The sequence below is a fragment of the Pyrgilauda ruficollis genome, unplaced genomic scaffold (genome assembly GCF_017590135.1).
Source record: "Pyrgilauda ruficollis isolate IOZ18807 unplaced genomic scaffold, ASM1759013v1 scaffold54, whole genome shotgun sequence".
In the NCBI taxonomy this organism is placed as follows: Eukaryota; Metazoa; Chordata; class Aves; order Passeriformes; family Passeridae; genus Pyrgilauda; species Pyrgilauda ruficollis.
Genome location: NW_024527044.1, coordinates 733,444 through 805,532, shown reverse-complemented (window position 1 = coordinate 805,532; position 72,089 = coordinate 733,444).

Sequence of the window (72,089 nt, the reverse complement as noted above, 5' to 3'; positions counted from 1 at the left end):
GCTCAGGAGGCCTTGTTTGCAATTCTTAGGTGTATCTTCTCACCAGTTTGCAAGCCCAGGAAGGGCCAGCAGGCTCACAGACTCTGAGAGCACAGCAGGATGCAGACTTGGCCAGGTTTTGAAGCTGCTCCCTGGTCAGAATCTGAGGGGCTGGCAGTGAGGTGCAGGAAGGATTCTTATGAAAGATGCTTGTGAAGAGCAGAAAGCTGCTACAAGGGGCTTCTCTGTATTGGTATGGAAGTGAAACCCCGATTGCTTGGGAAACCCTGCCTAAAAACCCATAATGTGCCTAAATGTTTTTTTCAAACAAAAGTCCTATGAAAGAGTTAATGTGTTGTAATTTCACTGACAAAACAAAGGCACAGACAATGTTTCTTCTTAGTATCACAGAGGCAGCCAAAAGACTCCTCTCTGGTTATGTATTGCTTATTCTTTTCTTGAGGAGTTATTAAAATATTTATATCTCATAATAAAGAGATATCTATGCAATATCCAGATATGCTAGGGAAGAAAATGGGAGCAAAATGTATGGGTTGGAAACTGCCATTTCAGTAAAAGCATCTTATTTTTTTTGCTTTGAATGTAAAAACAGTGAAAAAAACCTAATGAAAAAGGGAAGGCACATAAAAAAGAATATATTTTTTATTAGTTATGAGAGCGGACTTTTTTGTAAATGCATGAACAAATGGATAGATGGAGGAAACAGTGGATTTTGGGTGGCAAGGGGCTCTCCTTTTGTCCAGTGATATACCTGAATCCAGCAGAGTTGCCTGGGATGCCCAAAATGCCATTAACTCTGCAAGTCTAATCTACTTTTTGAGGAAATTTTAAGCAGATAAGAGCTGTTTAAGCCTTTTCAATTTGAAGGGCTTCAATACAGCACAGAATGAAAATGGTACATTTTCCAAAGGGTGAGATACAATTACAAAGTTGCACAGCAGCTCTGGAGAATAAATACAAGCGTTTCAGGCTGATAAGCATCGGGGCACAAACTGAGTATGAAGATAATTTATATTTGTTTTTCTTTGGCTATTATGAACTTTGATGATTTTCATCCCAATTTAATAGCATGATAAATCATTTTCATGAACGTCATGCACTTTAATTGCTTCCTTGTTAAAATGTTAGCTAATTGTCCTTGGTCTTCAGGGAAAATAAAATACTGTTCTGAGCAACCCGAGTCTCTTAAGTTCAACGAAGTTGCCTGAAAGTGCAAATGTCAGAACAGCCTGCCGTCGTGTTCCTCGCGGGAAGAGATAAAATCGGAGCGCACTGCTGTGTGCTCGTCCTTGCTGCTGGGTGAAGGTCTGTGGCTGAGGGAATTCCAGAGCTAAGGCTTGCCTCTGATCCCCTTGGTCTTTTCAGACTGTACCACTGGCTAACACCAAAATCCCACTGGCCTGGGCAAGCCTGGACACCTGCACTGGACATGGCAGTGCTGCCCTTGCACGGACTTTCTGTAGGGAAAGAGCTTTGCTGCTCAAAAACCCCTATGCCTGCTCCTTGGGAATGGCACCAAAGAATACCTTATAAATGAAGTATGCTTCCCATTAGGGATTACAGCATCATTTGATCAAAGTCCACTGGAAATAGCTCTTGGCAGCACAGACGTTCTCTGTAACTCTTCACTGGCTTGAGTCTGATTGGCAAAGTTGGGAAAAGCAATGCTGACTGGAAGGCTAGAGGAGACAAGGACATGACAGGGGTTCTGTTGTTGTTTTTGTTGTCTTTCTCCTTGGTTAAGGAATGCCTGTGTGAAATTTGTTTTATGGATGCAAAGAAAATATTGGCAATGGCTTTATCTTCTGTGGAGCTGATCGTGCCCTACACACTGGCTTAACTTGTAAAAGTAATGCAATACAGGCATCGCTTGAAATCAAACAATTTTTTGGCAACTCTGGTGAAATATATTGTCATCGGCTGCAGAGCACCGACACACTTGATAGAGTTAAAGAATGTTTGGAAGACTTCAAGCTCTCTCTGGTTTGAGTTTAACGAAATCTGGGCAATCAAAATGTCTACCTGGCAGCTCACAAGAGACACTTCGTGTTCATTATTTTGTAGTTAAGCTATCTATCTGCCCTGATCTTCAAGGATACAATTTGTATACATTTTAAAATAATCTATTTCCATTGTAAATTACCCATAAATTAGATACAGACATTTAGGCACCTCTGAGGGGTTTTTCAATCTCTATTTTGGTATTAGGGATACATGTTGCTGAGTTTTGTACATTGGTTCCTCTCTGGAGAAGATCCGTGTTTGCAGCTGGGAGAAAAATACACCCCACCACTGCCTCTTCTTCCCATTCTATGGGCCATAAATCATAACCTTTAAAAAGATGAAATACTGGTGCAGTGCTGTTTTTTATGGCTTTTGTTTGAAGACTGCAGAGCATCTGACAAATGTAAATTGATCCTGACAAAACCTCAGTGAGTTATTATAGAGCTAAACCTGTCCTTCATAGAGATGACAAAACATAAGTAATATGATTTATAAAACCCTCCATACCCCAAATAGCTTGTGAGCATAGTCCTAGTTAAACATGTTTGAGTCAGTTTTCCTGCTGCATGTAAATCTACAATGCCTTTAAGAAAAAAGGCAGAGATAGATAAAGGAGCAGGTCCTTTTTTCTGCCATATTGTGCCTCAGTGTTTACACTTCAATGCAAGAAAATTAAGGACTAGTTCACTGTATTCCTTTGACTTTGTCTTGATCCCAAGTTCTGGTACCCAGATAATGTGGACACCGAGATGAGTACCCGTTTGTTTTACACTGTCAATGGAGGGAGAAGAACAAAGTTCTCCTCCCAGCTTACTCCCTGTATGTGAAAATTGTCCCACTGTTAATGTATGTGCAATTCTATTAGAAAAAGCAATAAAAAACCCCTGTAAAAATAGGGTTTGTACACAGCAAGAGAGAATGGAGGATAGCAGTGCTTTCCTGCTAAAGTAGGTCCTAGATTCCTCTGAGTGGTCTTCAGGCCTTTCTCACCCGTTTTCTCTCCAGACACACATGTTCCAGTTCATTTTACTTTTATTTCCTTTTTGTGAGTGTAATGTGCAGATTACACAGCTGTCTTTTTGGTTATTAAATGGGTTTTTATAGTTTAAATATATCTCATATAATGGTCCCAACATGTTTATGACAGGTTATGTCATTGGTTCCCTTCTTAGTGAAACTAACAAAGCTTCTCCATTAGTTTAAGAGGCCTGGGAATTTTGTGCATCCTGTTCTTGTTGCTGTATGTCAGTGCTGGGCGAATTGCCATTATACCTCGGTGCACAGTTCACTGGTTAAGAACATGTGAGTGTGTCTCCCTCTAATGTGTGGCTCCAACAACAACCTGCTCATTCCCCAAAGCCAGCAAAAGCAATCTTGCCAATTCTTGAGATTTTATTGTGAGTCCCTTGACATTTGGTGTGTGCCTTAAAAAACACAGCTCCTGGAGTTAAGATGACTACATAAGAACCTCAGCTTTCATTTGAAAAATAGCATAAAATAACATATTCTGAGCCTTCCTGTTGTGGAAGTGTTTGGAAGTAGACCCCAGTGGTTAAAAAAAACTCTAGACAGCAAATGCAATCAACCCCTAATGTGTCATTAAAATCATATATTGCAGTGTGATTTTTAGCTAAAGACAAGTTCATGAGCATGGGAACCTGTCTGCAACTTTTGGATGGCTCGAGCTGGCAATGTAAGAGATGCTGTTCCTGTTCAAGTGCTGGGCTTTTGTACTTTTGATGCTGGAATTCCCATGATTTTTCCCCATGACAAATATAGTGCTGATCTGTGTGCTGCTCAGGATTTGACTCATCTGCAGCCAGCAGCCTGGGGCTGTTTGGAGCTGAAACTCAGGTATGCTGTATTTAGTCAAGAACAACTCTGCTTTGGTTCACTCTCCTGGAAGAAAGATCAGACCTGAGCAGGTGCTAAGCAAATTCCTCCCTGGTTACATCTCCATGGTTCTGAGAGCCCTCAACCCCTTTGGCCTTGGCTCCAGAAGCCACACAGCTTCTGGATATGTGTGCTAATATGCTAATAATTATTAGCATATTAGCACACATATTAGCATTATTAGCATATGTGTGCTAATATGCTAATAATATGCTAATATTGCTGTGCTCTCTGTTTGCCAGTGTGGTAGTTCATTTGGGCATCCTGCTACACTAGCACAGATACAACTCCCAGACAGGAGCAGTTTGGAATTTGGGGTGAATGCACTGGCCTGTTCACACGACTGTAAGGATAGTTATGCTAGCAGTGCTTGGGGAATCACTTCTTAATGCCCAATTGCCCAAAAGACACCCTGTGTCACCAAAGCTGTGCTTTCCAGCCCCTGTGCTCATATATGTTTGACAACTATTGTGCTCATGTGTGTGTGAAAATGGAGCATCCCAAGCTGGATTTACATTTTATATGTTGGGCTTTTAAATATTTGTCCATGCATGTATCTAAAAGCACCCTCTTCATTGGACTGGACTTTCTAAAGGTCACAGTCCTTTCCATCAGAAATTGACTTGTAGCAACTTCAGCACTGGCTTGATGATACTCACTGCTTGAGATATTGATAGTCTTCTGCCTTTTCCCATCTATTTCCTCCTTGGGTTGAGCCAACCCCTGTGGTCCCATATGGGCAAATTTGGCAGGTGCTGGGGGTGGATAACAAGCTCTGGAATATATTTTTCCAAGTGTGTCATCTGGCTTATAGGAGAACTCTGGCTTAGCTGTACTGCCAGTACTGGAATGACTCTGGAGCTGTCTCCCAGTCAAATGGTCATAGAGCTGGCTGGCTTGCTTTTTTTTCCTGGACAGCGTATTGTCTCCCATAAAAAAAGAAAAAAATTAAAAAAAATATATATATTCCCCTTTCACTGTGAGAAATATGCTCCATATGAAACATCTGACATTAAACTCCTGTTTTAAATTCCTTCTGCAATCTGTGTACTAAGTCTATTAAGATAAAGGAAAGTATTATTCCAGTGTCCATATATGTTTGTGTTATAGCTGGGAGAGGAATTATAGGGACTACCTGTGTCTCTGTTTCTGAAATCCAAATCTCAGCTCTGAAAATGAATGCAGAATTCTTTGCTTGCAAAACCACAGCTGTGGTTAATGACCATAATGGAGATGAAGCAGCACATTTTCTTGCAAACATTAATAACTCCTGTGCACATTGTCCGCATTTTGCAACCACATTTTCAAACCACAGCATGTTTTTCAGAGGACAGCTGCTTGAGGAAAGCCTTTCTTGCTACCAAATGCTGGCACTTGGTTGCGAAGGTCTGCTCTCGATTTAAAGAGTAGAAATACAACAGGACTGGTGGCCCAGCACTCGAAAAATCAACAACTAAATAAATCTGCTAGCTATTATTGATCTTCATTTCCCCCCAAATGGTATCAGAATTCAGCATTCCTCAGGCTGAAGGGAATGAGGAGTTCATTTTTGAGTACTTGCCATAGTGCATATGTCAGTACTTGCCACTGACTTTCCCCCATTGCAGCCATCTGCAGCCCTCCTGAGCAAAATCATGTGCAGCATTGTGTTTAATGTTCCTGAAAGAAAAGGGAACATGTAATAATTATTTTAAAATAAACACCAAAGGGACAAGTACTGTGTTCTTTGGCTTAACTCATACATGGATGAAATCATTTCTCTAAGCAGTCCTGCCAATGCCTTGTTTCAAAGTCTGAGCCTTGGAGGAGGGCTGCAATCACTGAATGAAGTGTCGGCCATCCCTCCCTCCTCCCGCCCTGCTCCCAGCTCCACGGCAGCCCAGCGAGCTCAGCCACTGCTGCACCATGTCCAGGGAGAGGAGGCATGGAATACCTGCTCAGGACAAGAGTATAGCACAGGCATTTAATGTGAGCAAGAGCCCAGGTGCCCTGTGGCAGCCAGCTCAGGTGCCCACTTCACCTCAGCATGGAGCAAACACAAGTCCTAATGGCTCTGTCCATTATGGCCACAATGTCTCCAAGAACTTGGGATCAGCCTGGTCCCCGTGGTGGGGTGGGGATGGGTGAATTCCCCCGGGGGTGCCACATGTGCTGCTCTGCCTCCTGACACTGAAGTGCTGTGGCTGTGGCACTGGAGTGCTGTGGCTGTGGCACTGTGCTGCAGGGAGGTGCAGCTACTGCTGTGCCCAGCTCCAGTGTGTGGGCTCCAGCTCCTGGTGTGGGCAATATTAGAAAACTCTGCAGGCTTAAAATTTGTTGTGTCTGTATTAGATGAGTGCTTGTTCTCTCTCTCTTTCTATCTCTCATACTCTCCTCCTCCCAATCCGTCTCCCTCTATTTGCAACATTTGGTGGCAGTGGTACAGAGAAGGGGTCCAAATTTAACATGTGGCTTAGCCCATCCTGAAAATCCCACTGCTCTGCCTGGCTTTCAGCCCACAAGAGAAGGGGGCCATTAGGCTGAATGTATGAAGATTCTGGGATACCCATGGGTTATTCATGATCACCTGAGGTCAGGTGTGGTGAAGTCCAGAGAAATGTCTAGCTCGCATGCATTTCAAATATATTTTTCCTTTTTTTTAAATACCTGATGGGCACAGAAAGAATTGGCACTTGTGTGATGGTGTAAAGCCATAGAAGTTGGGGCACGATGACCTCTGCAGTGTCATGGCCAGAGCTGTGCTCCTCTGCTACCAACATGCCAGGACACAGGACCAGGGACTTGGCAAGGCCATTTACCACCTCTTGGCAACCACTGTCCAGTTTAATTTTTAATTACCTTCAAGGACAATCTCAAGATATTACCAATGCCCTCGGAGGGAGTTGCATCAGTCTGTATTCAGAAATCACAGTGAAAACTCAAACTTTGCTTTGGCATTCATTCTGAGGAACATTTAAAAACTTTAATATGATTGAGATGAGACCCTGTAACGGACCTGTGTTTTGTTTTTAATTTCCAAATGATTATTTGATTTCTCTGAAATGCTGCCTATCTTGTCAAACAGAGCATGATACTGACACTTTATTTATTGTTTATAGGAAAATCTGCAAAACCTTCTTCCAGCCAGGACTCCATAATTCCCACTTAGTGACAACTGAAACAAGTGGGCTTCATCTTGTCTGCACGAAGCTGCTTTCCCCCATCAGCATCATTGCTTTATCTCTGAACCAGAACCAGGATCATTCACACCAATGAGTGCTGTGCCAGCACGAGGGACGTTTGCAGACAAACCATCCCACACCAGTAGACAGCACAGAGTCAGAACACAAATGCTTCAAAGGCTTGCAGCCATCTCAGCGCGAAGATGCTGATCCTGTGAGCAACATCCTGAACAGATGTCTGCTCTGTAATTGCTGGTGTGCATGTTAACACTAGCAGGTGATGACCTGACCACCGGGCTGGGCGTGCACAGCTGTAGGTGGGTGTGCAGGGGGGTCAGTGTGTGTTAAAGAGGACAATTTTCTGGATGCTGCTCTTGGTGTACGGTAGCGTTTGATGAAATGCATCATTTACCCTAAAGAGGGGCCTGATCAATCACAACAGGTTGAGCTCTCTCTGCCTAGTCTTAGCCCTGTGAGTCAGTGGCTAGGGAGGAAATTGTTACTCTCCAGCTCAAGTGAAATGAGTCATGAAGAAGCAAAGATCCTGTGTGAGTTTGATACAATGTTCACTATGTCTTGGAAGAGCTATTTTAAGAAGAATTTGGCCAGAATCCTCGACTTTTGATTATTCTTCTTTCCTTCTCCTTGCATTTTACTGTTTCCCTGTAGCATGTTCTAAACCTTGTGTCTTGATTTATATCTGTAAATAAATCTCCTTATTTATGAGGATGTAATGTCCCTGGGGTCCAGGAGGCCCCAGCCATTCCATGTAGCTGAAAGAGACGTTACCTAAGTGGACCATGAATCAGAAGTGGGGCAGACAGGGAGAACTATTTTTACCAACCCTCTTGACTTGTGAGGGGGTCTGCCCTAAAGGCAAGTGGGGGCAGCTGTTGGGAGCGACTGGGAAGGTGTTAGGAATGATACCCTGGGGGATAACTTCTGAGCGTTACAAGGTGCTGTGCTGAGTTATGGAACAGTGGGAGGAAGCAGGAGAGACAGTGGGAAAACTGTGCTGTGCTATCTAAGCAATAGCCAGGGCATTCTTGACAGAGGAAGAAAGGTAGAAATTGGTGGTAGCTGCTAAAATGAATAAGTTGCTTTCTGCTGTTCGTTTGCCAGAAGCAACCTGATAGAAAATGTGTAGCAGCGGGAATTGGGTTGGTCACAGTGTAGTTATGATGGAGCTTTTCTTGTAGCCTCGTAGGTTTTACTTCAATTCCTGCATTGCCCCTCTGATGAGAGGAAATAAAACCTAGTGTTAGCAGTGCCACTGCTGGCCAATGGCCACAGAGCAGCTACATTTCCATTCTATATCTTTCAGTGCGAAGCTTACAGGGGGTTTCTGCTTCTCTTGGGAGACAAAGCCCTTCCATTTTTTTCTGGACAGGTTCTGGTTGGAGAGACATGGTGTTATCCACAGCAAATTCAGGTTGTGAGGAGTGCCAGTATCTGTCACCTGACTTTTCTGTGTTTATGGCCTTTTTTGGTAGGGTAGAAACTTGTCCTAACAAGTATAATTTCCATTGCCTTCACTGAGAGATTTCACAGACCAGGGATTAAAAGTCTTTCCTTGATTTTTTTTTTTTTTAATCCGTCTTTATTTTTCAGGAATTTTTTTTACCCATTTCCCATTTATCTTGGTAATAATACTTTGCTTGCTCATCTTAGTGAACTGGAGATGAAGAATGGCTCTGTATGTACTTTTACAGATAGTTTTATTGTTGTTAGTAGGGTCCTGATCTATGATTAGAAAAGTAACTGTCTTGGAAATGCTGTCTTCTCACTCAAAATATATGTTCTGGCCTGACTTTGAGTCTAGGCTTTTACTGTGAGTGATTACTGAAGATAATGTGTTTATTTTAATAAACCAACAAATATTCTACTAGCACATCATGTTTAAAAACATTTTAATTGAGTCTTTCCTTAAAAGGTTCTAATTTCATGGGAAGATTGAGTCTTCTGCATGAAAATTAGAAAGGTTTGGGTAAAACCAAGAAATATTTCAGCTAAAAAGCATTATTAGAAAGTTCTATATCAGGCTATCTTCATGTCCACAGTTTCTCATATGAACTGACCCCATCTCTCTGTCCTGATGTAATCACAGAATTGCCACCTTGTGCTGCTTCCCTTTGCTGTGTGAGGACATCACAGTGCACTGGGAGATGCAGTTCAACCAACTATTTTCATGAAACTAGAAGCATAGCATTTAAAGATTAAAATATTGTTTACATTTCTCCCCTGCCCCCACGCCCCAAAAAAAAACCCCAAAAAACCACTAGGATTTCTGCAGGAGACTGATTGAATTCCTCAACATGTCACTTCAACACTCTTATTGGCTTAGAAGTGACGACAATGTCCCCTTGCTAGTAGTGAGGTAAGTGGCAGAAAGCAGCCAGTACTCTTATCAACTCCCTTGAGGAGTTTGGGGAGTGACAAAGAAGAAAAATCATCTTTTGTCTTGCACGTAGATGAACTATGATATGTAATCACAGAAATAAAGAGCCCGCAAGCAGCCAGTCTTTGTCAGCTGTCTAATTATAGCTACAGCCAACTAAATAGCCAGCAACATGCAGTCCTCATTAAATCAGCTGTGAGCAGAAACTGCTGTTAGGGTCCAGAGAAGCCAGGATAGTGAGAGGCTGGACAGAAGTCATGCAGGGAAAATGATTTGAGGAGAGGAATGGCTCTGTGGTCCCCCGGCTTTGGAGATTGAGGAACTGAAATGGTAATATTAAGAGGACATGACTCTTTTTTTTTCAGAAATTCAGTGTGTGTGACCCAGGGATGTTGAGGATGATTATTCAGCTGCTCTCTGAGATACTTTTGAAGAACTTTTTTGCTGAAAACTTACCTTTCAACCTTTTAATGACTAAGTTTTCCTTTGCTTTAGCCTCATTTATGTTGTTTTAACACTGGTAGGGGATGAGGTTGCCACTCTTGTCAAAACACAGAAAAAAAAATCTGATAAATAAACAAGTCTTCTCTGCTTTTATTACAAAAGAATGCTGGTTGTGTGTGGGCAGCTGTGATCAGAGTAACAGCACTGAAAACATAAGATAAACACGTGAAAAAGCTGGCTACAATGTCCAGGAGGTGTCCAGGTGACAATATTAATAGGAGGACTCAGTGACTCTTTGAAAAACCTCGAAATCTAAGTTACAGAACACTTTCATAGCTATTTTTAAAACATGAACAGTACATTAGCTTTTCTTTCTTTCCATGTGTCCATTCTCTCTTAGGATTCTCTGGATTAGGATCTTAGGATTTCTCAGGACAAAATCCCTTCCTGAGCTCTTGCTATGATCATTTGTTGTCTGCTTAATTTCTGAGGTGCACTCCAGAGCCTCAGGGTGTATTAATGGTTTGATTCAGTAGCAATAGCTCAATGATAGGGGAATATACAAGATTGGCTTTTTCCACCTGAAGCATGATTCTCTAGTGAATCATGAGTTCAAAAAGGAATGAGGTCTTCCTCATAAAAAAAATCAAGCACCTCATGGTCTTGGGGATATTTAAATGCAACCTGGAAAATCCCCTGGATTTTTCTACCAGCAGCAGCAGCAGAGTTTGTGCAGCCAGAGCCCTCTGGGAGCTGTGCAGCCAGAGCTGGTGGCACAGGGAAGATGCTGCCAGGTGGAGAAGGGAAATGAGCTCCTCTGTGGTCCCCCCTCCCTCACCTCCACCTCCCTCCTGGCTCTGCTGGGTCAACAGTGAGGAGTGAAGGGAAGGGCTCCATCTGCTGCCATCTTTTCTTTTTCATTATGAGCCTGGCAAACATTGCTTCTATACAAAAATGCTTTCAGCTTAAGACTGACCCCCTCAGTACACACCTCTAGCAGAGGGCTGGTATATACAAGCCCATCACTCACAGCTAAAGGGCATCCATGGCAGCCTTTAGGCCTAGAAAGGCACGGATGCACAAAACGGAAGACATGTTACTGATGATTTGCTTCTATTTATTCTCAAAGACCAGTGTAAAGGAGTTTAAGGTCTGAATTCATTCTTAGCCATGCACTGAAGTTGACAGAGTTAGATCAGAACTGTGTTTGGCAGGATTTCCATATCCTGCAATTCAACATGGAATATGTAATCATCTGACAGAAGGTTCAGTATGTTTAGTTGTATAACTGTTAGAACAGATAAAGGATCAGCCAGGCAAACAGTGAAATATGAAAACGGTTCTCGTAAAAACATCCCAGCCTTGGGGCAAGCATCTGCCAAAACTACTCCGTGGTGACATGAATGGACACAGCGTTTAACTACTCTCCAAGAGGAGAGAGGATTACAAGGAGGTGGGGAAAGCAGAAGAAGCCAGAGCAAGCCTGCCAACAATAGCAGGTTGCAATACTTAATCTCAGTGCTTGTGCCAATGAGCTTCGAAGCTGCTGTTGTTTTTATGAGGAAAAATGCAGAAAAGACTAATCTGTGTATTTATGTCTGTCTGGAAATGTTATAAGTGCCGTGTGGTCATTTTGATTCCAGAACCAATGGGGTCGGTATTCCCAGGATGGGGAGACTTGGACAGAGTGCCAGAACTCAGCCACTACACGTGGGACTGCAAGAAGAGAGAGTGAGTAAATGGAGAGATTCAGCAAAGTGGAAAACAAACCACGAACTCTACCCACACTTCCAAATAATCAAATTTTTTGGGGCTGTTTCAGCTCAGGGTTACAGCTTGTATGCCCTTGAGAAGTTCTAGAATATGGTCTTCAGTCCTCTCAAATAACAAAGTCACCTAAATTGCTCATTTGTTTTCCACTGTGAATATAACTGTTATTTTGCAGGAGTTTATGCTGGTGAGGCGAGATAGAGCGAGCATCCTGTGTGCTGCAAGCTCCAATGAACACAGACAAGTGCAATAGAGGGGCAGTGCTTGCCTTCCAATGACAATATTTTCCTGTGTTTACCAGTATAATGTTTCACAGAACAAGGGCATGTGGCTTATTATCTACTTGTCTGTCCATTCTCAGTGGAAACAGAGCATTTCTTGACAAAATAGATTGGGTTTTAATTGGTGGCTACTCTGTTTTGATTTTTGGTTCCATGTAATTCTTTTGACAGTGGCAGCAGAAGTTGTCAATACAGCACTGACTTTTTGTGGGCACTAGGGTCTGTGTGCAGGTGACAGGCACATCACAAAGGTTATTGATCAGTATTGGTACAGGGCAGGCTTAACATGACAGAAATTTGTGTCCTTTATGGTTGTCACTGTGGTTACCACAGGCTGCTGGGGGGCTTTGGGGTCAGGTTTTGTTACTGGTGACAGTGCAAGGAGGAAGCAGGCTTTCCATGGGTTGTTTGAAAGATTTGCAGAAGTGGATTTGGATTCACTGGGCATTCCCTGAGGAGGGTGGAGGAATAACACAGATGATTTGCTGCTACTTCATACTACTCTTTGGTTACACAAAAGCCTAATACACTGATCCGTCTTTCCTATCTGATCCTGCCATGGTAGTCTCCATGCTGTCTAAGGGTTTGTTTGATAATGTGTCTCTGGTGGTTTGTGCAGTTTTGCTTTAATCCAGCTAAAGCTTAGCTCTGTTTGACTGGTAAAAGACAGTGACACGTAGGAGTAGAGCTTCTTTGGCTGTCTTTGTTGGGTAGGACAGATACTTGGCAGCTGAGTTTCCCAGAGACCTAGGGATTAAAGTGAACCTTGAGTTTCTTTCTTACTTGAAAGTCTCCATCACTCCAAATTTAACATTTTTCTTCTATATAGGCTGTAAACTACTGCAGGGAAGAAACGTTTTCCAGATGACCCTGCTCCATAAATGGTGTTGTAGGATGTCAATTAACTGTGATGGGAGTTGCACATCTCTAGAGTACTCACGAGATCTCTTTTGACAATGAAGTGTCATTTTGGAGATAAATGAAACATGTGTGGACAGGTAAGAAGTTGAAAATTAGCAAAATCCTTGTCTAAAATTGATTTGTGTGAGCTTCAGGAACAATTTCTTGGCGAACTGGGCTAAACTTAGGCTAGCCTGAGCCTAAAAGGGTTTGCTTCTGTAAAAAACTTTTATCTTTCAATGTCTCTATATCTGTTAATGTTCCTATAGTTTTTCTAAGTAATGGAAAGAAAATTTCCTTCACAATGGTGTCATATTTTGATGTTCACCGAAGTTTGTGACCTTCCAGATCAAAATCTGAATGTCTAACATGATAGCCTTACACAGTATAAATGAGAAGCTGCTGTGCAAATGGGACTTTCAGCTGAGGTGGCAGACTTAACTATTTCCTTTCAAAAAGAAGGAGATAACAAGGAAAACGGATGTTCAGCAATGTGGGTACTTCAAATACAGATCCCCACATGCCTTGCTGTAATTTGTCTTGATAATTCTGTGGAAACCAATTTTTCCTCCTCTTTTCCTGGATCAGATCTCTCAAAGATATGAGATGGAGACGAGGAGAAACTGTCCTTCAGATTGAAAAAAAAACCAACCCTGATCAAGCAGCAAATAAATAAACTTTGGGTAGTCAGACACCATTGCTGCATACCTAAATCTCTAATATCATATGAACTTTATCAGAAGGGTTGGAACGTTTACACCAGTGTCGTGGCCAAATTTCTCCTGGGCGAATTGTCATCCATCTTCCTAAATCCTTTTGGCAGTTTCTACTGGAGAAAGAAAAAGGGTTTGCCATGTGCTGAGGCCATGGACTGCACTTAGGTCCGGGCTCATGCCCTGTCCCCGTGCATGGTTCCTATCTGACATGTGCTGCAGGTCAGTGGCCCACTGGGATGATAACTCGGGTTGGGAGATCAGGGAATGAATTCCAGAGCGGCTCAGAGCCCCTTTGGTGAGGTGGGCCTGAGCAGACGAGTGTGTTCCTCACGCCCTGCTCCAGACACCTGTGTGCTGTTTCTGTAACAGCTCCAAGCCTCGCTGCCTTTGATCCAGAGAGGCAATTGGCATTGTGGGTGGGTGAAATGACTCTTGCAAGCACGTAGCACAAATGAGTTGTACGAGTGCCATAGTACACGGGAGAAATGTGAGTCATAAATCATCGTTAACATCTGCTGGAAAACATATTTATGCCCCAACGCAGTACCCATGATTGGTGTTATTTGGTATGTTTGGGACACAGATTCATAAAGATTGAGACTAATGGCTGCTTTAACAGGCATGTCAGTTTGGCCTTAATGAATTTGTTAATATCAAGCAACTTTCTCCCCCCAAACAATGGTGTTGGTAATTCACAAGCTGTTATTCTTGGAGCCCCACTCTAACAAAAGCCAGCCTCTCTGTCTGAATGTTGCTGCTTTCATATTTTATTGCAGAAATTACACAAAAATATTTGGCTTGTCTAACGAGGGCTTGACAATATAGTATATATTGCTGAAAATGTGTCATCACATTATTCCTACAAAAACAAACTTTTGTGTTTTTTTTCCTTGTCCATTGGCATTTTGCTAGTTCAAACTGGGGAACACGGGATGTCTGTGTAACTTGTCTAATAATACAAAACAAATGATATGGGTGTAATGCTGGTATTGTCGTGGCTACATAAATTGCTCCTTTGCACTTGCACTTGTTTTCCTCCTTCTTTACATCTATAGGTTTAGACTGCTCATGGCATCTGGAGTTTCAAAGGCTTTAGGAACACGTGTTTTGTCCTCCCTGAATGTCCTTATTAATCCATGTTCTTATGTGCTAGATCATGCAATTTGTTTTGCAGGAGGCCTTTAGGGCCAGGAAAGCTTATTGTGGTTATCTAATCTGACCTATTTCATTATGGAGGTCACTGAATAGCCCCCTCAGGATTTCCTGCAGCTGGGAGAGAGAGTACTTGAAGAGAGTTTTCCATTGTAATCAGAGATGGCTGAAGGCTTTTTGGCAGTGTAGGAAAAAATTTCTTTTCAGGGCAGCAGCAGGATGGGTTGTGAGAGTAGAAGGGCTGGAAGGGGCCAGGGGATTTCAGGAGATGGGGATGAGAATGCTGGGATAGGTCAGCAGAACTCAGTAGGCAAGTGTGAGATTAGCAAGCTTTTGGAGACCACGTGTGTCAAACAGGTTCAGGAAATATCACAGACAACTACAAAGAAGATATGGAGGTGATTAAGCTTATTTTTTGGAAGGTGTGTGTTTCAGGAGGAGGTCACAGGGCCAGGCAGTTTAAAATGGAAGCTTTACATGCTGAAGAAGGAGAAGAAAAGTCATGGATTCCAGAGAGGGAATAGAAGTGATGAAACTGTTGAGAGAGGTATGAGTGGAGGGCAGGAGGGATTTGAGAGACATGGGTAGTTTGAGGGAACTCATTTGAAGCAGGGATCCTCACCTGATCAAACCCTTTCCTCTCTGGATTTACAGAGGAGCTACTTCAGATACTTCCTATACTTCAGAGGAGAGTGAGCCCCACAGCCTGAGCCCCAGCTGAGCCCCTGAGGGAAGCAACACCTCCTGATTTGTGCTGCTCCTATTTGTCCTCCCGTGCATCAGGGGACAAACACAAATGGATGGGAAGAGGGCTACATGCAGGCAAGGGTCTTGAGGGGGGACACCTGGGGAACAGTTCTTCCTGCTGCCAGGGGTAGCAGGAGGCACCATAAGGTGCTACCCACTCCACCTGTGCCCCACCACTGTTCCCAGCCCTTCCCTTGGGGCAGGATCAGGGCATGACCTTGGCATCAAGATGTGCTGTGGCTCAGAGGGGTCCTTCACCTCTTTTCTGGCGTTGCACAAGAAGGCAGCTTGTGGATCTCCCTTCCCACTGCTCTGGGCTCAGCTCTTCTCACCTGTGCTGTGATTTGGCTCTGATCTTATATAAAAGCCACACAAGTGGTGGAGAGTCTACCAAGGCTCTTGGTAAGTCATTTCAATGAGTGATGCAAAAACCATGCACCTCTTTACTGCTTTGAATCTATTTACCATCAGAAGCATGGGAGAAAAAGAAACAGAGCAGAAGAGAAACGCAAATTTTGCAAGGCTGGTCAACAGTTTGAGAAAAAGGGATAGCAAAGACAGCTTTTCTCTAGATGCAAAGTTAGAAACATAGGACAGAAGGAAAGAGAAGAAGCTGACATGAATTGGATTAGGCAGCTAATGAAGGATTGAAGCAATACATTATATTGCTACTGTGGAGGAAAACAAATACTTTCCTCCCAGAGATGAGAGATGAGGAAAGAAGTGGATATTTGTTCAGTGCAGAGTGCAAAAAGCTAGTGGTTGTTGTGTCAGAATACAGTATCATTGGCTCTGTGAGGAGGAAAGTGTGGAAGAGTTAAGACTTCCAAACCTGAACTGAAGATTTATAAACTCCTCCTACAAAATGAAAGCAGAATTTTCCTTTGATAAACAGAATTTGTCAAATACCATATCTTTTGTGTCCAGTTTGGTATTCCCTCTCTGACAGTGCCCAGATCTGATTTGTCAGAGGCAGACAGTGTGTTTTGTGTAACACACAAACAGGGAGTAGCTCAGTCTTATGGAGGGGAATCAGGCCACACATGGATGCCTAAGTCCCATTTTGTTTTCCTGACAACCTCTAATCCAGCCTTGGGCTGTGTACCCTCTCTTTTTTCAGTAGACACACTACATAACCTATGGCTGGAAGAAAAGTTAGTGCACTGAGGACTTTCTGAAAGGCTGTTCATTTCATGACATAGAGGAAACCCCACAGAATAAGGAGGCAAAAAGAGACCATAAAACTAGACAATATTGTTCCCGGCTGGATGCTAGCTTAAGTGAGCCAGAGAAAAAGGATATAACCTAAGAAGCAGGGCAGAATAAAATAGGATGCTCCTGTGTCTGCTTACCTAGTTTATTATCACAGAATTATAGAATAATCTGAGTTGGAAAAGACCCCCAAGAATCATTGAGTCCAACTCTTGGGCCTCCTGGGTTCTTGAGGACAACCTCAAGAACCACCATGTGCCTGAGGGGTTGTCCAAATTCTTCTTGAGCTCTGTCAGGCTTGGTGCTGTGGCCACTTCATGGGGACCCTGTTCCAGTGCTCAACAACCCTCTGGCATAAGAATTTTATTCTAATATTCAGCCTAAACCTCCCCTGACACAACTTCAGGTCTTGTCACTGTCACCACAGAGAAGAGATCAGTGCCTAATCCTGCACTTCTCCTCAGAAGGAAGATGTAGACTGTGATTAGGTCTCTTCCTTTACTCCTCCCTGTTACTAACAGAGAAATACAGACATGCCATTTTCTAAATTGAAAGGAAAATCAAAATGGCTTTTTTGAGAACTGATCCAGGTCCTGGGAGAATATTTGCCTAGGTTCATCTCTCAGAAAACTGCTGCTGGTGGCAGTGTTTTTATTTCAGTGACTGAAGGAAAGGGGTGTTATGGACAAATCTGGTCATTGCTGGTGAGGAGTGGGGGTCAAGGCAGCTGTTCCAGGTGTGCCGTGGGGCTAGTACACATCTGGATGCACTAGGTGGCAGGATCTGTCTGCAGCAGTGAAACATGCTGTGGGAATGCTGTTTGCACTGGACAGAGAGCAGGTGGAGAGCATATTTCCTCAGAGATGCCAAAAACGAGTCCAAAAGATCTCTATCTAAAGATGGTATGCAATTCATTACCAAATGCAAAACAGTCTGCTCCAGCATAGCTCACTGATGAGCAAGAGATTTACATTTTGTTGACTGAAAATGAAAAAGGGGAGTTTTGCTATCAAAATATCTATAAGCCTTGTCTTCAGGTAGAGAGAGAACACCATGGGAAACAGCTCAGTGCCCTCTTCCTCTACCTGTTTGATATTTAATAAATTTAAAACCGAATTGCTCGTTACATCTTGGGCAGACAGGGATTCATGTCTGCTCTTATATCCTGCTCTTGGCCTGACAGAATCATAATTTGATTCTTGCCTGGAAACCGTGCTCAAGAGCAGCAAACAGCAGGTGTGTGAGAAGACCTGAGGTGTTCTCCAGTGAAAGTCTTTTTTGAGAAGCCTTGGTCCAGGGGAGGGCTCTCTGTGCAGAGAGGTTTATTAGAGGTGCTGGTAGCAGCTGTGGTGGCAGAGATATGAGCAAAAGGAGAAATCATACCCTTGCTTCTGTGGAGGGGGATATTGAGTTGATGTGATCTGGCTGAAATTACGTGGAAAGTTAATAACAGGGCCAAGACTGGTGCCAAATGAGCTCCCTGGAGCCCCGAATTTGGACGTGCAGCCGTGTCTGGTGTGAAAGCAGGTGTTAGCTGCTTTCTGAGTTATGGGCTAAGGATGTTCTTGTTTGACAAAAAGAAGATAAAGCTTGGGAATAGCAAAAAACCTGACCACAATATTGGAATGTTGTCACCCTGAAAGTGTAGTTTGGTGAAGAGACAGGTCCTGATTTTCTCCACTGTGGAGCATGTGGGTTTCAGCCTGTTCTCTGCAGATTCCAGCACATTAAATATATTTCCTAGATGAGATCCATGGGATCTCTGCTGGGAAAGATCTCCTAGTCACAAAAACTTGAAAACTGTTAGTGTGGTTATATACTTCTTGCTTTGTACTTCAGAGGCATAAACATAAAAGACAAGCCCACACCCAAAGGGGAACCCTCATGCTCCTCTGTCCCTGTGAGGGATTCTGAAATGTCTTTTTTTTTTTTTTTTTCAGACTAACAGCATGAATACAACTTGGCATTTTCAATTTTAAGCAATGACTAAATGAACTTAAGGTCATGCCTTCATATGGAAGTCAGTTGTTTTGGCTCCTCTCTGACAAGCAAATAGTGAAAACCAGGTGGTGGACAAGACTCTGACGTACTGTACCTTTATGTGTCATACTGAAGAATGCATCAATGATAAGGCAATACAGTTTCTTTTCCCCCTGATTTGCAGAGTATGCTTTTATTTTGTGCAGATTGCTGTGCATATTGGCTCATTTTTTCCTATGGCAGCCTCTGGTCAATTGGTCATGTTGCACATAATTAATTTTGACGGTCATCATCTGATCCCTCTTCCCACATCACTTGCTGCTTATACCACTGTAATTACAGCCCTTGCTTAACTTCTTCTGATTTACAAAATGTTGAAAGAAAGTATCATTTTGCCTTCAAGATCCATCCAGACCAAAACCTATGTTTGATTTGATATACTTGGACTGACAAATAAAACCACAGGTAAGAAAAGTAAACCTGTGGATTCTTTGCCAGGTAGAGCAAGGAGGAAAGTAAAGCTGCCCTGTTCCCTGCTTTCCTTTCCTTGTGACTGAAAAGTAAACTGGCAGAAGGAAGCATCCTATGGCATACAGTCAACAGGGCAATTTCATTGCCCTGTCTGTACTTGGGGACCATGGAAAGGGATATCAGCTTCCTGGGGTGATGTGGAGCCAGCTGTAGTGTTTGGTTTTGATGGGGAATAGAGCAGAGAACACACTCCTGGATGTCCTTGGAATGGCCAGCTAGAGCTTGAGGCTGCTTCCCCCCCGGGTCTGACTCCCTGTGGAGCATCTCCAGCATCGGCCAAGGACCCCCTGGGCTGGCAGGACACGGGGACCACGCAGCCACTTCAGGTCCCACCCTGAGTGCTTCCAGTGCAGTGAGATTTTACTGCTTGGAGGCCATAAAATGCATCATCAAAAGCTGGAAAAAATTTAGGCAACCTTTCAGAGCAAGGGCATGAAAATCCTCCTAAGCCAAATAGCTGCATTTCAACTGTGTGCAACCACTTGTGTATTAATTCTACCCCTCTGGCTTTTTCACCACTTCGCCAGATCCTCCTATCCTCCTTTCATTGGCAATTATCCCCTCTCTCCTCTCTGCTTACCCCAGTTAGTCATGCCTCCTTTTTTTCTATTGGCTGATTCCACTTTCCTCTCCTCCTCCTGCCCATGTTTTTTCTTCCCATCTTTCCTCTCTGGTGCTTTACCAAGATCATCTGCCAGTTAGAGTGCTCTCTTGCATTAGCTAAACACAAGACTTATTCTGCCTCCTTCCAGCAGACAAACCTGGAAGAGGCCAAGGCAAGATCAGGAATGGCAATCCAAATGCACCAGCAAAACACAAAGCTGGCACATATGGGTCAGTGAATATCACTGTGGGCACAGGAACAAGAGAGCACTGGTAATCATGGGAAATAGTGGTTTTGGCGGTCTAGGGGAATGACATCTAGTCAGGACTTTCCAGGTGCAGCTTCATTTCCATTTCTGAAAAAAAGGCACTGAGAAGGGAACATGAATAGCTTAGGATGAAGCATGTCTGTCTGTGAGGGGGCAAGCAGGATTTCTAGGCCAAGTTTATGATGGTCTATCTAGTTTGAGAAGTGGTCTGCAGCCCCAGGAGTGGCCTGAACTGGTATCCAAGTACAGCAGGTGGACTTTCCTGTTATAAACACTTATTTGTTTTCAACAATGGTTCCACCAGACACCAGTCAGCCTTGACTAGGCTGAGTTCACTCAGCAAGTACCTCAACTCAATCACTTGTTTTTGGTTTGTCTGGAAAAAAAAAAAAAAGGAAATGAGAGAAAAAGAAATCCCAGGAAAAGTGAACATTTCTGAGAATGATGGTTGTTTGCTGTTTCGCTTCAATTTTATATGAACTATTTGGGTTGGCTATAGCAGAGCTGCCAGGTGGCTAAACATGCCGAGTGAGTGTGGTCAGTGCTTGGGACACGCACTGTGCTCAAGGCATCCAAAAAATTACTCTTGACCTTCATTTAGTCTGCCAATCACTGCAGGCTGCCCTTACATCACATTTTCTCACTAGCCAGTAACAGATTCATAGAAATTAGGGATGGAAAAGACCTGTTAGGTCACACAGTCCACTTCCCCCCTTTCCTTCTCTCCGCTCCCCGAAGGTCAGTCCAGGGCTGTTCCCTACAGTGTATTTTCTAGTGCTTTGTCCAGTCTTATTTGAAATGACTCAAGTGGTGGGGCTGCCAGCATTTCCCTCTGGGAGCCTATTCCACAGTCTAATGGGCTTCACTGTTAATTTTTTCCTGATTTCCAGCCTAAAATATCCCTTTACTGGTTTTGTCTCATTACCCACTTGCACCACCCTCCACAGTTCCTCTCCTTCCTCCTCATTAGCAGCGCTAACACTGTGAGAAATCACCAGTTAGCTGAGAATTTAAAACTGTTTTGCAAAAGTAGGCACTAGTGCTTCCTTTAGAGCCACTGCAAAGAGAAGTTAAGGAGCTGGGAGAGAAAGTGAGCAATGACTAGAACCAGACACAAACCTCACATCTTGTAGCTCATTTCATGGCCTTGGTACATGAAAGCCTGTTCTCACCTCTCCAGTCAAATTTACACACAGTGAGTTGAAAATGAGCAGGCAAGAGAAGGTTTTGATATTGATCACAGCAATCCTTTGACACTTCAGTTTATTGAAGTGGTGACTGGGAAGAAGGTTCAGAGTCTTTTTCTATTCCATCACCTTCTCCCAAAAAGATGTCTTATTGATGTTTGGACTTAGCAATATCCAGAGCTTTTTTTTTTGGAATAGGATGAGGCAGGTTGCCAGTGTTTTCTGACTAGATAATGTCTCAACCCAAATTTCTGGATGTAAACAGATACCATAGTAGACTGTCTGTAGCTCCAAGCTTCACAGCTGGGCCTTGTCTCTGATGAGACATTGAACTAAAATCCCAGCCCCAAACCGGCACAGTATCAGATAGGGATTTTGAGCCTTGAGCCTCTGTCTGGTCAAAGAAGAGATGCATTCTCATTTACCCTTCATCAAGTGTTTTCGACATTTTAGATCAGGTCTTATTTCCTGGGAGACCTTTGCAAAGGTGTTTGCTAATCTGTGATAATGTGATCCTAGCTTTATCTTGGTGCTTGTTGGTGCTCTTTGAAGGAATCGGGCATGGCAGGAGCCCAACCTGTGAGGTCCCTTGAGGACTGGGCCCTCAGAAACCAGAGATGGAAGAGACCTACAGGATTACTCATCCTGTTCATTCCCCCGCCAATACAAGCCTGTTCCCCACGGTACATTTTCCAGGGCTGTGTCCAGACTGATCTTATTTTTAAATGATTCATATGATAGGGTTTCCTCCAGTTCCATTGGTGACTGGATGGTTGCCAGAATGTTCCCCCCCCCCCCCCCGCCTTTCTTTGACTTTGCCTCTTTGGATTCATCCAGAATTTTGAGGTCTGCAATTTGTACTGAACATAAACTGGCAGGGAGTAACTGCAGAGAAAATTTTGACTTTTTCCTTGAGGATAACCTTGAGGTTTCTTGAGGCAAACAAATCTCTGACAGAAGCCAAGAAAAGTGTTGTTTCAGAGAGCCTGGGCTGCTGGTGAAAGCTGCTTGTGAAGGACAGATGTGGGTTGGTTTGAAAGCACCTCTCCAAGCCTTCAGGCTGACATCAGTGGTACCACTGACGTTTCTGTCCTAGCTGCCAAACTCTCATGGCTGGTGACTGGATTCAGGGTTTTCTTCCCTGAATTTACAATAGCAATCTGCATTTCATGGGACTGTGCTGGGCCTACAGCCAGTGTGTAAAGAGTGAGGCTGGCCAGGTACATTGCTGCACATGTGGCTTCTTTTTTTTTGCCATCCCGTGGCGTAAACACTTCAGTTACTTTTGCCCCACACTCTTTTCCCTCCCATGTCACTTGTCACTGTCCTGTGCACTGTTTGGTGTTGTTGTATACTGATGTCTGTGTGCTCAGGATCTCGTCCTTCGTGAAGTTCATGAATTGCCACCTGGAAAATTGGGATGAGCAATATGAACAGATTTTCTGTGGCCTTCAGCACTTGCTTGTGGGCAGCCATGTCCTCAAAAGGACAAAGCCTAGCTCTGGAAAGAGCTGCAACTATTATCAAGGCTCCCACTATGAAAGGACCAAGGTTTCACCCCTTGTACTTTCCCCTCCATTTTTTCTCTGCTGCTTCTTCAAAAATTTTTCTTTTCCCTTGCAGGGGTGGATTGTTTTGTGGGTGGGATGTGCCTTCAGGGCATGCTGTGGTGGCTAATGCTTAAAGCCAGTGCTGTCAACAAGAACCCGGTCTGGAACGTCAGTGATCTGTATGCTGAAGGATCCCTGCAATGGACTGCTAGAAGATAGGAGAGATGTGGAAATAGTGTATGAAAAACTAAAGAAGGAGGGTAAGGAAGAAGAGGACAGAGCTCAGGGCCACCTCTTCACAGAGCACGGTTGTCCCAGAGTCCCTTGGAGCTTGCCTGCCCTCATCCATCACAGGAGCCGTGACCTTCATTGGCAGGATGAAATCACCTCTGGAGATAAGTCCTCCACCTCTCCACACTGGACCCCAAAAATCCTTGGCCCAGACCTGTTTCCTCCTGGACATTTAGAGGTTTCTTTTTAGTCTCCAGACATGACATGTCAAATGACAAATTATGCTCTGGTATGATTAATCTTAGAGAAGAGCTGGTGTCCATCAGCCTTCTTATTACTTTTACTTAAAGGAGTGGCAAAACCTAATTTCTTCTTTTTTGGTGCCAGCCAGCTGCAATAGGCTTATCTAAGAAGATCTTAAAGCACACTTTATCTTCTTGCATGTGCTCTTAGAGATGTCTGCAGGCGTTTATCATTATTTTATCTTGTAATTTTTTCTTGTAGCCTGGAACAATTACTCTTAGACTGCACTGACTTTTGTCCTGTAGGAACAAAACCAGTGGGATCCAGACTGGTTTAGAGGGATGATGGCCAAGTGAGTTCTAACAGGTGACAGTTGTGTGCACTGCTCTGTTCTATATGTGAGCTATGTGCTTTTCTTTTTTATTTACACAGCTAAAATTTGTGAACTTAAGGAGATCCTGTCCTGAAAAATTCTTGCCACTCATCAGTCAAAAAGCTTTTGTTGCTTAGAAGCAAAGGTCATGAGGCAATCGGTATTGTTGAGCAGGAGTAAAATTATTATTATAAACACTCTGATCTGGAAATGTACTGTACTGTCACCAGATAATCTGCAGAATAAAAATATTATTCCTTAGCAGTGACTGAAATGGAAGGCTGACCATAGAAGAAATAATATGGATTCTGACACAAATTAGCCAAAGCAAGATAATTAGAAATCAAAGTAGGAAGATGGACTAGAGGAATTTAGTCCAGTTTTTTCCACACTGCAGATGATTGTAGATACATTCACCCTGCAGTATATTTCTTAACATCCTGACCCAGTGAAAGCATTTGCAGTCAGTGCCCGTGGCTGGCACCAAATTGTGTGGTCATCCCCATGGCGTGGGATACATCAAATCTTCCTGCTCCCCAGGAAACAACTGCTCCATCAATAGTGGTGAGACATCACAGCTGAGATCTGCACACTTAGATTATTTAGCTTTTCCCCACAAGGGAAACACATCACATTTAGTTTTTTTTTATAAATTAAGCTAAAATTCAAATGTTGATCATTCTGTGGACAGACAGGAAATAAAAAGGTGGTCTAGTTTCATAGCTACAGAATACAAACCAGAGATAATCTTTATTTTTTTAAAGCCATCCCACAAAGGTCAAATTTAATAAGTTTCAGGGTAAAGTGAAGAAATCATTTATTTTATCTGGCATGAAACTGATAACAATGAATGTGGTTTTGATCTGTTTATTTATAGCACCGCCACTATTGTAGATATGGTGGGTTGAAAATTTTCCATAAAAATTGTTTTTGGATGAAGGTTTTCTTTTTGACAGACTAATTTATTTTGGTGAAGAAATGATCACTCTTGGGAAAAAGTTTCCCCTGAAAAATTGTATTTTGGCTGAAAATAGATTTTTTTTTATTATTATTTTTCCTTTTTCCTATGAAAAGTCAGAATTTTCCACGGTGAGAAAAGAAAATTCCAAGTAGCTTCAGCATGAGGTATTTTATAGATAGGCGAGGAATAATCCTCCCTCAAAGGGAATATAAAAGAAACTGACAAAAATCTAAGAAATTTGGACCAGTAATTTTGAAGTTACAAAAGTTTAAATTCAGCGGCTTTTCATGTGCTTAATAGAACCTCTGCAGTGATGTGTTTTTAATGCCTCAGTTTGGGATTGCCCATCTGAGAACATCTCATTCCAATCACAAAGTCCTTTTCCACAGTGTTTAAAGTCAGTAGAGACCGTGAGATCATCTGGTTTGGCCTCCATACATATAACTCAGTTAACCCCTTTCTGAGCCCAGAAGTCACATTTGGCTGAATCACAGACAGAAGAGCAGAGCTCCTACACTGTCCTTTCAAGAGTGGTTCACCTTCTTCACCTTCTTTTTCACGTGTTGTTCCTTTTGTTGTTAGAGCTGTCTAAAATTGCTCAAACAATTAACTGAAAATCTGATTTCTTTTGGCTATTGACAATAATTTTCTGTGCATATTCAGATAGGTTAAGGAGCCCCTGTGCAATCCATTATTTTCATAATATTGTGGTATTTGACCATCAAATTACCAAAATTTTAATAATCATTAATAATGTATTGGTGGTATATGCAGCAATGTTCTTCAGTCTCTGTGCTTGCTGGGTATGTGAGGAGTGGGGAAAAGAGCAAAACAATGTTCTTTAAAAGTATCAAAATTTTATTCAGTGTGGTGGATTTTGCCCCACCAAAGATGCAGGAGGAATTTAATCTTAGATAGCAGCACCTTAGCAGGTTTCTCACGGCTGCAGCAGCAATTTTTGCTCGATGCCAGGACCTCAGCCTGGCCCATTAGAGCTTTAAAATCCATCTCAGAACTGCTGCTATCCAAAGAACCTTTCTGTTTTATAGGAACAGCCCATTGTTTTTCTCCTTGCACGTATGAATTTCTTGAAAGCCCTTTTTTAATAAACCCAGGTTACTGGGCACTACAGTTCACTGCTTGCCCTCTCCCCACTATTTTCTGCCATTCACTGTTTTTAAATGATCCATAAAAAATATCAGCTGTAATTTTAAATTTCCTTTCAAATACTTGAGGATAGTATGGCGTAGATCTCATATTTATAACCATCATTTTGTGACCCTCCTAGAAACAGCCCTATTTGCTACATTATTTACAAACACTTATATCAGTTAGCTAATTTGCAATATATTTTGTATACGGTTTCTTAGTACTATATACTGCTGATTTTTATATCAGAATATTGTGTGGTACCAAGTCAAACACCCCATAAAATTTTATTACATCTACACAGTTAAATTTATCTAAAAAAAACTTCTCAGAGAATGAACTCAAGTTTGTTTAAGTAACACTATTTTCCATAACCCATTTCATGTTGTCTGGTATTCATTATATTGTTCTCCTTTATCAGTAAAATTCCATATGTGCTTTTTTTATTCTTTTGTTTGAGGTGGATGTCAGGATATTCAGTAATGTAACTCTGGTAGGTAGTTTGCTGCTCTCAAATGTTTGCACAAGGTGATCATTCATCTTGTGCTTTCAGACTTGTTTGGTATTCTGGGATTTAGTAAAAATAAGCAACAAGTGAGCAGTGATTTCTTTAGGCAAGTCTTTTATGACTCCTGAGTTCAAGTTATCAAGCTGATGGCTTTAAAATGTACATCCTTATATAACATTATCTAATTCCCCATTTTGTACCTTCTTTTCTTCTTTGAAATAAAAAAATTGACTAATCATACTTGGGTTATTGAGACACATAATGGTAAAATAGAGAACATATTTATTTTATTTTAATTAAAAAAATTATTTCTATTTAGAATTTCGCCCTTGTCACTGAGAAATCTGCATTCATTTTCCTTGATCTCATTATATTTAATTTTTTTAATTTCAACTTGTTTTGCCAACTATGGCGTTTTCCTTTAGGATCTTTTGCCCATTTTACACACCTTCTGCTGTTTACAAAAGCTGATCTCTATGGTTTGGTTTGTGTTTGATGTCTTATTTCTTGAATAAAACCCCTGAAATTCCAAGCATTCAGTACATCAGTGAACTGAGGAAGCTTTGAGGCACTGCTGTCTTTTCCCATTGATCATGTGCAGCCAGGTCATCTAACAAGTTCTTGAAGAACTCTCCACTGTCTCATAATTTTTTGCCCACATTTTTCCTATTACCACATTTCTCTTGTGTTTTCCCAGTGTCAGAATATAACTGTTTGGAAATACCCAAATATTTTTGCTCTTTGGCCTGTACTGTGTTTGCCTACATGAAATAAATAGAAACTGGTCATGACCTGCAGTTCCTAATCCAGCACTCTTTCATTGTTCAGAATTCAATTCACCTTTATACATATAAAGAGTTACCAACACTTCATGGATTTGTTTCTCTCTAATAGGCTGCTGCTTCATTGTTCCCTTTTTTCCTTGGACATTTGTGGTGGCTCACAACCTTCTGCCCTCTCTCCTCAAAAACTTCCTTTAGACTTTGCTCATTGCGTTGACCCATGGATGTTCAGGTTCCTACATTTCTGACATACCAAAACTCAGTCATGGGCTGTCAGAGGTCTGAGTTAATTTATTAGTCTGATTTATCTTATAATATTATCTGATTTTCCTTATAATACTACCCACCATCTCTTCCATTATAAATTACTTTCTTCTGGTGTGGTCAACAGGGACTGCAGCTCCACAGATTGAAAATATCCATTTATGGCAATGCACTCAGTCAACCAGGGAAAGCTAAATTTAATCTGTAAAGCCTTTTGGGTCTCTCTGATTAACAAAGTACAGAAACCTTTATATTCTATTCTCTGAAGCAGTGAGATTTATGAATTCACCAACAAATGATTCATAGGTTTAAAAAATAAAATAAGCAAAAACTTCCTATAATTAATTACTCAAGTGCTGAGACTGAATAGCTGGAGCTGAGAAGGTAAGACATTCCAGAGCTTTCATTGTTGTTGCAAATTAACTCTGTTGGTTGTACATATGCTTTTTTTTTTTTCCCCAGTTCCTCTTTACCTGCAAATCTTGCTTTCAGCATAACTGTAACACATTAAAGGTACATGACACCTTACAGCCAAGTTAGGGGTTTCACCAAAAACCAATTAAAATGCTGACGGATTAATGAGATTTGAAACTGAAAGGGATCACTGTCCCAGTGTATCTGACCTTCTCTGTGACAAGTGCCACCTGATTGCAGGCAAGATTTCTGCAGTGTAAGGAACTGGAATTATTTTACACTTAGACAAATGAATGATGCTGTGGTTGTTAACTTGCTGTTGGACTACTAGAATATGTCACTTAAACATCCAATCTGAATTAAAGGCTCCAAGTGATGATGAATTTCCCACTTCCTTGGGTAGTACTTTCCAGTGATTAATTACTCTCTCACTGTAAGGAATTTGTGTTCTATTTTCAGTTTACATTTCTCTGCTTTGCACTTTCAGCTAATCGATCTTCTAGGGCCTTTCTCTGATACAGTTAAGGTGTGGCTCATATCATGACTCTCCACTTCAGAAGCTTTCAAAATTCTGTTTCTTTGAGGGCCTAAACTGATTGAACTCTTTACATTTCTTGATAGAAGATGTATTTTCTAAAACCTTTCAACTTTGTGTCTGCTTTAAAATGCAAATTCCAGAGCTGGACACACTGCATAAGGTTCTTAACAAATTGTGTGTGGAGGCATTACTATTTTTAGCATGCAATTAAAGTGATTTTTCCCTACTTTTTGCTGCTGATTCCTGTAGCAGATTCCTGTGATCCACAGTCCACCTCTGCAGTGTCAATCTTTGTCCCATGCATACCCCCACTGTTAACAAAGGTCGTTTTTGTGGCAGAATTCACTCCATTACAGCAAAAGTAAATAAAGCCTGTCACCACTCTAGCAGTGAGTGTAGGTGCTTACCTTGGAGCTGAGCTGGGTGGGTAAATATACTGTGAATGGCCAACTGGAGCACGGCCATGGAGTGTGTCAGAAAGGAATCCTGACAGTCCATTGTTTCACTTGTGCCTGGCTCTTTAATGTTCACTCGGTGTGAAGAAGAAAAAGCAATTATCAAAGGCAGCTCTCAGGAGTAACTTTACATATGGGATGCAATTATAGTGTGAAAGAACTCTGGCTTCACAGTGACAGACAGTGACTAAGAGATGTGATTACCAGGGAACTAGCTGCCAAAATCACATCCAGGAAAAAGGTGCGGGGAGAAAAAAGCGTTTGAGCTGGCCTGCATATTTGTCAATCCACAATTAGTGATACTGGCAAACTGCTGAGCACGTGGGTTCATCCTCAGATGGACTGGTGCATCCCTCTGAGTGCCTCAGATGCTTGTGCGTCCACCTGCATCTCCCCTGCTGGAGCCGGGAACATGGCCCTGGTGAGGGGCACAGCCCTGCACTGTCACTGCACTGCCAGCATTGTGGCCAGCTTTGGAGCTGCTGAAATGTGTCACAGGCCTGCTCACCCTGCTCCCAGGGACACTGCAAAGCCAGGGCTCTGCGCTGTGTCTGCTGCCCAGCAGGGAGGCATCAGCTGCTGGCAGTTCTCGCAGCAGCCCCTGTGCTGCCCTGCAGAGGGGTCTGCTCTAAGCTGGGGTCATTCCTAGCTGAGATGCTGCAGGGCATTGTGCTAAAGTCTGGAGACCTAAATACCAGTTTAAAGCAGTTTAAAGCTGCACAGTTGTAAAACTCTGTCCACTATCAGCTGGCCTTTGGTATTTAAACCAGCAGCTATTTTTCTATGAAAACATAACTCTGACAAATGGATTCCCTTTTTTTCATTTTCCATTTTTCATCTCAGATTGTTTTATTTAATGCTTTTCCCCTGTGGATTTCTTCAGTTTGGCTTTGCTGTGAGCCCTGAAGAGTCCAGGATGTCAGAGAAAACCATCTGAAGTTCACCACTGTGCCCTCGTGGCTCTATGTTTGCTCCAGAATACTAAAATAATTTCAGAGTGGCTCTGTTTTCAGCACACCTTGTAGCCTGACCTCCACCTCCTCTTGCACTCCATGTTCCGTCTCTCTTGCCTCATATTTTGTTTTGGCCTCTCTGCTCTCCTCTCCTCCTGATTTTGTTCTGTGTTTCCCAGACTTGCTGCCACCATCTCTCCCTTCAGAAAGATTCTGTGCCCAAAAAGTCAGGGACAGGGATTGCTGTCTGTGATTGTGTTTCTTTTGCCATTAGTCTCAGGTGGTACCATTCTTTTTGGTAGTAGTGGCAGTGGGATGGTGGCCTGGAAAGGATTTGGGAGGACTCTTGGGGGCTGAGACCACTCCATTCCTCCTGTGAAACTGGCAGTGTGGTCCCTGGCATGTGCTGCCCATCTTCTCTAGACACAGTTTGCGGGGAGAAGCCAAATCCCTCATTTATTTTGCTGTTATGGATAGAGCCTTGGTCTCAGCACAGCCGTGCATCTGCTCTAGGATCATGCCTTTCCACTTGGGAACTGCTGGCTTTGCTGATGCTCTCACTTGTGTCTGCCTTGGCTGACGAAGCGCTCACGCAGAGTTGTGGCATCTTTACGCCCTGTTTTAATAGTGCTACTTGTCAGTGGATACATGAGTCAGTACATCGCCAGCTGCCTCCCGCCGCGCTCATCTGGGGCCCAGTCTGCAGGCTCTGATCTGCAGGCTGTGCCGAGAGACACAGCTTTCTGTGCTGTTTCCTTTCTCGTGTGCCTGCCTCTGGACCCACACAACTTTCAGATGTTTCACTTTGCAACGTGCCTTTTTTGCTTTCTGGTGTGTTTCCCAGGTTGGCTCTGAGAGAATGAGTGGGTCAGGCTCAAGCTCATTTGGGTGGCTGGGAGAGGTGTCCACCAGGGCAGGCCCTGCTGCACCTCCGCATCCATCTGGAATGGCTCCTGTGTCCCACCTGGAGCTGTGCTTTAACCAGAGCTTGGCACTGCCAGGGTGAGCTCTGAGAGATGTGCCCTCGCTCCTGCATCCCCTGTCCCTGACCAGTGACTGCGTGACTCTGTGATGAGCAGTGCAAGGGCTGCTCTGAGAGAAGCTCAACCCCACTCTTGCCCCCAAAAAGCACAATGGGTCACAAAATCATGCAATGTTTTTCTTTATGTATCCACACCTAAGACAACTAAAGGAAAAAGGGTTTGGTTGGAGAATTTTTAAAAATTTTATTTGAGCATGGAGAGTGAAGAACTAGGATGGGAAATCAGGTGCAAACATTTTATGTCTGAGATTTTTTGTGTAACTTTGACAAGATAACCAACCACAGAAATGCCAGCAGAGGTGTGTAGGTAGGGTAGGATTTCTAGAAATGTGACTCCTGACTTATTTGTCACAAAATTTCTGTGTTACAGCTAGCAATATATAAAATTGCTTATTAATATATAAAATTGCTTTTAATATATAAAATTGCTTATTAAAAATAAGCATTGACAAGTAATTTGGGTAATGTAGCCTTTACTATACACTTGTGCTGCTTCATGTTCCATCAGCCTTTTACTTTAGATTATCTCACACCACTTGGAAACATGGTAATATTGTAATTTCATAATATCTGCTGTATTTTGGATGGTGCTGCAGTTTTTTTGTTCCTGTTTTCTTTTACAACCAGCAGATTATATCCGGAAAACACACTTCATATTCTGATAATGGAGGAGGAGTGCAATCCTGGTTCAAATGAAGTCAGTGGCAAAACTCCCATTGACTTCATTAGGGATAGAATTTCACACCATCTTGTGTTGCCTTGCCTAAAAAAGGAGAAGAGACCTGATGTAAAGCCTATTGTAGTCAGTGGAGAGATTCCCAGGGATTTTAATGGGCCTGTATTTGGTCCAGCATGAGGTTATTCAGTCACCTTCAAATTTTACAGAAATATAGCACTTGTGTTGCTTTCTCAAAGGACTAATAAACTTACTCTGAGTTAGATAAATTTCTACACATTTCTTCTCTTGAAGCATTTTGGTGTGCTAAGAGCTTCTTTCCTTTTTTTTTTTTTTTTTTTTTTTTCCCTCCCTTTTTCCATAGTTTTTCTTTTCAGACACTGTTTTGCCTTATGGTGATTCTAAATCATCACAAAACAAATCAACACAGAACAATGAGCAGGATATATAAGTTTGGGTTTATAGATTCCAGTTCCATAAACTTTGATTTAATAAACCTACCCCTCTTTTTTTAGCAGAAAGCACAAAACATGGGCGGGCTGGTGAATTTGAAACCTGGTTCTGATTCTGACCTACATTTAAAAGCTAAATTTGAGTCTGATAAAGTTTTAAAAACACTGGTAATACGAAAAAGATGCTTCACTGTTCCCTTTGTATTCTTAACCTTTTTTCCTATTAAAACTGTAAACAGTTTTATATTATTGAAGTGAATTCTTCTTTAATTTACTCCAGTGTAAATCCAGAGGAATGTTTCTGAGGGCAGGGGAGCTGTTCTGCATTCTCACTGGGGTGAGTGACAGGGGCTCTGCCAGGCTGTTTCCCCTTCCTCTTCCTCCTTTCACCGTTTGTCTTGGATAACCCTAGACAAAAAATGCCATTAAATGCTGCACTGCTTCCAGTGATGGTTGGTTGTCTCCACCATTCCTCATCCCTTTGACTGTGAGTATTTAAGTGCCTCCAATATCGAAGAACCAGAAAAGTTCAGGCTAAAAAAAGCCTTCCTTGTGGATTCTGTTTACCTCCTAAAAAAATATGACTATTTATTTTAATTTTTGCATTGGAAGAAAAACAAAACCTCAAGCATTTTATGAAAAGCTTTCTGTGGGCTGAAACATCTGTTTTTGCCTCACATGTCAGGGTCTGATTTGAATCTCTTGCATAATTTTTGATAAGGCAGATGGACTGTCTCCTTTCTCTCTCACACACACACATGCAGACATTATCTGCTTTGGATTGCAGAAACTTTTGTGTCAAAGCTTTTTTTTTTTAATTTGAAGAAAATTTATAAAAAGTGTTTTGTTCCATTTTAGAAATTAGCTTTATGTTAATGTTTTTGAAGAATTAGCATCAAGAGTGTTTTCAGTTTGTTTTCTTGCATAATGAATTTAATTTCAGCAGAGAATGGGCTTTTACTGTTTCACTCCAAAAGTAAAAATGTTCTGTAGAAAATCTTGTATTTTTAAAATTTTTCCTCTTTCCCTTCCACAGTTTTTCTTCATAGTTTTCCTCACGATAGTGTACAGAAAGAGTGGGCATACAAGTGGATGTTTTTTAGATTTTGAGTTAAATCACAGTTTTTCATTTACTCTGTGTGCAGATGAAAAACACAGATCTATTGTCCTTTGGCTGATATATACTTGTATCCTTTATTGATCTAAGCATCAGTGCTCATTATTACAGTGGGACTCATCAAGCCCAGGTGCACAGACCTGAGGTTGTATCTGAAAAACGAAATATTCCCCTGGAGCTCTCAGAGAATTTGGTATCTCCAGCACATATCCCTGACTGCTGTGCCGGCTGTAGGATAAAATAAATAGTTTCTTGGAGGTGGCTCTTTCTCTCTTTGACCCTAAAGGGAATGCAGGGATTAGTTCAGACTTAGATACCTAAATCTTAGACGTGTAAACTATGGCAGATGAATCCTGCACAAAGTCCTTGGAAATGTTAATTTGCTTCCTGGAAGAATCAGCTTAAATCTTCCACTTGATGGAATGATATTGTTTATTTAGTTACTATACAAAATTCTTGCAAATGTGAAATTGCAAACTAAAGGTCCTTTGTGCCTTGAGTGTTTTCTTTTCAAAGATGAGCCCACTCTCCTTATGCATGCTCTATAAGCTAATTTTGTACATTGTGACTGCTTTCTTCCACCTCAGGAAAAGAAATCCTTCTGGGAAAAGTTGCAATGTGATCCAAAGTCCAAGTCTTTACATAGACTTCAGTGACTTTTGAATTATGAACAAAAGTGTTTGGCATTTTTTTCAGCAAAAACCCCCAAAGTGAATTTTTCCATTATTCAGAAGGTACAATCTGTTGTCCTTAACAAAGTGTTAAGGACACTGTGATTTTTAATTGAAAACTAGTGTCATTAATTATATTGGGAGAGTTGGTTGTTTTTTTTTCTCTTCTACCTTCATATGTCTAGTAGTCAATAATTGTTCATTAATAGCAATAAATACAGATCTGTAGGCAACAGGATTGCATCAGAAATGAAAGCATTTTTTTCCCTTCACAGATTAGATCCTGGTTAAAAACCAATAAACAGAAAATAAAATCCTTTATTGTTGGGCTAATCTTCTAATACTGCGTAGGAAAAAAGTTGACACATTGTTTTCTAAACAAAAAAAATTGTTTTCTTATTTTAAAATCTCTTTAAGGCAAATGTTCCAAAACCTTAGGCTGTATTTACATTTTTTTAGCAGCTTTCTGTAGTTAATTTTTGTCATATTATCAGCACTACCTTCTGTAGTTAATTTGGCGTGCAGAAAGCTGTGATTAATGGGCCTTTGCTATAGCATTAATTTTCAGCCACAACCCCTCCTTGCCCTTTGGTGTTATGTTAATGCCTGGAAAAGAACCGTGAAATTGTGTATAGCACAGAGCGGTGGCGTGGTGAAGAACAGCAGTCAGCACCCAGGTTCTGAGATGCATCCGGGCAGCAGAATGTATCTGATCCAAAAGTATCTGATCCAAAAGTATCTGATCTGGCTAACAAAACCAAAAATGTGAGGTGTTCCAGCGATTAGGCAGCTCTGGTTTATTCTGAACAAGTGCTCCATCTTACCGCTTTCCTTTGTCAGTGGTAATACTTTGGTGGTTATGAAGAAAATTACTGGGCACTTCTTTTCAGTCCTTGGGAGGACACTTAATTTGAAAGCACTTTCCTCAGCAGATTTTCTGCCTGGCCTGACTGCTGTAAGAGCTGTTGGTTCTTGATCCAAAACTAGCTGGAGTCATTGCAGTGAGTTAAGCTTTACATCTACCCTGTTCTTATAGAGACGATAGTCCTAAAATGGTCACCTCTGGAGAAGTAATTTGCTGTGTTAAAAATACCTAACATCATTACTTAATAATCCTGTGAGCAAACCGCTCGATTAGCAAACCAAATAATTTAATGATGAGGCCAGAATTATTATTTATTACTACCAAAATAAATGTGACTATGATAAGCTTTGGTAGAAAAAGATTTTCTTTAATGTGGGGATGTATCCTCTGTCTCTGTTCGTTGAAAAAAATCCTCCCCATCAAGCTGTTTGCAAAAAGGGGGAAAGAGTGGAAGGTCCTACTTCTCCCTGTTTTTGAAACTGCTGCTAAGAGTAGAAAAGAGTGCTAGATGCAGCAGGAAAAGACTAAAGAGGGAGGAAGCTGGTGGTGTAAGCTGCTGTTCCGTGGGCTGTTGCAGTGGTTTGTGCTAAAGCTCGCAAGCAGTAGCCAGGACCCAGAACTCATCTTTTTTGATAGCCCTGCTTGCTGGAAAGTCACATTCATTAGTCCCCATGTTGTCCTCAAATGAGGCACTGTCCCTCTGAGGTGCCTGAGTGGGAAGTGAGGGTTCAAGGGAGTGGTCAGGTTAGCCTGAGGGGTGATGGCCCCTGGCTGGGCAATGCAGATATGTCAGGAGCTTGGCAAGACACCCCCAAGTGACATCAACAACAGGTTCATCTGCCTCATTCTCATCAGGAGTGGCCTTGTGAGCTGGCAAAAGACAGATGTCACCTGCAGACAGGGGAAGACTGGAGAAAAAAGCCAAGAAAGTAGATAGTATATAGTAAAATGCTATGACTTTGTACCTTTTCCAGTTTAAGTGCTAGACTTGCCCCTCTGAAGCCAAGAAGTATCATTTCAATCTCTCCCACTGATGACATAAGACTGCTTCATGACACATAGCCTTTATAAAGCATCAAACATCTAGCAATGTGATAGTTGTTTTTATCACAATGCTCCCAACAAACGGCACATGCTGTTAATATGAATCTATCTTTCAGCAGCAGATATTTCAGGCACTGTTAGAAACATAATCTCACAATGTTGCCCTAATAGAGTATGCTGCAGATGTGAATCTCGCTGCAATGTATTCTTTCTTTGGTTATTTTCCTGTAGTTCGTGGCTTCAGTGGGACATATGCCCATGTACTGTGAACATGCTCAGCCTTGTTAATCTTTGTCTTGAGTCAGGTCTTTGTTAGCCTAAGTTTGTAGGTGCAGAGATGCTGGAAGAGCATTGCAGGAAGTGGCATGGGCTGGAGGGCACTGTGGAGGAAACGGGGAGTAGCAGGGCTCACCAAGAAATAAACTGGGACAGAGCAAGGCTGTGGTGCTGTTATACCCTCCCTAAAAGAGTGTATAACACATTTGAGTGGGATTAAGGGCACAGCATGCCAAGGGCAGGGGAATTCCTGGGCTCCTGGTACAGCACTCCCAGGGCGCCTACACTGCTCTCGAGGGGCTACTCATGATCGTGTTGGCTGCAGGGTACGGTAAGAGTCACCCATCTCTCTTGGGCAATTATCCATGGCCCTTTGTGGTATCTGTCCTGGCACATCAGCGGTGCCAGAGCTCTTGTCTTGGCCCTGAATGCTGATATTTATGACCTTAAAATGTCAGAGCTGGCCTTGGCGTGGACTTGGCTTGGGCTTACTGAAAGTCTCTTGTACTGCTCCTGGTCTGGAGTTAGCCTGGGCCAGGGACAATCAAAAAGATGGTTTGGATATGACCTCCCTATTTTAGAGGCCAGGAGAGTTTAATAAATGCATGTGGCCATGTTATGACAGCATGCTTCTGCTCACAGGGCCACAGAACCGGGCCTGGAGCTGCCCAGTTTATTGGTAATGATGTAGTCATCGTGTCTGAGACCCTCCTGCAACAGGGAGGCTCTTGTTTTTTCTACTGTGATGTAAAGAGCACATGAAGTAAGAAAAAACCCCAGGCATTGATTGCATTTTATGAAAGATATGTTCTTTAAAATTTGCATTTTTGCTAAGTAGAGAGCAAGGCAGAAAAATTTAGAAGTTAGAAGAACTCAAAGAAAGGTCGGTCTTGAATATTAGACAATAAAATTTTATATGTGCATAAAAATTAAGAAAGCTGCAGAAATCTAGAAACAACAGAAAGTCAATGTATAAAAGTCTGCATGGTAGATAAACTAGATCTGGAAGATCTTGTGGAATATCTGGTTTTGCAAATTAATGTCTTCTCAATATTCATATGAACAGGTATAAAAGTGTTAAGCCAATATTTAATAATTCCAAGCTTTACCATATGTATGTTGTCTTCTGTTAGTAACCCCGCTAATTTAAATGGAATTGATCTAATATAAGGTTGCTGGGGCACATTCTTGAATTTTACACAGAAATGCTTACAGACTACTCTTAGGTTTGTTGTCACAGGACAGATAATTGCTAATTCTTTGAATACAAAATGAATCATAATTTAGTATTATAGGTTCATTAAGTCCTCTGCATTTCTTAATCTCACACTCTGTGTAATACTAATTAAGATCTTTTTCCAGTATATGCCTCTGTTGTCCAAATCCTAAATGTATATAACACATGGTCTTATACTCAGTTGTTTGGAAAAAACCCACCAAAATGACTTCACTATTATGGCCTGAGAAAATAGTGTTCTTGCAGCTGCCTGTAGCTATCAGTCAGGAACATTTATGTTGACAAAAATACTCAATAACTGGGTCATTGCTGTATTGCTCTAGTTTTGTTGTAAAACCTGGCTGTGGTGTTACTCTGACAACATTGAAGGTACAGCCATGAAAAAGTCTGGCTGTTGAGTTCCTCTTTTTTGCAAAGTGAACCACCAGGAGTGAAAGGCAGATAAAAATTACAGTGGTTTGTCAGAGTCTGAAAGTTTGGATAGTGCTTCTAAGCTGTCCTTACCTTCTCACATCTCCATAACCTGGACAGACAAGGAGCCTGCTCTCTGCAGGCTCCAGTCTGGGTTGCCAGACCTTGTCCTACTTCCCACCAGTGTTCTCTAACCATCTAACTGAGTGACATCTTTAATTTTTCTCTTCTTTAGTTGAATTTGAAAACTCATTTGAAGGATCCTGTGTGTGTTTGTGGGTGACAACAGTGTGGGTGTTGAGACAGCAGAAATTAAAGGGTTGACAGCATTAACTTGCAGCTATGGAGAAGTCACCCTCCTGGGCTTGAGAGAGAATACACTGCTCCTGGTCTCCCAAGTGGCTAGATGATGCTGACTGGTTTGAGACTTCATGCCAGTAAGCATCTCTGGCACATGGAGCCACAAATGAGAAAGGAGACAGGCTGGGCTGCAGGGGCACATGGATGACACCCAAAAAATGTCTTCTCCAGAAGAGCTCATCTCACTCATCTGCATTTTCAGCTCATGCTGACTGGCTTGAAGCAGAGCCCAAAGGAAGCAACAGCGATTTGCCGACCAGAGTTCAGAGCACATCTTTTCCATGACACCCATGGGGCCCCAGTCCCAAGCATTTCAGGGAATAACTGTTTTCCCTTCTGCTTCTGCTCTTCAAATCTGGTAATTCAACATTACACTCTGCCACAGACCTGAATGAGAGCAAAAGTTTAATCACTTCCATACTCCCTTTGCTCCAGTCAAGAGTTTAGCCTGAGCCTGTTTGCAAATAAAACAATGAAGAGCAGACTGTTGTCTTAAATACATCTTGGAGCTGTGTACTACCAAAAAAAAAAAAAAAAAAAAAAAAAAAAAAAAAGTGAGAAGCTGCAAAGCCCCTTCAAAGGCAGGTTGGTAGAACAAGGAAGTGTCTTCTTTTTGCATAGAGAAATAATGCTCAGTCAAACACCTACAGAGTGTAATTGCACATGACAGTCCATGTCAGAGTTCAGCAATGAAAATTGAAAAGAATATTTTTTTGTTTTCAAGCTGGAAATCATGTGTCAGCCTAATGAGTAACAGGTTTTGTTTGTTTGTTTGTGTAGTGTTTTTGTTGGTAGGGAGGACATGCTCCTTTGTTCTCACCATTTTGTGCTGTCTTAGGTCTCTAATGCTACCATCACATTGCCTTTGACAGACTCAGCTGGAGAACCAGACACATTTTAATTAGTGGTGCCCAAATACCAGCTGTGTGATATGATTCACTTTGTGGAGGAGGAAGAGGATTGTTTGTTTAAGTCACTGCCTGGTTTATGCCTGAAAGACGCCTGCTACAGAGGAGGTTTCACCTGTTAAATCTACACAACCTGTTCTCTATCTAAAAAAGTATTTTTGACAGTTGTGACATACACACAGGTGCTGTATAAATTAACTGACATGTGCCTTACACACCTGGAATTATAACCATGCTGTGGTGCTATTAATCTGTTTTCTCAGTAGTTTGATCCTCCAGCACAGCCCCAACAAACAGAGGCACATCTTTCTGAAGCACAGTTTAGAAAAATATGTATTTTTTTCAGAGAGGAGGTTCAAATACTTTGAAGTTTAAAAGACAATCTAATTAAGCAGACAGGGAATATTAGTTTTAGGACTTCAATACATTCAGATCCTCTAACATGCAGTTTCGCTAATTTAGTGTGCTGGATGATTGAGGAGGATAGAAGACATGTTAGGAATCATATATGGCATGGTTTTTGTAAATGGGGAATGTTTATTCACTGTTTATCATAAAGCAAAGCATGAAGGGACTTCTGTGAAGGTTATGGGATGGCAAGTTGAAAATAAACAGCACATAGTTAAAGTGCGGCACTTATAATCTTGGAAAGTTTATGTGAATTTAAGAAAGCAATTAGATGAATTCATGGAAAAAGAGTACTCAAAGGCTAATAACATGAAGAAATAATCTCTGTCTTAGGAAGTCCTTATGCCTCTGATTACTGGCAGCAGGAAAGGAATGCCCAGAGAGGCATGAAGAATCCTTTCTCCTATTCTGTAGTTTCTTAGTCATCCTCTATCACTCACAGACCCAAATCAATCTTTGTACTCTTCTTGCAAAATTAAGACCATAAACACAGCAGTGAATATAAACTGGTGTTAAAGATCCATCAAGTAGATCCTAAATTTGGAGTACTAACATTGCCAATTTCATGTTCCATGTTGTCAGCATTTGGTTCACACAAAATTTTTGATTTAAATTTTTTTATGTTTCTCCATAATTTTATGCTGACACCAAAATATTCCATATTGTTTTAAGTAGGCTTATTTTTAATATCATGCTGTTGTTAAAATAAATACTTTGGGAGATTAATCACTTTGGAATTCAAGTAAAGGTGAAAGATTATATTTTATGGTATTAGAGTAACTGATCACCTGACAAAAAGAAAATAATATATGTATGCAATTAGTTTGCTTATTTTATTTTTATTTCTTAACGTAATTTGCAGAAGAAATGGTCTTTTATGAGTTTAAAGAATAAGTGTTCTACAAAAATGGATGTTGAGTAAATATTATAAGCTTCACAATATCTTTAAGTTCAACTGTATCAACCAGTGCACAAAAGGTCTGACTTTCAATTTGTGCCTACAGTAATGTGTTCTATATATCCCTTGCCTTACACACACATACACATACATATATGTGTTCATATGTGTATACAAGCTCATAGACATATTTTTTATACTTACACTATGTATTTATAAATGGTATAGAAATGGCACATAAATTACAAACTTGGAAAGAAAATGAAAAAATATTGCATATCAGACAAAGACAGTGGTGCTTTCCTTTCATTATAGAATGGAGTTTTAAAATAAAAATTATATATTGTTAGACCTGTCCTCAATGTAATATTAATTTGTTGACTTTTTCATCATAACGGAAGGCTTATTGAAAAAAGTTGTCCCAGTCTCTTAACTTTGTCGCTACTTCTTTTGGCAGATTTTTTATTACAGTTTCTAGTAGAAAGCCCTCATCCTATGGGTGTTGTAATGGGAAATGTGTCTGTTAATATGGCAAGTTGTATTTGGAGACAACATGTACAATGCTAAATGCCAGAACACCAATACGACCCATCTGCCCAATATGTAAAGTATAATAACACCATTATGAAGTGATGATATGTTTACATACCCTTGTAACAGGATTAAAGTTTTCTTAATTGTCTCCTGCTTGAACCTAATGTAATGTTTTTGGTGTGTCCTATAGAATAATATTGAAAGAATGAACAAATCAGTGGCGGAACCTTCTGAGATTTGCCTAATTACAACTCAAATTGTTCCCATATTGGAAATTACATGCATATAATGCCTTTTGGGGCACAGAGTAGAAGAAGCATGTGAAGGTCAGCCAACAGTATTCTGCAATGAGTTCTGTCTTCATGAACTTTAAAAATGTCTTTTTCATGCAATGAGACACATTAATTTACTAGAAACAGATTTCAGAATTGTTTTATCCCATTTTGGAAGGCTTATTTCTGCAATCCTCATGAACCTGCTGAGGAAAACACAAACTGAAATTGCCCCGAATTTAGTTAAATCACCACAAATGGAAATCACTCAGCTAGATCATGTGTAGTATTAGAATGCTGCTGCTGCATTTCAGGTATGTGATTTAAGGGCTCTTGAGAGGTTTAGAGACCTTCAACTGGATCTTGACCCATGCATCATTCAAAACAGCCCTGTGACAAGCAGGGGAGTCTTGGGCAGGTCAAGAAGTACCAGCTGCATGCAGGTGTGTGTTCCCATGACACTGCTGCATGATTATCATAGGTGAACATATGACAATTTTTTCTTTCCATTCCACTTCAGCATTTTTTACAGCACAGCTGCTTGTTAACCAACGTGATGACTTCTTGCTGGCCTAGAAGTGCAGCCTCACTGAGCAGAACTGCGTGTCTGGGAGCAGAGAGGTACTTGCAGAATGACTAAATCTTTGGGGAATGCCTTAAAGATCAGTGAGGTCTTCCTGAGCTATTGATAATGGCACATGTTTCAGGGCTTCATTTACTTGATTACTTCAAGTCAAAAAAATCCCTTGGCAATCTCCTTCAAAAGTGCAGTACAGTTTTTGTAGTGGTATTATGCAATAATTCTAGGTATTGAAAATCATACAAGTCATTAAAATGTTAGCATCTATATATTATTTTAAGGAATATACTAACACCAGTATTCTAATAAAATCCCAGTTTCATTCAATGTTTAGTGGCACTGAGAAGTATCTGAGGACTTACATGTTAGGAACAGTCTCCGTACCATCCTGCAACAATAAAACTAAACAACATTCACAAGTGTTGGTTGCCTGGGTTGTTTTCAAATAAAATATAACTGCTTGAAAGGTGTCTTACTTCTGCCTGCTTCAGAAGTATGACAATGCAAAGAAAACGAGTAGATATAGTCCATGATGGACATGGGTCAGAAAAGGATCTGGAAAGGTTGTCGTGTTGTAGACAGAATCTGTCTGGGACATCCTCTTTGGTAATACAGTTAATGTATTGTAGTTTAGGATCCTTTACTTTCAAAAATAAGTTTTGGCATCAGTTTTGTTCATTTGTAGCCTTTTTTCTTTCAAAATCAGTGCTGAAACCCATTCTAAATGAGAAGAAGGGAAAAAATGTCATTTGATTGTGACCATGACCTTGATTTGCTCTGCTTGCAGGGTAGAAATGAGAGCTGTATGGTTTTGGTTTTTTTTTCCTAAGAATATCGCTTACATTTTTCAGTTCACTGGAAATTCAGCAATTTAGAAAGCCAAGTCGGACTCCTTGCACAGGAGAGAAGAGAAATGAAAATGCAATTTTTCAGGGTGAACAGCATATTTGACATGTTGTGATAGACTTTTACTTGCATATTTTGTGAGCTTGGTGTTTAACACTGCATCGTTACCATACAGATGATGGGAGCAACACGAACTGGTCTAGAACAGAGTCTCAAACCTGAAGTCTACCACTACCAAAGATTTGCGCCTCATGTTGTTATGCAGAAACAGCAGTTTATACTTAGTCTACACCAAAGCTTTGTAGGTTTACAGAGCTTTGGAGCCTTGCAAATGTTTAGGTTTTGTCTTGACCTATTCTAGCAGGGATGAGTGGGCAGGGAGTTCATGCTCCTACCCGCAGCACAAGTGTGGATAGCATTAGGGTTTGGACTCAGTCCCGTGACAGGAGAACTGCAGCCAGACTCCCTGGAGTGCTCTGGATGTTTTGTGCTGAACCTGTAGTGCAGTCTGACTCTCCAGCCAGCGTATCTGGGCCCACCACATCAGCTTAGTTGGTGCTCGCAGACACGGAGAGCTGGCGTGGAGTTCCCAGTGTCATTCTTTTCCCAGATTTTGGCTGCACAAGGCAGTCATGTGTTCATGGCACGTTACTCCAGTTCATGGTGGCTGTCTTGGCCCCCATTGCTTGCCATCAGCTAAAGCAAGATGACTTGCTGCCTCATCAGTGGCACTAACTTGTGTTTAAAGGGTCTGGGTATGTTGTCTGCAGGGCAGACATAACCATTTCCAACATGGAAAATGTTCATTACCAGTGCTCTTTCTTTCTGGAGATTTATAATACATAATTTTACCCTTAGTGAACCTTGCTGGCAGTTTAGTGGGTGCTATCTCAGATAATCAGCTTTATTAGCAAAATCAGGTCTCACAGCTCGCTTTGGCTTGGTTCAATGCAAAGCAGCATTAACAATTTAAGTTTAGTCTGAGCTAGTTGCCTACAAGGGGATTGCCAAGTTTATGTGCATGCTTCTGTGTAATTATAATTATGAAAATTGCTCTTCAGCTTGTGAAATGGTGGATTTTTGCAGGCTTTTTAGATTAAGAGGCTGTCAAATATATATGCTGTTCCAATATACAATTCCACGGCCTCTAAAAAAATAAATTATTTTGAATGTAAGAATCCAAGGCTCTTGCTATACAATTATATTATGATTTAAATATTATTCATATGAATTATGGTAATGTCAGTTAAGAAAAACTAAGGGAAATTATGATAAATTATTTTCATAGGTTGCATTTAATTTGATACCGTTACTCATTTGCAAAGGAACTCTTTTGTTTATCACCATATTGTTGAGGATGGAATCCTCAGCAAAATGTAGAATTTATGGTTCACACTTAAAATTATGTACAGAAGAGAGATATCATTAATCTAAACTTATTACTTTGGGTCTTTTTTGGTCTTTTATTATGGGGCAAATCCATAGCAAAATATTCAGGTATGCTTTTGGCTGACGTCAAGGTTTCACAACACGATCTCTTGTCTTATGTTTTGTATCAGAATGGAGATAAAGTTGGTCCAAAGTGTTCATTATCAATACCAGGACCATCAGTCCCTTTAAAATATTAAAAATATTTCAATCAGGAATAAACTTGATCCAGTAACAACCAGTGGGGTCTAACAGCCTGTGTTATTCCGCAGGCTGGAGGGAGAATTTTAATTGTCTTCTAAGGACTCAAAGTCTATGAGTAGAAGTAACTCATTTGTAGATGCAAAATGCATTACAGGCGAATTTCCATATATGTTTTTCATTAATGCAAGAAAGAGCCATATTCCTTTCTCTCTGAGTAAAGCGGTCTGTAGAACGACATGAAAAATACAGGAAAAATGTGTAAATAGTAAAAAAGGCTGAGTATGGTGAGGTGAAGTTCTGAGCACTGGGAGTCTACAGGGAGACCTGAAATGTGCAGTCCTGAACGGCCATGAATCTCTGCTAATTAACAAAGGCCAGGAGCGTGCACTAATGTAAGTTAGTTACAGCCCACTGGATCCAGCCACAGCAACACCTGCCTTTAATATACAGAAAGAATAATTGCCATGAGGGACTTGAATCCAGGATGCAATGATCCAGGAAGCTCCACTTCGTGCAGAGGGTAGAGAAGCCTCTAAAAATGATAGATGATAGATGATGGTTTTCTAACACAAAACATACTGGGTTTGACAATGAGTAATTTTATGTTGGATCTTGTTCTGATGGATATAAATGAATTAAATAATGTGCAGCAGCCTTTAGTGGCTATGGGTCTGAAGATCACAATCTGATTGTAAGTAATATGTAACTTATACTTAATATATTAAAAGAGAACCATCCCAACAGCTAGCACATTTGTGAAAGTTAGGGAGAAGTGATGAATAAATTTTCCTCCAAGGAAAATTGGAGATGTAAAAATCTGAATGAAAGCAGGGAGTTCCTCAGCAAGAGTTTATTATTTGGCTGGTAAGCCTTGACTCCACATTCACAGGATATAATTTGCTAAAATAAAAGGTTCAGTGGAAAAACAAGGTTATAATCATACCCAAATATCTGACATGTAGGAAAAAAAATAGAGATAGTTGTAAACAACTTGTATAAATTAGAAATAAAACTTATTACAAAATCCCTGGTTACAGAACAGGGATAAGGATATTAGGAACAGAAGAAACCTTTGGGAGGAGGTAGGTTTGATGCTAGAGAAAGCAGACTATACTGACAGTTATGAAGTAAAAAAGACAGAAGTAACAAGGACTTCTCATCTCCATTTGGAAATATATACTGTGACATACTTTATCACCTTCATAGCTCATCAGTACTGAAAGAAAACAATAGAGATCTGCTAGGGATAAACATTTTTATATTGTCTGTCTTGGCTAACTTGCACTTAAGGATCCTGAAAGAGTTGGCTGAGGACATCTCTGTTCCACAGATGTTCATTTTTAATAAGTCCTGAAATCTTGAGAAACATCCAGAACAGAGGAAGAATTGCAATATTGTGCCAGCAAACAAACAGCAGAAATTACATGATTCAGACAGCTGTAGACTGGTCTACCTGGCATCACCTTCCCATCAAATAATGGATAGTCTGGTACAGAATTCTGTTGATAAGAAATTAATAATCACATGAATGTAACCAAAGTCTGAACAAATAGTTTAGGTAAATACAGGGTTTACTTTTAGGAATGACAAATTAAGCTGATTCTGGTGACAGCACAGACAGAGCACATTATGGACTGCGTTGATTGCACCAAGTGTAATTCCGACTAAAGGATCAGCACTGCATGATATCAACAAGGTGTACTTGGAGTCTGTTGTGATTCACGTGACAAAATCTTAAAAGTCTTGTCAGTGGCTACCTTCACTAAATAGAAATGCTTTCAGCAGAGCTGCAGAATGGTGGCTTCTGCCTCCAAAGCTGTGTAAATCTTCCCTCATTTCTAAGGAAGTAAGTGTGCATCTATCCCTGTGGACATTTCTGAAAGACACAAATACTCTCAGTGATTTCTTCTGATGATTACACAAAGTACTCCAAATAATTTGGTCCAATAAAAAAATTATTTGCTTAACTGAGACAGAGATATGAATAGATTTTTTCTCTTTGTTCTGTTCTTGGTTCCAGCCTATTGTTCCTGAAAGGAAAGGTGATGAGTTGGAGATTTTGAAAAAGATCAACAAAAAACCCCAAGCCATAAAAATGCTGGAGAAAAAGACTTTTGGTGACAGAATTAAAGTAAAAGGGCAGGTTTTTTTTTATTAAAAAAAAAATTAAAGTTCAAGTGGGATGGGAACTTTTAGCAATAAATTTTTTATTGGAAAAAGCTGCTTTGTGGAATCAAAATTCCATTAATTTTTTCTTTCATTTGACTGATTTTGTTTTAATTTAGCTTTTGAAGATATTGATATAAATCATACTAACATTTTTTAAACTGTATACTTTAAAATGGCTCTTTTATTTTTTTTCTGAAATGTAAGCTAATTCTGCTAATAGGCAGTTATAAAAACAGAAAATGGTATATTCTTCCTGTCTGAGAATCCAAAAGTCCAAAGAATTATGAAAATTTTAGTGTTCTTGGAATTTTATTACTGACCATTTTGAATATTTTAGATGGGAAAGATTGCTGTTTTGGGGAAAAAAAGATCAGAACAGCATTGTTTTATTATGTAAGAGAGAGATTACTTGATCATAGAATACAAATAATTTCAAACAGGTTTAGAGTTCTAGGAGACAAATATGAAAAAAATATTTACATCAGAAAAAACTGATCTTTTGAACAATGCAGCTCTATCAACTTAACTTATTATTTCTACATTGAGTCCAGTAATTTATTAGATGAAAATTTATCTTCTGGAAAGATAGCCAGTTTGAATCCATGTCTTCAAGATAAAGTGTTCCATCATTTTCCTTGGGAGATAATTTCAGTGATCAATGATTCATACTTTTATCAAGATGCACTTCTGCTTTTAAAATCTGTCTTTTGCATCCTACTGTTGATTCTTATGAAATTTTTATATTAAAGTCGTCCTTTAAAACCTGCTGGTTTTCTTTACCACATAAATTTATATTTATCATGGTCAAGATTCCCCTTCAACTAGCCATGCCATACAGAGGCAGTCAAAACTGAAAAGAAGATTTTATATTAAATCAAAGACCCAAGTCCAGGTTTTGTCAAAAAAGAAATTTTATTTGAAACTTGTTACTTCCACTCCAGCTGTCAAAAATACAGATCCATAGAAAATAAAGGTATGATACACAGACCTCCAAGGATCATTTTGTACTGTGGCTCAAGGCAGAATGAAATAAACTTGTGTCATTCCTGCCAGATGCTTTCCTAACCTGCTCTTAAAATCCTCCAGGGATCCTAGAGGCTCCTTAGGAAACCGATTCCAGTGCTTCATTATCCTTACCATTAGGTAATTTTCCATAATATCTGATTAGAGTGTTCCTCAATGCAGTTAAAGTCCATTACTTTTCGCTCTTGAAGACAAGGAGAGCAGATTATTGGTGTCCTCATGCCTCAGACTTTCCGCTATCTTCAGTTCCTTTCTTGAACCTCCCCTACATGAAGCAATGATAGACGTGGCTTTCCTCAGAGTGCTCCAAAGTAGTGCACATGATAAAGTCTTGCTAAGGCTGATGGACTTTTGCTTACATTTTAAAAGTATTCTTATTGCTACGTGGCCTTCCAGAAGGTGTTCCTTCAGACACTGACCACTGTTCTTAAACATAAAGGGTATGATCTCTTCAGAATGTTCATTTGGCACTGTTGGAGTACATTTAAGTCCTTGTATTGCACATATTACCAGGGCTACATGCCCTTGGAGATTTGAGATATCCCAAAATGTAGTTCAGACCTGTCAGCCCAGCTTTCCTTCATTGTTGAAGTCTGATGTGATAGTAACCTTGTTTTTTTGGAAACATATTTTTCACATTTGAAAATGTCTGTCACAGTTTGGAGCATCTCGCTAGATTACATCACAGTGGCATGCAACACACAGGAAATCTGAAAAATATGCTGCATTAAACTGCCCTTAAGGAAACTGTGGTATTCAAAATAGAATATGTTTTAAATCTTACTCCCTTGTTTGTACAACTGGCCTGTGCTACGTAAGCCCTGTTAAAGCTCGGAGGTTGTGTGCAGTAACCAGGTATGCCCTGGTTTTGGGTAAGTTCACTCATAACACTGTGCACTCTGTTTTGAGGTGAGGGGAGCTGGGAAGGTTGGTGTTTTAACCTGAAATGAATGATTTGCCAAACTGTCTGATTGATAATGGAACTGGGATACAAAAGAACGAGACGTTTATCATCTGAACTCAACTCAGTTTAGTGAGACTTTATTGACACCAGAACTTCTCTAAGATCTGCCAAGGAATGTTAATCACTGTGCTATCTGTCAAGAGGAAAGGGATAATTCAGTATAGAAAGAGCCCTTTATTAGTGTGCAGATAAATAAAAATGTAGATAAAACCAATATACTTGTTATATTCTTCAGGGATTGCTCCCTTTATGAGATTTTACTTATTGTTGCCAAATGATTGATGTACTTGTTTTAAGTCATAATTTCATCACATATCCTTCTTTACAAGGTATTGAGAAGGCACTGTGATTCTCACTTGATTTCAGACTTCAGCTGTGTGTAGTCCAGTTTGGCACCCTATTTAACCTCAAGGGGAAAAAATAGGTACCTTTCCCTTGCATTACCTTTCTTTACCCTCTCCTCCTCCACTGCTCTCACCTGCACCCTGCTCCGTTTCCATAATGTGAATGTGATTAAAAGATGCCTTTGGCTGGACTGGAGTATATCACATTTCTTTAAGGGGACAGCAGCCTCTCTCCCATGGTGACTACCCTGAAGCCATTCTGGTCTGTTCCAGGGCCCTAAATTATCATAATGTGCATAGCAAAAGTAAAAATAACATACAAACAAAACCAGCCAAAAATTAGAAATGTTAGTATTTCGTATTTTTTTTCTTTTGAAAGTAGCTCATTGAGCAGGTTGGGTTAGTTTCAACCGTTTTTTGTTTCTCATTCTTTAGGGGAGAAGTGGACCATGGCCAGGTTTTGCTATCACAGCCCATCTGTGTTATGTGCTATGGAGACAAAAGAGAAGATTAAAGATGTTACTGTGTAAAATGCTTTATATTTTAGGGGTGGGAAGTAGAGGAGCTAGGGAAGATAGAAAATTATTTCCAGTTGAAGACTGTATTCAAAAATGATCATCTTTTGTTGGTTTCAGTTGTCTGGGGAGTTTGAGATGAATGATGTTACAAATTGCTGATCGGATGTGTCAGAATTAATTTATTCTTTCCATAATTTTTTTATAAAGCTTGCTCTGGTTGAACTTTGGGCTGCTTTCCTCTGGAAATAAATTTAAAAGTGGTTTGACATGAAGGTGTAAGTATGGAAAAATGTTAGCATAGTACTAAATATGTATGTACTAGAAAATAAAATTTAACTCATCAAAGGAAAACTTGACCAATGTGTCAATCCATCATTTTTCCAAATGCTCCAGAGTCTTTAAATGCAAATTAACTGCCCAAAGAAATATTTAAAAGATATTATTGAGGTTGTAATGTCAAATACTCAAGTGCTTGGAAATTGCTCTCCCATACAAAGTGAATTAAAATCTCGTGTGCATATGAAGCTGCCACTAATTGCATGGTCCAATATGCTTTGCTTCAGTGGGACCTTTGCCACTTTTAAGGGAGGGAGTGGATGTTACTGAATTAGGCAACAATTATTACTTATCATATGGCTAAGTATCTCCTTGAACTATGAAGTCAGAATTGTTAATTTCCCCATAGTATTTTCTGTCCCATGCATGACTTTAAAATCTGGGCTTTATATGTCCAAAATTCTTGACAGTTGATCAACTTCCCTGCACCCCTTTCAGGTACAGAGCAGCACTATCACAAAAGCTTTGGGGCACTGGGGTAAAACATTGTATGCCAAAATTTAAATGCCAAATTTGAGACACTATGAGTCTGATTAATTGCCAAATTCAGCCATATATATCTCACAGTTTATGTCAAAATACAGATCTTGTTGTCTTTATTGACAATTGTGAATCATAAGCAGATATGAAAATCATTTGGACACTCAAATGATGAAGACTACACTAACAGTGAGTGCCTGGGTAAAGCTTGGAATACATGGCTTTCCTCCTGTAGCTGACAAAGGCCAAAATGTTCTGCAGGTTGTAAAAAAAAAATCTAATAATGGTAATGCCACTGAAAACAAGTGTCATTTTGACCCTACTTGTTTATTCAGGAGTTATAAGAAAACTAAAATGGTCATGGAAGATGGGGATTTTCAAGATGGTTTTATTAAAAGCAAGACTGTTTTTTGCTAAGTAAGTAGCAAATGCAGACTGTTTTCTGAATCTTATTTTTGACCATTTTTTTCTGAGAGGGCAATATCACACACCTAATATGCAGAACTCTCTTTTTTTGCTGGACTTCAGGTTTCTTAAATGAAAAAAAAAAAGCCAAACTTGCTTCACTGAAACAGATTTCAGATACTTTTGCCCTTATTTTTGTTTTTTAGAATTGCTAGCATATTAGCTGAAAATTAAAATAAGTTTGCGATGGACACCAATTATGTAGAAGAAGCAATCTAAACTCTTAGACTACAGTTGAGGGCCACTGAACAGGGAATTAAAAATGGGAAATCTGGGGCAAGTTTCCTAACCAGACACAGCTATTCAGAGTCTAATCCAGAGCTGACTGTGACAATGCATGCCCCTCCTTTGAGTCTGCTTAGTTTTTATTATTCTTTCAGTTTGGAGAAATTCTGTGACTTCCCTCTTGCTGTATAACACATTTGCCTAATCATTCATGCTATCACAGCATTTTACTTAAATGGAAAAGTATCATCCATGCTTTGCCCTTGAGAATACTGAGCCACATATGGTCTAGAATGAAACATTGACTGAGTCAAGATGAGAATTTAGAACAGATTTCCCAGCAGTCACCCTTTGTCTTGCACATCTACCTCCTCCAACAGCATCAAGTGTGGCAAGGTTTTGCATTCACATCTGTGTTTCAAAATGCTTCACAGGGAATATACATGGCCAACCCTAGGGCTTGTACATTCATTTCTGGTTGCAGGTTGATGGTTGATTTTGACATACAAAGCACTAAGTTGTGTTGGTTTTCCTGACCCAAGACACCACATTTTACGGCGCTACACAATTGGAGATGAACAGGATGTTAAAGAGGGCACTGTGTGTTTTCAATAAACCCTGATGGAGGAGGTTCTGAAATGGGTGATATGAGATCTGTGATGTAAAGGACACTGGGTTTGAGGTTTTGAGAATTTAAAGTCTTTGTTGGCAGTTCCTGTCAGGTTATCTGAAAGGTGACAGGTAAATTATTTCTTATGAGTTTAACCCTTGATATTGTAACTGGGCCTGCAAGAAAATTTTTCAGGGCATGGAGAAACAAAAGGCCTAATTTGGCCTGAAAAGGGGGGAACTGCAGAGAAAACTGAGAAACTTTACCAGAACTCATATATTTAAGCATGTGCTCATGATCAGCATGATTAGAGCTACAGATATCACTGGAACTACTCACAGGCTTAAAGCTAAACTATTGTTTAAATATTTGACCTTATAGGGCAATCTGCAGAAGACCAGAAGTCATGGTAGAACAGAAGAAATGAGATTGGACAAGTGACTTAAGGGTGTGAATGGCAAGTGTTTCAGAAGTAATGGATTTGTTTTTAAAGGTTTAATTTACCTCTTAAATTAACTTTATTGTATAATATATGAGACTCTTTTCTCAGAAAGATACTTTTAATAGATTTTCTCTTTTATTCTGTTTATTTTAGTGAGAAAACTCCATAATTATTTTAATTACATTTCAGTGTAAATAATGGGGACTATTACTGGTAATATTTCTAGTTAAAATATCCCAGATTTAGTATCAGTTTTCTCTGAAATTCCAGATATTTCAAAAGTAAATACCCTTTTTTCCAAACTCCTCTATCTTCATTTTCAGAATACTTTTAATGATGACTTTGGAACAGTTGAAAAATCAATTTTCTGGCCCTTAGAGATGCTGAGATGGAAAACCAATCCTTCCTTTTGGGTTTCAAAGGAAGTTAACCATTGATCTTTAGGATCATTTACATATGATGGATTCAGTTTTGGTGTTAAAAGCTTGCATACATCAATCTTCTATCAGTGGCTGTGGAGCCCAGCAGAGCATATCTCAGCTGTCCAAGCATGTGAAACTCCTGAGAGGTCAGATCTTGCCGTTAAACAGACAATTTTTTATATAAGGTGGAAGAATGTACCCTTGAGGTGATAATATTGCAAATTTGCACTTTTCCTCGTCAACCATTTTCAGTGTCTTGGATCTTTAGATCTTCCTTCAGTTGCATCCTGCTCTGCCATAGCAGCATTGGTGCTGTCCATATTTCCACTCCCAGAAGAAGCTGTCTTTCAGTTTCTGCCATGAGGTGGGATAGCAGGAAAGCCAAAAGCTCTCTGCAGCTGCAGGGAATAAGGGTTGGCTTGGGTCTGAAGAGACACAGCCTGGCTGTATCTACAGGAGCTGGAGAAATGTATCATGGTACATTCTTTGGCACTAAGTTCAGCTTTTGTGGATGCACTTCAGCTTGCTGACTTCCCCCAAAACAAAGTGGCTACATCCAAATTGCCCATGAGGAATGGTGTTTGGCTATGCCGATCCCTGAACCATGCTGGCCTGGTGTCAGGGGAAATTCCAGCTGGCACAAGCCAAAAGTGTGCCAGGAAGTGCTGCCAATGGGTAGCAGGATGATTTGATGTTTGCCAGTCTGCTGACCCGGTTGAGTTTTTTGGTGTAAATAGTGTCTCTCTGGAGCTCATCTTGAGTTGGGAAATCTGGGCACTAAGCACCATCCTCATATGTCCTAGGGAGGCAATATCCCTGCCATGCTGCTGATGGAAAGAAAGGGCAGCACGACCCGGCACTCCTCTTCCCAAGGCCCTCAGCCTGCTCTCAGTCAGGCATGGCTCATGTTTTACATCAGGACAAAAAGATTGTTGTCTAAAGAGAAAGAGCACATACAGCTCCACAGCCTTTATCTGCACTGGTGATAAGTCAGTCCTGTGGTACTCTGTGTTAGTTACCTGAATTTTAAGCCCATTAGCCACCATGCCCTACTGTCACTGACTTTCTAAAGGTTCCTCTGAAGATCTCCTTTAAAGGCCTGTATTTCATACTGAGCTGATAATAATGCAACTCCATGGATCTCAGAATAGAACTTTGTTCATCTTCCTTATTGAGTGTGGGCTGCTTGCTGGAGGGAAGCACTTTTTGGTGCTGGGTAACCATCCAGAGTAATGGCTTTTATGAATTTTGCTGGTATGTACTGTAATAACATTAATCATGATGAACTCATTTGGCAGTAATAGGAATGTCATATGTACTTGTATAAGAATATTCACTGTAGTTCATCATTAATTAACTGGGCTATTATTTTAAAGTGTTACCAGACATGGTATGTAGAAATGGTTTACTTTGCAATCTCCTAGTGTTGAAATCATGTAGGCTCTTTTGCTATGGTTTATGTCAGAGAAAATCACAACAGAAAGAGTGAAGAATCCAAGACTAAGATAATACATTTCAGCTGTATAACCTTTGGAAACAAGAATGTAGGACTTGCCATTCAGGCAAAGTGCTATGAATGTGGCCTATCTAGTCTGGTCTCCTGTTTCTCAACATGTTCTGTGCCAGATATTCCAGGTATAAAAGAGAAAGAACACAAATGGGGAATTATATTCTGAAAACCAGAATTTTAGTACATCCTACTATTAAGCATTTGCTATTAAGTACAAAGTTTACATGGTAGTCTTTTGTGAAAGTCACTCATCCAAATAAATAATATCAGCAGTTTCTTCTTTACCCATTACTTTGTTGTCATGCTTAAAGAGTTTTGGAGAAACCACTTCTATTTTAGGTAGAGGAAAAATAAAGAAATAGGCTTGGAAGGAACTGCTGCTGCTGATGCCTTGTCCCCTAATAGTCTATCCCAACCTTTCTTGAGTGCATCAAAGTTCAACCTGGAATTAGCTGGGTTTCTTGCTACTGTAAAACAGTTGCTGCTCTGCAGCCCAGTTACAAACCTTCTACTTGCCAAATGTAATGTTATTTGCTGCTAATTATTGCTTGTGATAACCCTGACTTTCCAGTTAAATAGGACTTATTCCTCTCTGTGTTTACTTTGTTATATTTATGGAGCAGGCCATTCTAACTTTAATTGCTAGACTTAACACATTATGTATTTTAATTACTCTCAAAAGAAAGGTTCTTCTTTTCCTCTTAATGTCATAATGACTCCTATTCCCTCTACACTCCTGTCATAGGTTAACTATCAAGACTTAAAACGGATTTTGGGTTAGCGGGACTGTAAATAGTACAGCAAAAGTTGTCTTGATGCTACTTGTGAAAATGGTGTTTATGTTTCTTCATTCTTGCATGTAATACCGCTCCCTCCTTTCCTCTACATCCTAAGTCTTGAATATTGCTATTGAAAAATTAATCCAGATCTTTCCCATCTTGATAATTTCCAACAATGGGGCCTACAGCTTCAAGCAAGTTATTTAGTTACACCACTGTGACAGTGATAATCGTACTGATGGCTTTAAATTTTTTTCTAGGGACTACAAAATAATCTAGGATCTATAGACCTAAATCTAGAGATTTAACAAAGAGACCTATAGACAAAAATCTAGAGATTTTCGTAAAGTGAATAAAGAGAAGCTGCAGCCTCAAAAACTGATTCAAAATCACAAGTTAGACAAATAACCTGTGTTAAACAAGAATTTTACCCTCATGAGTATGTGACAAAAGCTTGTTCCTGCTAACTTTCATCCTTTTTCTGCTACTCTTCAGAATCACCTGGTGGGAAAGTCTGTATTGGTGAAGTCCCTAGACCTGTCACTTGCAGCTCTAAGAGCCACTTTCAGGTGATTAATGACTGTTGCAAATAAAACAGTCTCAAGACTTATGTTTGAGGGTGCTCAGTGGAAGAGTAAGACTGACAGCTCTCATTTCTCCCTCTCATTCCCCCAGTTATAATCAAGTGGCCATATAAAAGTTACTGAAATCTTTATTTTCTCTGTTATAACTAGCAATCCTAATCCTCATTCCATTAATCCATTCACTTAGAGGTTTGATTGTTCTACTTTTTTTCATAGCTCTAACCAGCTTCAAATCTGCTCTTCAAATCTTTCTCATTGATCTTTGTGATTTCCAGGAATACATTGGCACAACTGCCTTGCATTAAGCACCAAAGCCTTGAAGAGTTACGTGATGTTATGAGATGAAAATTCTGCCATGCTGAACAGATGAATTATTCTAATAAAAGAAGCTCTTCTCATAGCACAGGTTTTCACCATTGTGGATCCTTTAATTTGGAAGAGAATTTCAAGGACATAGCCTGATCACATTTACAAAAAACCCTTCAGAAGAAAATTATGTTGAAGGGGGTAGAGAGGCTAAAGGTGTTTTTAATCTCAAATTTCCTGTTTAATTCAGCACTTTTGTTGAAATTTATCATTGTTTCAATTTTATATTTCATAGATCTAATTACAATGCCAGAAGAGCAGGGTTTAAATGACCCTTTTTTGAATTAATTAATTAAAATGATATATGTAGATGTGTGGAAAATTCCTTTGGAACAGACATTTGCTTTCTTCAATAGGTTTACTGGAATAAAAAGAGAAATATGGGTAATTTTTTCTCATTCCACACTCACTACTGATTTTAAAGTATCAACAAACTTAAGCTAAATGTAAAGTTAAAATTGCTTTGTTAGATTTATGCACTGAGTAAAAAGATTGTTTATCCCTGTGGACCAGGTGGTCTTGATATATACAAACTCCAACAAATGAATATACTGATAAGTGAAGTGAAGCAAGACAATTTAACAGCCAATGAGTCATAACTCAATATGAAGTTGTGAACACACGTGTGGTGTGTTCCAAAGTTTTTTACAGGTCAGGGAAAGAATAAGTTCCAAACTATAGCTTCCATAGCTTTCCAAGGGGATCACTGACTTGTAGAATGGGCTGGGCTGGAGGGGCCTTTACAGATCACCTAGTTTTAACCCCTTTCCTTGGGCAGAGATGTCACCCACTACACCAGGTTGCTCAAAACCCCATCCAGCCTTGAACACTCTCAGGGATGCAGCATTCACAAGCTCTCTGGGCAACCTGTCCCAGTGCCTCCCCATCCCCAGTGAAGAATTTCTTCCTAATCTAAACCTACCCTCTGTCAGTTTAAAGCCTTTCACCCTTGTGCTATCACTCCATGCCCTTGTAAACGGACAGGTCTCTTGCAGCTCCCTCTCCAGCTCTCTTTAGGTACTGGAAGGTGCAATAAGATGTCACCAGAGCCTTCTCTTCTCCAGTAACAGCCCAAACTCTCTCAGCTTGTATTCACAGGAGAGATGCTCCAGCCCTCTGACCGTCTTTGTGGCCTCCCGTGGACCTGCTTCAACAGGTCCACATCCCTCTTGTGTGTGGGTCCCAGATGAATCACTCCAGGTGGAATTTCATAAGAATGGAGTAGAGAGGAAAAATCATCTCCCTTGACCCACTGGCCATGTAGCTTTTGATGCAGCTCAGGATGTAGCTGGCTTTCTGTGTACAGTGTCTTTCATCTTGTCTCAAGATCATGAAGTTGTCATGGTGCTCTCAAGCCTCAGAAGACCCCTCTGGATGGCACCCTTCTCTCCTGTGTGTTGACTGCACCACACAGCTTGATGGCATCAACAGCCTTGTTGTGGGTGAATTCAATCCCACTGTCCATGTCACAATGATAAACAGAGCCAGCCCCAACACCGACCCCTGAGGAACAGCACTCACCACTGATCTCCACTTGAGCACTGAGCTGTTACTGCAGCTCTTTGATGCAGCCATCCAGACAATTCATTCTCAGCTGAGTCCACCTGGCAAATCCGCGTCTCTCCAATTCAGATACAAGGATGTCCTGTGTAGCAGTGCCAAATGCTTTGTGCAAATCAAATAAGCTTCTCTTATTTATCTACCAATGCTCTATCCCCATCACAGAAGGCCACCAACTTTGTCAGGCATGATTTGTCCTTACTGAAGCCATGTTGTCTGTTACCTGGGATCTGAAGGAATCATTTAGTAAAGTGACAATTTGAAGGAATACTTGTCCCACAATACTTTTCAAGAGGAGGTGTTGGTACATGATGGGAAAGAAAGTGTATGTGTGTGCCAGAAATATGACATTACCTACTGCAATATCTGGTAATGAGAATGGCTCTCTGAACTTAATTTCATACACACATAAGTCACTTTTTTGACTTATGCTTTGACCATTGTCTTCACAGGTGTTTTCTGTCCAATTTTTGTTTCCTGTGTGAGAGATGCTAGCCTTCTACTTAAAAGAGAAATATGGGTAATTATCTGTATTATGCTACAGTGTAGTTTTAAGAAGTTGATCCTCAAGTGATTTACTATAAATAGTGGCATTGTATTATAGCTCTGTCCTAAGGATCCAAACCTCACTATTAATCATTTCACTGTGGTTTATAAAAGAGATGGGAGGATTACTTCATAAAAATTGGTAAAAAAAAATTCTTTGTGCTTAGTGTTTTCATTTATATCTCTCCATGGCTTCATCTGCATTGCTTCAGTACTACTTCCATCTTTCTTTCCATCTTTCTTTCCTCTTGATATCAGTGGGAGAAAAAGAGGTTTGGGAGAAGGGAAAGTGGATTTTCACACATTTACATAAATTACAGTCATGAAGAACCTTTTGTCTGAGCAGAATTATTTAGGTCATAAATGCCCTCAGGGTGGTCCCATGACTAAGGGCAGAAATCTCCAGCTGACCTGGAGAATCTGTCTGAGGAAGATATCTGGCCCAGATGTGCCATGGTGAGGGCATGGTTTTCTCTGTTAAGATCAGTCAAAGATATCCTATTGCATATTGGCACCTTCTTTAGTCTGCATATATCTAGTTACAACCAGATGTGTTGTTTAAAGCCCAGAACCTCAATATGTGTTTGTGACAATGCTAGAAATCTATTACTGGAAGATTATAAGTACTATATCTCATTGTAACTGAGTAGCATAGCTCACTGGTGAAGTTTTATCTTTTAACAGATATGGATTTCCAAGTCCCTAAATATTCTTAGAGTTTTTCCCCACCTTATTTTTTTTAAAAAATAATTTTCTGCCTCTTTATCAATGCTCTTGTGATGGTCTCACCAGGATTTTATGAGCTTTTCTTCCATGTACTCTTGTTTATATCACAAAAGATCACTTTTTTTTTCCATTATTTTTTTCCTATTGTCAGGAAAAAAAAATACATATCTTATGCCTTAGATGCTTTAATCATATTAAAATAATACAATCTGCAAGATGAAGACCTTCAACTTGGATTCATTCCACCTCACTTTAGGCTCCAGACCAACTTGCCTAGGGGTTCTTACTCCTCAGCTCCCTATACAGGCAATGAGCGTGTCTGTCTGCATCTGTTGGTTATAGATGAAAAATAGGCTCCAATTTAGATATCTCACTTTAATGTTCAAATGATGTAAGGAGATGCAGGAGAATAGTATATAATCCTAGTTTCCATGAAAAAACAGCCTCCCGGGCAGGATGTACTAACCTTTCCTAGAAACTCGGCAACATCTCATTTCTTTACCTTCCCTGTAAACTAATGTGACCCACTAGTATATTCACACGTCCAAGTGCATTTGGCATGTGAGAAAAGAAGACAAAATGGATTTTAAACCCAGCTTTTAACAAAAAGCACAAACTCTTTTATAAAGTTTGGACATCTCTTTTGAAGATCAGCTTGAAACAATAAGGGAGGGAAGGGAGGGGAAATCACTGAGAGGTATTGGAGCAGTACAGTACTGCAGGAGCACATCATAGATTTTGGCTGTTTGTACCAGACAAAGTCCAGTATGTCACCTAGCAGAATGCTGTAATGAAACTGGTAAAATGAAATTTAAAAATAAAAGAGAAAATGCCAATGTGCTTGTCATTAAATCTCTTTCTGAGCTATAATCCATCCTTGACTTTTCCTTTGTTATATTTTTCTCTTTGTGGATACAAGCCAGAAAAAACATAGTTGTGGAGGCTGAAAAGGAGGATAACAAATAGTGCTTGTGTGTTCTTGGGTGAGATGGATGAGAAGTGGCAGAACAGGGCTTCATTTGGAAAAAATCCTGCATGCAGAGTCCGACTTTCACATTGTGTGTGCAGGACTTGGTTTCTACTGCACCATTCTTTTCATGGGAGTTGGCAGAATCTGAAACCAGTTCTGGGCCATTGCCCCAGCTGTACAAAACACTGGGAATGTTGGTGTTTTAACACTGGCTTGCAAAGCACTTGTGATACCTGTTTTGTTTTTAAGTCTCTCAGAGAGACAAAGATAACAGGAAGTTTGCAATATGGCTCTGACTTGAGACTTGTCATTTCTGCTTCCACATCTGACATGCCCTAGGTACATGACATGGATTAGACTTTTGAAGGTAACGGGGTTATTTTGGAGACTCAGCTGGAACTGAGGTTTGAGGCCAAGTCCCCAAATTCCTCCACACAAAATTTGGTGTGTTCTTCAGTTTCTTCTCCCATGAAATGAAATTGATGGCATTTTCTTCAGAGAGAACTGAAGAACTCATCTCCACATTCATGCTGGAGATCAATGTCCTATTTAAGAATTATGGTTTGCCTACACATGTTGCACTCTCACAGGTCAGTAATGTGCAGTGCTATGTCCATGAAACAAGGTGCTAGGCAAAAATTGATGTGCTTTTATCCTGAGGGCCTCAGAAATGCTTGCAGAGCATGTGCCATTAAAGTGCAACCAGTTTTGCTTTTGAAGATCATAAAAGCCCCAGAGAAACTGCACAATTTTCAGTGTGAAATTCAGGATTCTTATGATATTTCATTTCTTAGAATCTGCTGTATCCAGTAAAGTTACATAAGGTCCTGAATTTGGGCTTTCCTTGGGTATGTCTATACCAGCAAAACAAATCGTGCCAGGAACGTTCCTTGAACACAGGAACTTTATCATTTGTAGTGTTCCTCAGAGCAGTCTGGGACAGGTTTTCAGCCTGTGCCTACCAGGACTATCCAGAGCAATGCCCGGGAATGCAGGGATTTAAGACAGGATTATTCCCAGCAGACAGTGTGCTTGTAGCTGTCCTGATGTGGAGGGCAGAAGATTTGGATAAGATGGATGTGGAACAGCCCATGCCAGTTGGCTCCTGAGCTAGAACACAGTCCAGGGTACATTTAAATTATAAAATGTTACAGGTGTAGCTTGAAGGTCTGGGATCTTGCATGTTGTGCAAGTATCAAAATGTCATTGAAACTGACATATTTTCTGACATACTATTCTATCACTTAACCCTTCAGTTTCTTAAACTTTGTTCAAATTACATCTGTATTTCTCTCTGTCTCTCTTTTTATATGTGTATGTGTATATATATAAATACAAAATCAATAGAATCATAGAATGATTTGAGTTGGAAGGGACCTCAAAGATCATCTGTCCTTGAACACTTAGAGGGATGGGACAGCCACAGCTTCTCTGGGCAATTTGTTCCACCCTTACAGTAAAGAATTCCTTCCTGGTATCTAATCAAAACCTGCTGTATTTCAGCTTGAAACCATTCCCCCTTTTCCTATCACTAAGTGCCATTATAAAAAGTCCTTCTTTAACTCCTTTGCAGTCACTTTGTTGACACTGAAAGATGCTCTAAGGTCTCCCCAGAGCCTTCTCTGAACAGCACAGACTCTCTTGCCTCTCCTCATAGGATAGGTGTTCCAGCCATTATGTGTGTGCATATATATGTTTTATTTTTTTCCTAACTGAAAAATAAATGCTTGAGCTAACTTTCCCTTTTAAATAGAGTCACAGATTTATATGGACCATTAATTGACTAATTTTCTGTGAGGCTATACCTAGATCTAATTAGGAGCTATTTGGTTTGCAGTCTATGGGGTCAATTTCCTACGCTTACACGTGACACTTCTATGAAGTGTTGTCAGCAACAAAACAAAGTCAGATAAAAGAATCAGGTACCCCATTAGATGTGCAAATATTACTGCTCAAGATCCCAATTTAGAAAACCAGGGAGAAAAAAAAAAGTTTCTGTGCCTTTCCCAACCAATGTTCTCTATCACAAAGTACTGTCTGATACATAAAATGAAGAAATTGAAACCCTTTGTTCCTAGATAATCAAATAATTATTTTTGACAATAGTAATGAATTTCTTTTTCAGCCTTTCACACAAATGGCTTTTGAGTTACTGTTGTTTTTGTACCTCTAACTCCCTGCTTTCCCCCAGAGCACTTATTTTGCAGCACCCTGGGAGGATTTCTAAGGACACCATTATTGCTTCTTTCATTACCACTCTTCCAAAAACATGGATCAGAATCAGTGACATAAATAGTCCCAAGGGGAGCCGTGACAGGGGACAGAGGTCACAAACAGATGGACATAATTGTTTCATCCCCCAGCACGACGCAGGGCTGCAGACCTGCAACAGACTTAGAGCTCATACTCACCTGTGACAGATTATTCAGATGTTTGAGCTTAGTGGCAGAACGATGGCCTGAAATGAAAGCAGTGCAGAGATAAAACAGTTCAGTGTTTGAGTACCCTTGGTTTTGGGCTGTTACCTGTTCTTGCCTCCATCTGCTTTTCCTCTTCATCGCTGCTATCATCACATTAATGCTCTTTTACTTCATTATCTCTTCATTCAAGCCCCAGGAGTTTTATTTGCAATGGATATTTTACAATTTTAATCTTAGGCAAGAAGCTTTCCTGCGTGTTTTCCTACTGAGTTTTTGCTGAAGGCACGAGGGATTCAGCCTGCACACAGACAGGGCATGCATTGCCTCCCTCTGTTATGGTTCTGTTGTTACCAACACAAATTTGTCTCATCCCCCAACTGACTTGCTTTCACTGCAGTGTTCCCAATTCCCTTGACATCCCTTTACTTCAAGGAAAGGTCCTTATATAGGGATATAGGGGCTCAACTCATGGGTATTTAACAAAAATTCTTTTTTTTTTTTTTTGTTGTCTCCTCATATTTGTTAAACATACACTATTATTTCCACTCATAAAGAAGCAGCCTTTCCTCCCAGTTCCTTTTCACTAATACCCCACAGTGTGAGTTAAGATTGAAAAGGCAGATTGACCATCCTGCTGTCATGCAGCTGAACCATGCTTGATGCATATGCCCCATAAGCCACAGATGTTTATTCTTCTAAAAGACATGGATATCGGAGTTGTCTTTTTTACTTTTTCTCAGATTCTTTATTAAAACTATTGCTAATAAAACATTGATATGACTGGAAGAATACAACAGAAAAAAGAATAAAAATCCACCTCTCCAAGCTTCAGATGTGCTGGTTTGCTCACATACCTATTTTGTTAGCAAATGGAAATATCCGCAAGGAGCTAATGTTTTTTTTTTTTCTTTGTTTTACTTTCAACTCTTTCCCTCTTACTAATCAGATGAAGTTGAAAAAACCTGGATCAAGATTATACATCCTGTAAACCCCAGCTTCATGCCAGTGTGACAGACTCTCCTGGCTCACATATGAGCTTGCAAGTGCTGTGCACAGGTGGAGAACGTGGCTGCATCTTATGGCATGGCGTGGGGAGGAGTGAAGCCCTCTGCACTCTGAAGCAGCACACAGAGCCTCTGCTTTCACCAATCAAACTAGTTAGACAATCAGCCTGAATAATCTGGGTGATTAAGTTTTGATTAAGATTAATCTGGGAAACTTTATTATTAATCAGTATAGGGAAAAGCTTCCTGTTAGCTTTGGGGGGAGGCTCAATTTGTTGCAGCTCTGTGTTATATCCCTGTTTTAGATTTCATAGGGTTATCATGTGCCTTTGCCAGCACATAACTACTGCTCCTCAGTGTTTTATAATGGGCTAGACAAGTATGGTACTTTTAATATAAAAGACTGTGCAAACTTCAACTTAATTGCAAAGCTATCCTAACCCCTTTATTGTCCCATCACCACAGCATTTGACATAGTTGGAAAACTGTCAGGATTTCACAGCTTGTTGCCATCTCTGCAGCTTGGTTAAAAAGTTACTGGGGTGAGATCAGAACACTTCTGATAACCTCATTTTCCTTGGTAACTGGGACAAAAAGATCAGTGTGGATTCACTATTTTGATCTGGAAGTTAAGGACAAGGCGTATTAGGTTCTTCTGTGCAGCTTGGCACGAACTTCCAGACCTGCTGGGATTCCTTCCCTAAGCTCTTTTAGCAGGTATTTTGAACTGTTGCTGTCTGAGCTTTTTCTCACTCGCACCCAAAGCTGGTTGGTTTAGCTCGATTCACTGGGTTGGCATGAATGGTCGTGTGCTCAGAAATAAGCAGCTCCTTCCTCAGGGTGCTTGCTTGAAGCTTGTGTTAAGAGAAAATAAACCACAGTAATGCATAGTCCTTACTTGCTTCTGTCCTCCTTGGATTCAAAATCAGGGACTATTTTCTTGCACTTTCACAAAGGCCTGAGTTTAAGAGCCCAAACAGTTCTGCTGACTGCACTCAGCTGCTCATATGGTTAAAGTTATGCATGTGCCCAGGAGCCTCGCTGATTTGTGGCCTAAGGTCACATCTATTAAAGCACATAACACAACACTAAAACCTCTCCTACTTATCCCAGCCCTGTTAATCTAAACTACTTTCATGTCTCTGTTCCATTTGGCTAATCAAGGCTTCAGTAGAGTTGTTCTGTAAGGATAAATACCAAAATCGGTTGAAGTCCGCCCTTGACAAAGTATTTCTGGCTCCCAGAGCCTTTAATGAGAGCCCCGAGTGTGGATCTGAGGTTGGAATTTGGCTCTAATGAAAGGTGGATTTTTCAAGACTTCTGTGAAGTGCTTCACAAAATGATGGATTTCAGTTTTTATACCCACACATCATATTGTACTTGCAGTTACCTTTGGCTGAACGATTTATGGAATTTCTTGCTATCACATCCAAAAAAATGACACATTGAATTGCATATCAGCTGCATACATAAGAAAAGATTCTTCTGTAGGACAACACATTAAAAATTCTGCTTGAATTATCCCTTGCATCTCAATTGCAATTTAGCTTTATTTTTCTCAAACTCTTCTTTTGGTGTGTGTTCATTTGGTTTTTTAGTAACCATGGGGAGATAAGTATGTCTAACTTTCTAGAACTTCTCTGCTGTGGAGAAAAGGCACGACAACCAATTGTTGAAGAAAAATAGTTTTTTTTTGTCAAGGAATGATTTTTCTTTGACAATGAAAGCTTGATAGATACTTATAGATAGTATAAAATATAATTAGCTCTTGAAATATGAGAAAAACAACAGTTAAAGAAGTGTTCAGTCTGCTGATTTACAAACAAGGTGTGCTCAGATGTGGGACTACACTGGGAAGATGCTGATGGTGAGAAAAAATCTTGTGGTTTGAAAGCACCTTTGTGCATTCAGTAGCTGAATATATTTTCAGTAGTCATATTCTGAGATCTGCAGGAGCTGAGACAGCACTAACAGACAGGGCCTCCCTTCTGCAAAGCTATTTCTTTGAAAATAAATTAAGAGAATTGTCTAGGATGAATGGAGTGAATTCCTCCCTGGACAGATTTATCTCTTCACATGGACATCAGAAGGGAGATCAGTGGCTAGTTTAGACTAGGCACATAACTTTAAAGGGTTTAAAATTAATGGGGTAAATCACAGCCAGTGTGTCTGGCTGTGTGCTGGAGCTGGCTTCTGAGAGCTGAGGGTCTTCAACACCCGAAGGAGAAACAGTCAGGGAGTTATTGCTGTTGAAATCAGGGTCAGGTGCTTCTCAAAGGTGTCAAGTCACTTAAACCAGCCTTCAGGGTGCCCACCCTGGGGAAATAGGTGGGCATAGATACCTAAATCTCAGAAATTGTTTCAGTCCTCCTACACTGATGCTGCTCCCCAGCCTGGTATGTCCCCATTCAGACCAGTACCCCCTCTGACTGTAGCATGGGCCTGTAGGAGTGGTGCTGTAGGATCAATGCCTCTCCAGCCCCTACCCCACCAAGGTGGGAGGTACTGAAGTCTTTGCTGTCTGTTGACTCACCTTTGGGAGAAGGATGAGACCACTTTCACAGCAGTTTCTCCTGCACCAGGCACTTTTTGGAGAAGGGGGTAACTATTTGGAAGTTTTGATTGAAGGGTTAGTGAGCCATGCCCCTATCTCCATCTCTTCCTCATGTAGGACCAGGTGCATGGAAATCCACTGAAGCCTGAGATCCATGGATGGACATGAGCTCCAACTGTGCATAGATGAGTAATTCTGAAGCTCCAGAGAAAACTCATTATTTCTGCTAAAGCTCATTTCCTAAATTAACTCTTTCTGAGTGAGGAGTCTACTTTTTAGGTCCTGTGGGTGTTGCAGTTAAGAGTGTGTAGTTTAGCTGCAGGACTAAAAAATTTTTGTAAACTGTACCTAATATTTTCAAGGATTCAGACAAGATAAGATTACTACCACATTTTGGCACTTGATCACTGCTAAGTTTTTTAAAAATTGAAATAATTGAAAGAATGACATTTACTCTCAGTCTTTTTGTGCTTAAATTGCTCTGATAATTTCTCAGTGAGATAGTATTTATTGTCTCAATAGAAGTATGCCTTATTCACATGATATGTGCTGATTTCTCAGTAAGAATTATTTTTCAGATCTGACTTTTTAAATGAGTCCAGGGTCCCAGAGGGATTTAAGCCTCTAATTTTAAATGCAAGCTAAGTGTATAAGTACTTTTGGTAATATGGGCAAGAGTCAATATTTAGTTGGTTTTGTGGCAAGCTCCCTTTAGATCATAAGCATTCAGGGAGAATATTTTCTTGTTTTAATAGACATTTTATAGGAGAAACATTTTATTACTGGGAAAGATTTCCTATCTAACACAGATTTTGGGTTAAATAAAATAAAGTTTAACAATGTGCATTCATTTTTAACACTTAAATGACATATCATCGTTTTTCAGTGAAGGTAGAAGTTATTAATTCCTTTAATGTACAGATTCTTCAGTCTTTGCAAAGAGAGTGAGACAATAATTTTATTGATTTATTTTTTGTCTTCAGTACTAGCACAACCTTCCTCCCCTTCCAAATTCTTCCTGTCATCATAGCAATTCAGTGCTGCTGATTTAGTGAATTGGATTGAGGGAGACAAGCAATCCAGCGTGTTGAATTTGAACTCTGACCTTCTCTTTGCATTGTTGCACAACTTCTTAGTTTTACTAATCAAAAAGCATTCGCCCTCCTTCTCTTTTTTCAAATGAGCAACAATTTGAAATATACAGGGACAGGGAGGTTTTTGGAAATGATCAGGAAAAGACACCTGTACATTTTTCTGGTTTGGCTCTGAGTTAAGCATTTCTTATGGATCTGAAATCTGATCTTATTTGCATTGTTCTTCAAATATCAAGATAGGACTAAATTCCTCCAAGGACTAGATTCCTATTATGCTTAAACACTGGAACATGTCCAAGCACATGACTTCTCATATGATGTCTTCATCAGTACTTGAGCTCTTGACATATGAATCATGATAAATTGAGATGGACAAGACATCAAGTGCATTTTAGCCCTACAGCAGCTAAATTCACAGGGACTTCCAGTACACTTGTACACATTGTGAAAGACCACGATGCTCATGCTTGAGCCATGGCGTGTTCAGTGCTTGCTGCTATTCCATTAGGTCATACAGTGGGAAAAAGTACAAAAATAACAAACTTGTTAGTCTGCTAATTACAGGCTTGTTAAGTGATATTCCATTTCTGGTGTTTCTTTTTCCTCTCCATTGCTCTGATTAATGGCTACTCAAAACAAATACAAAAAAGTCTCCTGTAAAAAAATAATAAAATTGCATTGCACCTGAAAAATCTTTTACTAGATTTTCTAATGCAAACCATGAATTTGAAGATGTAGCTACACAACTGAAAACACCACTGTTGTATCTCATTGGATTTATTCATTCAAATGACATCCAACTTTTGAGAAAATCATCAACTTATTTGTGACTTAAGAATGTTCTGAATGTGCTTTTCTAACTGAAAATACTATTTCTTATGTTCTTCTAGAACAAGAATTGCCTGTGTAGTTAGGAACTTTCCTTCTCTGTGCTTTGTGATAGAAACCTGAATTTCAGTGGAAAGTTTCCCATGGATTTTGAGGACTTCTGGATAGTCTCAAAACAGTAAGAACTCTCAAACCTCTTTTTTCAGTTGAAGAAAATAATTTTGTTTTAGTAGTTCATGAAGGAGGGCTTTTGTGAAATGAGTTTTGTTCTCTCTTTGCCTGAGATGAATTTGTAAGAGGATTTTGATAGCAAGTACTTATTAAGCAACATTTATTGCTATTTGATATGGACACCCTCATGCAGAACAAGACAATTTTGTGATAATCTATTTCAGTCATTGTTTCACTATTACTGTATTTCAAAAAAAGCACTACCCAGGAGTATTCAAGGCCAGGCTGGATGGGGCTTAGAACAACCTGGTGTAGTGGTAGGTGCCCCTCCCCATGGAGAAGGGCTGGAACAAGGTGATGTCTGAAGTCCCTTCAAACTCAAACTATGCCATGACAATGTGAAAAATCTCAAATGTTTTAATAGCTGCTTTTAAAAAGAGTTGCTTGCTGTAAACCAGAAGGCCTTTCCTGCAGAATGAACTTTGTATTGGAGCACAAATCAAACCCTTTGCAATTTTCCTTTCAAAAAGCAATTAATTATGTTGCTAAAACAAAATAGAAGAATTTAATAAAAAAATGGCTGTAGTTGTGTGTTGTGAAATGTTTTACTCCCTGATGTGGTCTCTGAGAAGATCAGTGCAAGACTTCCTTGCAAGTCATGTAGGCTGCACCTCATGAAACTCACTGGTGTGCTTCTGAAATATAAGAAGGATCTGGAGGTTGATATTTGCTGTGCAAAGATTATTACTCTTTGAAAAAGAAAATATATTACTCTTTGAAACTCAGGCAAGTGGCATTGTGGGAAGGTATAACACTGAACAATTGAAAATAAAAATAAGGGAGAGCTCCAGAACTAACCAGAGCAACTGCAAAGAGCCCAGCCAGCAACCTCTCTCCAGCTATGCTGTTCAAATATGTCTGCAGTTTAATGAGCCTTTTACCCCTTGTAACTTTACCATTCCATGAAAAATGACTCACAGATGAAATTCATCAGTTTGACATGGAAGGATGCCATTTATGGGCAGAAAAAAATTATATTTTTTTTAACTGGGGACAAAATTTTCTATTACTTTTGCAATTGCAGCTTGCTACTTTGAAGCTGTGGTGCCCATGGCTTTCGTAAACCAGTAAGGTTCATTGATTTGAAGTCAATTAATTATTTCCTCAGAAATTTTAAGCTATAATAAAATTGTGCTTGTGAACATGAAGAGTCATGTCCTCACATCCAAATTTAGTCACCTGGACTTTCTCATTCATAGCTCATGGTGGGAGCCCTTACTTAGCTTTAGTGTCCCCCCCAGGGACTGTTGGTGGTGTCTGAGTGAGTGGACAGCCTGTCCCTTCTCTACATGGGTAAGGTATAATGAGAGGAATCCCTTATAATATGAGCAGAAAACAAATGGATTGAGGAGGGAAAATACTGAAACCTGTACTCTGCTTTAAATGAGGAACAACACCATTGCAACATGAAGAGTGGGTCTAATCCACCATCTTTTTTCTTTATAAATTAAAATGGTGATTTAGTGCCTTTCCTTTTCTTTGCCAAGGGCATATGCAAGATGCTTTGATGATTAACTAAAGTATTCTTAATGGTTTACTTTTCATTAGAATCCCTTCATCTCTTAATTATTCATTTTAACTAGCTTCTGTCTACTTTTTAAATGTAGTTCCTCATGTTATTTATATTTTAAAGACTCTTCATTAGGCTTTTTGCACACAGTGTGCAAGACTTTATATCCTTGCTTAACCAAACTGGCCTTTGTTGCCCTTTTCTGTGTTTAGATTATAACCAGGATGAATTTCACTTGTGGTCTCTCCAGCTGCTTTTTAAGTAGTTCCCACTTTTCTGCAGCAGATTTCCTTCACATTAGAAGATTCCAATCCAAATTCCATAGGGTATTTTGCCTTCTCTTTAAATCAGCTTCCCTTCATGTTTCTCTTCCACGGGTCCTAGCTCATATGAATCCTACAAATGCCGCGTTATAATTAGAACTATGTGAACACAGTACTTCCATTTCTCAGAGGTTCCTGCAAACATTTGCTTTGGGTTTCATCCATATGAACTCCCATTCCTTGGTAATTTTGACTTTGAATTTCATATGTGAACAAACCAAACATCACTGAGGTCAAACTCAGCTCCAGTGAATCAATGTTAGGAAGCCCTGAAAAAAACCCCAACAAAACAACCTCCGAAAAACCCCATGAAATTTTACATTCTTTGGGGTAGAATCCACAGAGCTTAAATGCTGACATCAGTAGTTACCTGCCCATACTGAAACTTTAACCCTAGAAAATCTGTGCTTGACTTGTCAGACATAAGTGAAGGGCTTATATATACATAATATTTATATAATGTATATAACAATATTTATACTCTATATATAAATCGTGATCCCCTATCCTACAGGGGTTCATGGCTCGTTGTTTTAGCCTGGAGCACAGTACCTGGGCGCACCTTCCTGTCTCGACAGGCTGGGTGAGAGCTCCCTCTCCTGTTTCCATCTGGATCAGGCTGTGCCCTTGTGACCCCCACATCTCACTGCGTTGGGTTTTCCTGGTATCAGACCCAACGGAGTGAGCTTGTTTTCCAGATTAGATCAGCCTGGAGTTACCTGCCTTTCACAATAAGAAACTATTCCACTCTCTTATTTCTGTATTTTTTTTTCTCTCTCCAGTTAAACAGTAAACTCTGTTCAATGAGACAACCCAAACTGCTGAACATCAGACTGCAGTATTTCTTGAAAAGGTTTTTCAGTGTAAAATAGGAATGTTGGAATATCTTCTTTTCCCATTTTATTTAGTTGCTTCTGCTTTTTTCAAAAACAATGACCAAAAAAACCAAAGGAAGAGAAATTGAAACTTTAAACTAATTAACTTATTTATTATTTTATACCTCTTTGTAGGATGAAAGAATGAAAACAGACATACGAAGTGAGAGGCATAAGAATTTGCACTGAAATCACTAAAAAATTGTGCAATTTTCTGTCTTAAGAGAGGTGATCATTTTGCTATGGTCCCTCACTTTAATAGTTACATGTGAATTGAAATTCTAACTTGTCAAAGTTGATTTAAAATACGTTAATGCCTTTTCCACTATTCCTTGAATCTACTCCTTGGATCTATTCCCAAATCTATTCCTTGAATCATGAAACTGAGCTCTTTTTTTGTGAAGCATCCCAGCCATAAAGGACACAAAAATTGCACCATTAATCTTACAATTATCAGTCTCTTATTCTTACTGTGTGGACAAGCCTACAGATGGAATGTCATCTCCTCACTCCTGAGTTCTGCAATTGCTGTGAGTTACAGCCCAGGCACCCAACATAGTTTGTGGTCACTGTGTGTTGGATCTGGAACTGCTTAAAAAGGTTGGAATCGACTTAAAGCTTCATGTTGGTTGCTTTAGGAAGAGGGTAGCAAAAGGGCAGGAGAGCTTTAATTTATCTAGTGAGTATTGTTGACATTTTTTTTGTTAACAACGTTAGGAAGTTGCTGACAGTTTGTTTTCTTTATTTTTTTTGTGTTTTGCTTAGAATTCTTCAATAGGAATGGAGTTTTTCATGTAGAACGAAAGCAAATTGCAAGTCACAACAGAGTATAAGAGAAGGCAGAATTTTCCTTTCCAGACGTGGCATTTGCTGGAAACCATAAAAATGAAATAACAAATTACAGAATGGAGATAATAGCATTTTAGAAAGCCACATTAAATTAGAACAGTTGAAAGCAAATTCTTTGCAGCCGCTAGTGCCAAATTATGGACAGAAAGCCAAGAGGATTCTTAAAGATCTCTCTCTTAATTAATGTAACATTTTCCTTGTTGGCCTGCAGATCTGCCAGTGTGAACAGCGTGTGTCTTCCCTATGGGCTACAGCTGTCTGGTTTGTTCAGCCTGGGAGCCGTGGGATGGTTTTCCTGCCTGGGACAGGTTGGGATGGGGAGGGAGGCAGGGGCGGTGGGAGCCCACTGGAGGGCAACCGAGCTCCGTCTGTGTGACCCCTGCTTCTGCCCGACCCTTTGGAAAGAGTTTTGATCTGAACTCTAATAACAGCATACATTTCCACGTCCGTATTAGAACTGGAGTTTCATAAAGCCAGGCCAGCACTATATGTTTTTGCTCTCTCAAATATTACATCGTCTATTTATACTGTGTGTTTTTGTAGCCCATGATGTAATATGACAAAATTTCAGCCATGTGCATCACACATGCAAGTCCGAGCACAGCTGGGTTGTGTAGCATGGCTGAGGTAATGTCAAGAAATTTCATATTATATTTAAAATGACACCTGTAAAAATAATCTTCAATTTGTAATTTAAATACTGTAATACTCAATTATGTGAACTGACAGGAAGTGTCCCAGCGGTTTTAGAAAATAACATTCTTTTATCCATAGAACCTTTGATGCATTTTTGAACAGCCTTAATGGAAGTTCAGATCATGACCTTCTGCTTTGAGAGAACACAGGGAGGAATAAAATTTTCTCCTGCAGCAAGGTGAAGTCTTCTTTCTGCATATAGTTTTGCTTTCTTGGAAGGAAATGTCAGCTGTGCTCATTTAATCATTATCCAAGCTCAAGGAGAGCTCAAAACTGCAAATCTAGCCCAATTTCTAATGGTGTGCCTTGCTTACAGCAGCACATGCATGTCATCTGTAAATATATATCCTGCTTTACTCCTAATGAGAGGCTTCGAAGGTTTTCCTGCAGTCTGCTTCAGTAGCAATCAGAGTCTATTAATGTGGGAGTGAGGTTTGTGACTTGGCCACTGAAAAAGCTCAGGAGTCTTCCAGATGCAGGAATAAGTTTCAGAGATCTACTGAGCTGCTTCTTAAGTATGTCTCCTTTGCTTATTTGGGGGTGGGGGAGTTGTGGGAGAATGACAAGACGTAGGCTTTGTGCAAGTAGGTTATGAATGTGATACCTCTGTGACTTCCCCCACTGTAAATTACACCTTCTTCCGTAATTCTGTGGCATTTCCCTTATCCAAGAGCTGTTTCTTAAGCCTCTTGTGAGGCTTAATAGCCAACCCCCCAACTTGTACCTGTTAGTGGCTTCTGCAAAATCTAAGAGATTTCTCTTACGTCC